This window comes from Falco peregrinus, chromosome Z (genome assembly GCF_023634155.1).
Source record: "Falco peregrinus isolate bFalPer1 chromosome Z, bFalPer1.pri, whole genome shotgun sequence".
Taxonomy (NCBI): Eukaryota; Metazoa; Chordata; class Aves; order Falconiformes; family Falconidae; genus Falco; species Falco peregrinus.
In genome coordinates, this window is record NC_073739.1 from 65,039,649 (window position 1) to 65,111,737 (window position 72,089).

The following is a 72,089-nucleotide window of genomic DNA, read 5'->3' on the forward strand; positions in this document are numbered from 1 at the left end:
GCCAAAAAAATATCTCAAAGGCCTTTCTGCCAATGTCTCAGCCAAACATTGAGCAGGTTCATAATATGACCCATCACTGACAGCAGTTGAGAGTCCTTAGTGTTCCCTAAAATCAGCCTTCAAAGAATATCAAATCAGCTAACAAAATGCTTTGGTAGTTCTGGAAAATGCATACAAATATGCAAATTTCTGACATTCACCGGGCTAGGACCAACCTCTCCTAACTTTAAACATTATTTCTGAACTAGTTTCCTTTAGTTTACTTTTTAGTGAAATAAGAAATATTGACACTTCTGACTTGTGGCTCATCTCTTTTTTAGAAAGAGGGAACAAGTAGGCTGGGCAACCTTACCATGCGGATCATCCACCTCTCCCTGTTCACTGCAAAGGTATCTCAGAGGTAGACAACTGTGTGCAAATGAATGCAACCAATACAGTCTGGGCACAGACAAAATCATAGTCCTCTGTCTTTTGGTAACTTTGACTGTCATAAAGCTTGTGTTGCGTGTTAAATTATTGCTAGGATGCTGAGAATATTTTGCCAGGGGCTTTATACTACCACTTTCTGTGTGGAGGAAAGTATATGCTTGAGACGTCTGAAGTTGGAAGTCTGCTGCTTTTCATTGCGGGAAAACAAAAATACTAGGAGTAGAGAGATGATGATAGATGGAGAAAAATTTAAAGCCAGGCAAGATGATTGTATTACCTGGGAAAACAGAAAGACACAATTAATTAAAAAAAAAAAAAAATAATCCGAAAACCTAGAACATTTTCCTTAGAAATATTATTTTTTCCTGCCTTTATTTCTTTTTCAGTTTTCAGTATCTCTTCACAAGCTAAATATACTGTCCTGTTTTATGGGTAAAGGGATATGCTCACAAAAATGAAGTTACCAACTTACTGAAAATGTATGGGATATTTTCAGGACAGCAAGTGTTCTGAACTAACCGATACAATCTTATGCAGGTATGTCAGTGATCACATAGAAAAAAAAAAAAATCTCCATCTAATGCATATCTGTATAATGGGTTGGAAAAAAGCAGTAACAGCTGGAAAGTGAAATAGCTTTCTTGGGACTTTGAACAGGCAAAAAAGTAAGGGGAAATGAAAGAATGTCTTTCCATGGGTCACAGGAAGTTTACCTATAAATAGAGCACACACGTATTTCATAGTTGGCAGGCAGCAGAAGACAGCACTTTGTGCAGAATTCCTGTAGAGAAAAGGCAGAGTGAACCGCACCAGTGCAAGCTGTATGCATCTACACCAAAATGCTGCTGCTGGAGCTGGAAAACTAACTAGACAAAGCTTTACCTCCTAAGATTTTTCTTCCTAGCTGTAAAAACTGAGAACCTTACAAAGTCTGAATTCTGCAGGCAGCCTGAAACAATTACCAAAATGCCTGAAGTATTCCAGTTTATGACAATAAGCTGCTAGCTTGGGAGCAATACTGTGGTCTTGCATGACCTAAATGTCTTTACACCACTTCCAGGATACTGAAAATGGCAGTTCAACCCAAATCCTAAAATTCCTGTTTAAATCCTATTCTACGTAAGAAACTAATTGGAAGACAAATAAAGTTTCTATTGAACCTTAAAATAAAAGAGTAAATAAGTACCACAACAAATATGGATATTTCTGTGTTATTCATCTGCATGTTTCATTGAAGAAAAAGAAGCTGTTACTACAGATATTCACAATCCATGGAACTGACCCTTTCTGGTAAGCTAAACTAAACTTCGTATGTGGGAACTTGCTTATAAATATGCTGGATTTTTGCCAGCTACTATACAGCTTTTATGCAGAAGAACAAAGTTCTACTGCTAAAGAGACCAATATTAATATAACTGGCCTTCACAACCAGTTATGTATGATTCCCCCAGTCAAACTACTTACCTCATTATAGGAGCAGAATATGCACCTGATGATTTTCTTGCTTTAGTGAGGTACTAATATTTGACTTTAACTTTTTGCAAATTATTTATTTGTCAAACATAGCTTTGGGATAAAAATAAATGTATCTGTCTGTGCACATACACATCTCTCAAATTGGTTCCACTGAAAAAGCTGAGGAAACAATTTAGTTAATATTTCCATGTTTCTGAATTATGGGACCTGCTGAGGTGTCCAGCATCCTGCTTCCAGACTGCCAGGCTGTGTCATCATCCCAGAACTGGGGGAAGTGATGTGATTGCCATTGTCCTAGACTACACGGCACCTAGACAGTGTACGTATGGTACAAGAGAGTAGTTTCAGCAATTTTTCTGTTTGTCATGGAACTTTATATCTACTCTACCTTAAAGTCATCACTTACTTCCAAGAAAACTGAAAATCCTATGGGTATAGAGCTGTGGAAGGGTTTTTTTGATGGTTTACACACATGTAATTAGGTCTCTCAGCTTACGTTTCTTGACCTTTGGGAGGAAGAGTTTGTTTCAGAAAGACACTCCCATTATAGATTTATCTGAAAATAAAAATACCTTCCAGGCTTCCTTTTAGCCTCTGAGCAAAGAACTTAATGACTTGCAGTGCCCTACTCGCACTGCAACATTTACATGCAGCTCAAGCAAAAGTTTTTCTTGCTTGGCAGGTTACTGCAAATAGCAGTCACATGTTGTAGGTGCTTTATAATTAGTGCTGACTGAACAACCGTAACTCCTTGGCTTTGGTTCCAGTTCATTCTATGGACTTCATTCACCAAGAAACGCATGGGTGCTTGTATCTTGAAGCTTGGTCCCTAATAAAATCCATGGAGGGAAATGAAAGATAGGACCTTAAGCTGGGAATGTGAATGTTTTCTATTCCCAACACACAGCTCTGCACTCCAAGGGGTGCAGCTGGGAAGATGCAGCAGAAATACTTCAGCAAGAATTTTGGCTGCTGTACTGGGAATCTGGTTGTCACCAAATTATTTTTTGCAACTGATCAGGACCCATACCTGGGAGCTTTACACAGAAGCAGAAAGTCCTGGGAATTGGTAGCATGCAGGTGTATCAACATTGCATGCATCCTTGGTTGTTTGTTTGTCTTAGGTAGAAGCTGCTTGAACCAGCCAAGAAAGTGGTCTCTCAGCATGCTCCAAATTAGAAATATTTTTGGTGACCTGTCTTGTAAATTATGGATGACTGGTCTGGTCTCTGAAGAAAAAACTTGGTGCAAACAGAGATATTAATGTTCGTTTAGAGCAATCATGTCCTGATGTATCCCAAAACTCTTAACTTTTTTGGCAAAATAAATAATTACATAAATTGTACCGGTGTTTCAACTTCTCACAGGCTTTTTGTACCTTCACATATATTACTATCTTGGGGTTTTCTGTCTGAAGTGAGTAAAGTCTATTCTTATTCTGTTCCTAGAACAACCAAGGATTATGCAAGTGAGACAATGCACAATCCATGTCTGATACATGGCTTGTGTCATTAGCATATAAATAAATCTAAATAAAAACAAAACCAAAGACTACTTGGAGGGGTAGAAAACATCATCTTCAGGTGGCTGTCTATAGGCAAATAGGGAAATAGATTGTGTATCCAGAATTGTGATATTGTCCAGATTTTATGTTAAGGAAAAGCAAAATGCAAGGTGGTCCTGTTCTACCCTCTCTTTGTTCTTCTAGTGCTATTCATAGCTTCTTTGGTGGAAAGTCTTTCATCACTTCAGATAGGTTCCCAAACCATCTAGCATGCGTTTCGTTTATCTTGGGCAGAACTGTGCACAGTGTCCCTTGGCTTCAGCCTTTGTTATGCTGCATCACTTACGTGGAAAGTCTTTGAGTATTACCTTCCTCTCCCAGATCCAGAGACTATCTTGTCTTATTACAGTCTTTTGTATCAAAATGTTCCTTGCAACATCTATCTTTGTTCTAGAATTAACAACTTATTTCATTAATATGTGTAAGACCTACAGACAGGAGGTGATTAATGCCTGTTACCTCTCATTATTTTATATTAGATACATAAATGTTATGTTTAGAAATTAGAAAACTCTTCAATTTTGATCTCTCTAGAAAATTCCAGCACAACCTAATTACATCTCAGCTATCAGTACTGAGCAAATTAAGTCAGCAGTGGAACCAATGCAACTGATGGGATGGCTTGTTGCTTGCGTAAGATGAACACTGCGCCAAGTAGAGGAGCATTTTATGAATGTCTTCAGTGCCATGAAAATAGACTACAGTCAAAATGGGTAAGTGGGATAAATTTTTTAACGATAGATCAATAGATTCTTAAGTGCATACATTGCTCAGCATGAAATTTCATTTTGCTGAGTTTTATTGCCCTGACAGTGTCTGATGGACAAGGGAGTACATTATTTATATTATCATAGTCTACTGTAACTCTTATTATTTCTTTTAATTATTTTTGTCCGCCCCAGTGCTTATTGTCTCTTTCCTACCAATGCTTCTCCATGCTACTTTCACTTTTCTGTTTATTTTTTCCTCTAAATTTTTCTTTCTTAAGATTTAATTAGAGTCCCACATATTTTTCTGAAACACTGTTAGTCAGGTGTTAGGAAATGTACCCTAAACCCATCCCAGCAGTTGAATGACACCTGGGTTACATATTTGCAAGCTCCCTTATTCACTGTTACCTCAAATCTGTTAAGGTACTGAACAAAAATTTTATGCAATTTCTCAGAATATCTCATAACAGGATCATAACTTAACTTTTATAATTACATCTCTTAAACAATATATTAGATATACTTAAATTGTGAATGAAAGGTCCACATACACGAAACATAAAACTTAATTTTACAATATTACCAGAGAAAGCTTCAGCCTTTTCAGCCTTTCTCCTCAGAATTGAGTTTAGCTGTATTCACACCCCTTCCTCAATGGTTGTTTGGTGTGTACAAATCATTCTGCATAATAATATTGGAGCTACCTATAGGCAGGCATATGGGCTTCCTGGGGCCAGGCTGACTAGTCTGTGTATGGTGTCAACAAAGCCGTGTCACGCAGTACGTCTGAATTAGTCGTGCAGCATCAGTCTCCCTGGGACTTGGTCAATTTCTTGTGAATCTCTGAGTCTCAGTGAAGCAGCCTGTACTCATGCCTTTGCTGTTGGGAGCCCACATCTGTGTGCTGGTGAAGGATACCATTTGGCTGACCTGAGTCAACTTAGTTTGATTTTTCAGAGAAGCCTTGTTTTAAATACTGAGACCCTACAGCTCTAGTATTATGCAAACCTGATCTGGGAATGTGTGCCAGCTGCTATGCAGGGGGCATTAATTCACCACTTACTTCCTTGAGCTTCCTGTTCTCTGCCTGCAGATTCACAGATGTGCAAATTCCTTGAGGACAGAGTTTTCTGGGTGGATTACATCCCATGTGATGTGCTAGGCTACTTTACCTCTTTGATCTGCTCTAGTGCAACACAGGAGTAACTAGCCATGTCTAGTCATGGGAGACAGGCTAATCAGGAAGCCTGGGAAAGAAAATCAGAACTTAATTCACTTTGATTTGGTGAGTTAATATTGAATGAATAATCAAACTATTTTGATAGGAAAAGGTCTCAAACTTTTATTTTTTTCTTCTCTTTGGTCATTACTGTAAGAAGCTTGGTGTACTGCAATTCCTTTCATCACCCAGGAAGGAAGGTAGTGTCAGTATCAAAAGTTCCTTGTTTATTTTTTTCTTCTGGATTTCTTTCATCATCTTTTGGAAGAATTTCTAGCTCAATGTATCTCTTGGTAGTTATTTCTTCCCATCTTTTTAATTTATGCCTTCTCCTAATTAAATTCTTGAGAATCTTCAGCTGTCTGTGACAAGATTTTCCTGAATGCTAACCTGGGGCTGTGTCCTTTTGTGGATCATGGTAATTGTGAGATGACTTACAAGAATGTTAAGTAGCTGCATTTTGCTTTAGGAAGTATACCAGGCTGTCATTTCAAATCTGCAAGGAGGCATAGGTATGTTATGGCTCATCTACTGTGCTTTCTTTCAGTACCTCCTACTGAGAGCCTGTGATGAAACCAGATTCTGTATTAAACAAAGCTGCCTCTCCTCTATGAGAAAGGGAAGAAATGTAGAAACAACACTTGTGGTATTTCCCTGTTTCTAGAAGAAAATGCATGGCCACCAAACTTGCTGGTACAGAGGGGTCACACCATTCTGGCAACAGTCTTCAATCTCATGCTTTGATGTTCTTTCCAGTGATGATTTTGTGGCCACAAACGTGCTCATATCTGAGCTTAAGTTATGTTGTTAGGTTAGTTTATTAGACAAAATGGAGGAAGGAGAGAGAAGAATCAGGATTTGCATTACAGTGCAAGTGCAAAATACTCCATATCAAACCACTTATACAAGCAGGCATCTCTAACCACTTACGTCTACTGTTGTGATATTAAACTGTATGTGCCTCATAAACTGACTCTTCTGATTTGCACTTTCAGTTTCAGAATACAGAAAAGCTGAATCTATAAAACAGGGTTAATTATCTTAGCTCCTTAAATATATTCAAGAATGTACTACAGGATCCATTTGATGTTTATTTGGAGAAGTTATAAAAGCAGAGAAAAGACAGACTTTCAGCAGTACTGAGGAGTCTTCCCCTCTTGAAAGCTATTGAGATGTAAAGGAAACGTGGCTGACAATAATGTTCTGGAGGTAATAAACAGAAATTGGCCCACTGGGCTGGAGTCCTCACTCTCGATTGCTCAAGGAATTCCTGGGGATAGAAATGGAAAGAGTTATGGCACATCTGTTTCCACAAAATACTTTGTGATACATTAAACTGATAGAAAATGTAGTCTAGGTTGCTTTTTGTTTCTTGGAGCCCTATTAAGACCTGCTAATTTGGTAAGTAGTCCAGATCTTTATCAATATCAGGTGTCGTGGTTTACCCCCAGCTGGTAATGAAGCCCCACACAGCTGCTTGCTCGCTCACTCCTCTCACCCTGAGGATGGAAAGGAGAGTTGGAAAGGAATGTAAAACTCGAGGATTATGATAAGAACAATTTACTAATTGAAACAGAATAAAAATGAAACAATAATAGCAATGATGACAGTAACAGTTATAATGAAAAAGGGCAAAGGAAAGAATAAAATCCAGGGGGAAAGGAAGGAGCACTTGGTGCACAGCTGCTCTCCGCCCACCGACCAATGCCCGGCCAGTCCCTGAGCAATGACCTGCCCACCCCGGCCAGCCCCCCCGGTATATATACCAGGCGTGACGCCCCATGGTATGGGATACCCCTTTGGCTAGTTGAGGTCAGCCGACCTGGCTGTGTCCCCTCCCCATTCCTTGTGCCCCTCCAGCCTTTTCACTGACAAGGCCCGAGGAACTGAAAAGTCTTTCACGTGGTATAAACATCACCCATCAACAACTGAAAACATTGATGTGCTATCAACATTGTTCTCACATCAAAGCCAAAACACAGCATTGTACTAGTTCCTAATAAGATAATTAACTCCATCCCAGCTGAAACCAGGACATCAGGCTATACTGATTTTTGAATCATGTTCCAAGCTGTCTTGGGAAGTCATGGCATTGCTTTACAGGCTTATGGTCTCCTGTGTCTGTGCTTTAATTAATCAGGTCAACAGGGAGAATGGAGGCAAGACATCAGACTCTTCTAGTGTAGTTCATCCTGTAGTAACTTTTCCAAGGAAAGTTGTACCAGTTATTTGAATCCAAAGAGTTCTTTCCTTTTAAATCAAGATTAAGTTGAATACATACAATGAACAAAATTTCTATTCAAAATATATGACCCAGTTTAAGTCCTAACACCCAAATAGGTGAGCTTGTTATAGAGGGTCTGTTCCCTAAGGAATACAGGGAAATGTATGAATCACAGCATCACAAAACAGTTGAGACTGGAAGGGACCTGTGGAGATTCTGTAGTCCCACCACACTGCTCAAAGCAGGATCAATTAAATCATGTTGATTGGGTCCACACCCAGTCAGATTCTATTTCCAAGAATGGAGACTAAACACCCATGTGACATCTGTTACAATACTTGGCCACCAACTTTTGTCTACGTGGATGTTCACTTATTTGACTTTGTGTTTGGTGCTCCTGTCCTGTCACTGGTACCCCTGAGAAGGGCCTCACTCCCTCTTTGTTGCTTCCTCTCTCCAATCCTACCAGGCATTTATACACAGGGATAAGATCACCTCCTCTTCTCCAAGCCAAACAGTCCTAGATCTCTGTGTCTGTATGCCCCTTTCTGTCAGTGTCCCTGTACTCCAAGCTCCAAGCCCTTAATCTTTTTCATGATACTCCACTGGACTGTACAAGAGTTTGTACTGGTGAGCCCAGAACTGGACACAGCACTCCGGGTGTGTCTCACCAATGCTGAGTACAGGAGAAGGATCTCCTTCCTAAACTTTCAACACCCTTCCTAATGCAGCCCAGGATGCTGCTGGTTGTCTTTTCCCAAATACACATTGTGCAGTCAGTTCACCTTCATGTCCACCAAGACCACCAGGTCCTTTTCTTTTAGCTTGTGGAGTTCCAATGACCAAACCAAAGCAGCTGTTGTATTACCCAGAGTTATCTCATGTATAATTTTCTATAAAATTGATCATTGCTGCAAATACTTAAGTAGGTGTATATTAGTGGCACAAAATTACTTGTGATTTAACAGTAAAATGAAAATTTTATCTTCTACCATACTCACTATTACACCTTCAGGTGTCAATAGCTGCCAAAATGACTGGTGTTTCCAAATACAGAACAAGAAATTACACAGTGCTACTGGGATGCAGAATAACTTAAATTATTGAATATCCTCTGCTACAAACTGAGCTTGTAACTTGTCTTATGTATTCATATGGGGTCTGGCTGAGCACCATAGCAACCTTCATAGTGATGTGCTTGCACAGGTAGCCAGAAAGGCGCTGATAACGCACCAGGGTTTTGGCTACCGCTGAGCAGCACTCACACAGCATCAAGGCTGTCCCTCCAACCTTCCTTCCTACCCTGGTTTCAGCTGGGATAGAGTTAGTTTTCTTAGTAGCTAGTACAGTGCTGTGTTTTGGCTATGATATGAGAACAATGTTGATAATGCACTCGTGTTTTTGGTTGTTGCTGGGTAGTTTTTATCCTGAGTCAAGGACTTTTCAGTTTCTTGGGCCCTGCCAGTGAGAGGGCTGGAGGGGCACAGGAAACTGGGAGGGGACACAGCCAGGACAGGTGACCCAAACTGGCCAAATGGCTATTCCATACCATATGACATCATGCTGAGTATATAAACTGGGGGAAGAAGAAGGAAGGGGGGACATCTGGCATTATGGCTTTTACCTTCTCAAGTAACAGTTACGCGTGATGGAGCCCTCCTTCCCTGGGGATGGACGAACACCTGCCTGCCCATGGGAAGTGGTGAATGAATTCCTTGTTTTGCTTTGCTTGTATGGGCGGCTTTTGCTTTACCTATTGAATTGTTCTTATCTCAACCCTCGAGTTTTACATTCCTTTCCAATTCTCCTCGCCACCCCTCTGGGTGAGGGGGAGTGAGCGAGCGGCTGTGTGGTGCTAGGCTGCTGGCCGGGGTTAAACCACGACACCTCCTTCACCTCTCATTAGTAGGCTGGGGGTGGGCAGGATCTTGAGAGGGGACATAGCCATGACAGCAGACCCAAAGTGACCAATGGGATATTCCATACTATAGGGCATCTGCTCAGACATAAAAGCTAAGAGAAAGGAGGAAGGAGTGGGGGCATTCATTATTTACGACATTATTAATCCAGAGAAACACTACACGTACCAAAGCCCTGCTTCCTGAGAAGTAGCCAAACATCACCTGCTGATGGGAAGCAGAGAATAACATCATTTGTTTTCCTTCACTTCCACACGCATGACCTTTGCTATTGTTTCATTAAACTGCCTTTATCTTGACCCATAAGGATTTCTTCATCTTAATTTCTCCTCCTGTCCTCCCCCCCGCCCCCTTCTGTTCAGGAGGGGAGTCTTAGAGCAGTTTGGTGGGCAGCTGGTTTCCAGCCAAAATATACTCACCACAGTGTTTACCTGCAGCTATGGCAAATCACTTCTTCAGTTGAGTCTTACTTTATTCCCTTTATATGACCTAACTGTGTCTACACTTCTATTATTGGTGACTTTCCAGACTGACTTCTATTCAGCCATCATGTGGACATTTCATACAAAACATGTGACACTGAATGAAGAGAAGAAAAAAATGCTCAAAAAATACCAATATTATGTGTTATGCCATTTAAAGCACATAAAAAGAGTGAGATTAAAAAGCCACACACAACACCCCACTCCACTCTGCCCCCAACACAATTCAAGAAAGAACAGAAAAAACCCCCGATAAAACACTTTTAACTTTTAAAAAGAAAACCAATTGAGTCTACTGCTTGGGTGCAGTGGGGCAAACAGAGGAGGTGCTGAGCTTTTCAGCAGTGTGTCTCCCAGCAGAATTTCACAACTTGAGCACCATCTCTCCCTGCCAAGGGTCTGCCCCTAGCATATACTCATGTTGCTGTTGAGAGTGGCAGATGCCAAGAGACTTACACCTACTTGCCTTTAGCTGTCTTGATATCTTCCAAGCAGAGAAATAGAAAGGGCAAAACCGCATGATTTATGTAGGGAACATAGGCAGATGGGTAAGGGTTGAACTGCAGCCTCCTGGGCTTGGTAGCTTGAGCTCATGATGCAATCTGTTCTGTGAAACATCCTTTTTCATGTTATTTCTGGCTGTTTCTGCAATGTGTCATCAAATGCTATTCATACTATGAAGTACAATGATTGCATTGCTTTTTTCCCCCCTCAATCATGACATGATTGTTGATTAAACAGTATGTGGGCTACAGCTAGCTTCAACGTAAAATGCAAAATCGACTCTTACCTGTACAAAGGAACCACCACAGCAGAAAATGCTTGTTTTTTCTCTCTTGAACCATACCATCAGTTCTAAGATCCATTAATGTAATGGTCATGCAAATATAAACATGAACAACTGAAAATACAGTTTGCCTTTTCTTTGGTCAGAAGTATAAAAAATGAAAATATATTAGTCATTACTTCAGATTTCAAAATTATTCAGTCTTGGTAACTGCTGCTATTAGAGTGGTCCTTGTTTCCTCCAGTCCCTTACCCCACATTCAGCACTTCCCCATTTTTCTCCCTTCTTCCCAGAGAAGAAAAGTACCAGACAGGAACAGCTAAACAAGTTGTGTTGTGATTTTTCTGGCTTCCAGTAGCTTTGGCCTGTGAATATCTTTGTTATCTACTGACAGCTGAGCTCATGCTTGACACTTTTCTAGCAGCATATCCCTTATACTCCATGTTTACTTCTCATGGTATCTGTAGGATCTTCCACTGAGACTCCCACAGTCTCAGTAAATTTAAAATTTGTTTAAAACTGGCTAGAGGGTTCTGAAGTTATAGGAGGAGAGTCAGGATAGGCAGGTTGTCCTCACGACCTTAGTTTTCCAAAGGACCAAGACTCTAAATAATTCAAATGCTTTTCCTACTGCTGTACTGAGAGAAGGAAAACAAAAGAGCGGGATGTTGCTAATAAAGGAAAGAAAACTACAATTAAAAAAATTAGGATACAGTATGTCATCGTAGGTTCAATATACCTTAGTGGATACATCAGTAATCAGGACTGAACTTGGTCAGCTGGGTTTTTTCAAGAAAGTGTAGATTCTGCTAAGGAACCCCATCAATAATGTTGCTCCATTGCTTTCCTCCCATAAATCTAGATGAAAAGTGGCACAGCTTGCCTAGAAACTGGGTTTGATGTAACTTCTGAAATGCAAACATAGGGTTTCTAAAGGTTACAGTTTTCTAAAGTTTTTTGAGTGTCTCCAAATGAAAAACTCCTCCACGTCAGAATTACACCACTTACCACTGACCCAAATGAGTCTTCAGAGCAACTCCTTCCCTCTTGTCTCACCTTTTCAATCTGTTTCTCAATATCTTAATTAGTTTCCCAAGTTTTAAAATTGGGAGCACTTTTCCAAATAGAATATCAGATATTCAGATATTTAAAATGTAAATTTAAGTGCTCTATATTGTGTAGCAGAATTAGTGCTGCATCTGAAGCAGTGACAGTGTTTCCATCCTTTCTGGTGGAATGAGGACTTGAGCTGAAATGTTTACAAGCCCCCTCTCACCCCAAGGCCTGGCAGAACAACCACTGGTGACCAGCTTCATGGCAGGCTCCTGCTGTTGGTGACCTGGACTTTGCTCTGACTGTGTGTGCTGCTCCCAGGGGGTTTCAAGGGTGATTTCACTCCACGTCATCTCCTTTACCCCTTCCCACCATTCCGCAAGTTATTGTTTAAAGAGCTTTCATTCTGTCACTTTCTTTTTAGTCAATTATTTCCAAGCGATTGCAGTGCTTCTCTTAGACATGAAGAGAAATCTCAATAGCTGCAAGTTTCTTTGTTGTGTAATAAAAATATTTTTTGACTAGTTCTGAAATGTCCTATGTACAATGAGTTTGTTACCTATAATGGTTACTTCAGAAATATTTTTTTTCTTCTTGATTTCTGTGTCAGGATCTGATGAAAAAGGCTTTTCCAAATCTGGAAGTCAAAGTTTCTCTACCCCCCAAAAAAATAATGCCTTGAATACTTGCCAATCAAGGCTATATTCATGACACAAATTCAGCCTTTCCATTCTTCAGCACTTTATTATTATGTGTATAACAATACCAGAAATACTAAGCACGCACCACGCGCTGTATTTTATAGTACCAATGACCAGCAAGATGAGTGCTACAGGAGCTTATAAACTAAACACAAGAGACCATATAGCTCAGATAAAGAGAAATGTTTGAAGGAAAAGACAAAGCTGGGAAAGGGGAAAAAAGAAGAGTTGGAATGACCAGTGTGACAGGCTAATACATTTTTGCAGTAGTATCTCCTGATTAATATTTTCAGTGGGATAATGTACTGTCTGAAACAAGGAAACACAATTTTTTGCATAAGTTTGATACAAGAGATGTTAAGTAGAGGTGCCCCATAAAAATTATCTATCAGTTTTAGGAAATGTGTCAACGAATACTTCAGTTTTGGGATGGGGAGAGGAAAAAGCTCTATGTCTTGAATTTAAAAGGATAGAATTGTCCACAGTGCCTATGAAATCACCAGCTAGGTCTCAGTTTGAGCTACTGGCAAGATCTGTTTGAGGAGGCATCAGAGTAAGGCTGAAAATTTTAGTCAGAGGAGAAAGACACTGAAATTTATCTGCTGTGTAAGTTTTCTTTCCTTGTAATGACCTACAGGATGCTGAATACTTCTTAATCACAGACATGTTGGTTGCAAGGAACCTCTGGAGCCCATCTAGTCCTACCTTCACTTAAAGCAATGTTGTCTTCAACACCAGGTCAGATCAACTGTGGCTCTATCTAGATGTAATGGCAGTTCCACAAAGCCTCTAGGCAAACCCATGCCAGTGCTGCACCAGCAACCAACACAGGCAGTAGACCAGCAAAGAAGGAACTAGTGGCTCTGAAGTGAACTCATGTAAACTGAAGTTTAAACATTGAACTCACCCTTTACACAGTGAGAATGTTCAATCACTGGAGCAACATTTAAAGTGAAGTGATAAATGCTCCATTTCTTGTTATCTTCAAGCACAGACTGTTTTTCTGGCATCTGTTTTAACATGTACAAGGTATATGTCACTGAAGTGCAAGTTATCAGGCTCTAGGCAGTGATAAGGAAGAGAAATTTAACATCATGTCATATAGGCTAGATCAGGGAAAATTATGCTCATTCTTCTCTCGTCCCATATATGAATTCATACAATATGTGTGCAGTGATTGTGTGCAAATCTTCTGAATCATAAGCTTATCCTAGTTCTGGAAATTCATTAGTGATTGCTTATTTAGCACAATAACTGTTTCTTTCTCATCACTAAAAAAGGTCCTTCCGAAATAATATAGTCTTTTTGGCTGGGCATTATGGAGTAGCTCTACTTCTGTCCAGTTTGCTGTGCCAATTTTTAAATGTGACTGCTGAGATCCTGAAATGTGGCAGAAGATAAGTGTCTGCCCAGTGATGATTTTCTGGCAACTTGCACTAGCCCTGAGGTATCGTAAAATACAGCATTGATTCTAATTATCATCTGTAGCATTTCCCACCCTAGAATCCTAAATTTTCCAGACACGATAATAACATCTGATAGCATGGAAATAACTCCTTAGGCTTCTAGTTTCTATTATAAGGTCAATCTTGCTTTTTTTTTTTTGTTTTTCTTTTAATCTTTCCTGTTACATTGACACAAAACAAAACCTATGAAATAGAAAATTTAATTTTTAGGATGCAGCATTGGTTTCTGAAAAATTATGTCAAATGTCTAAATATATTTAAAAAAGGATATGATCTATTCACTGACAGCAACTAACGTCATAGCTAATGCTGCATTGTAACACTAATGAAATTAGAAAGCAAAGATCTGAAAAACCTTAAACAACTCTATGAGAAATGGACTTTTCAGAGTGGTTTTATAAAGATGTTAACCAGTATTTTGTTATTCACTTACGGTAATTTTGTTAAAAATCAACTACCTTCCTTCAGCCAGTTACTTTTTTTCAGACAAAAAAGAAAATAACAATAAGACAGATTTTAAGCCAGTGCAAATCAGTTTAGTTCTTTTGAACTCCATGGATTTATCCTAGTTTCTACTAGCTAAGGATGAAGCGTGACTGTCCGCTACTAAACAATGACCACTTTATGGCTTACGACTCTTAAGTGGCAGAAGCTGGCAAGCAGCATATTGTTTTACTTTACAGGGCAGCTTTTATTTCTGTTTTTCTCCTCAGTGATATATTCTACCAACGATATGGGCTGTGTGTTGCATCCAAGTGTGCTGCCTGCTTTAGGTTTTTTCTAATAATGGCTTTTCATCATTAGCCTTCCTTTTAGCCTTAAAAGGAGATGTTTGAGCAGACAAAGCACTTGTGGACTTCAAAAACTTCCTGTAAGAGATGAAAGAAGTCCTTAAATCTTGATAACTGGGGGAAGCTACAAAGAAGGTATACTATTTTTCTGAATCCTGGACTATGCCTTATCTCATGATGTGTGTACCAAGGGAACAATGTGAGGGCTGAGCAAACTACTTCTCTGTGTGGCATCTCATGGCTTAAAGTTTTAATGTTTTCTTAACTTTTCCTTTTCTCCTTTAGTGTGGTTCTATGTATTTCATGAAACTCCCATTTCTGAAGTTTTTCATCTCCAACAGCCACTTTAACACTTCAATGGCGACTGCCTGGAGAGCAGCAAAGGGAATAATTTTTCAGCAGGAGTTGGTCTAGACTCTCCATTGACAGGTGCTAGTAGCGGGGAGCAGTTGAGTTGAAAGAGGGGTTTAATACTCCACTTGTTCTAATTCTCAGAAGGGTGGTTTCTTTGATGGAGTATCTTCAAAAAGGTGCCAGTTCCCACTGCAGAAGAAAGTGGGTGAAGCAAAAGAAAATGAAATTGGGAATTCCCCTGGGATGAGTTCAGTGCAATTCTGTCGCTTTTGCTATTCACGAAGCAAGCAAGCACTTCACAATCTCAGGAGACCAGATCACCACATTCTCATGGCATGAGCCGGTAAGAGAGGTACTTAGGTATCAAAAGCCTGCTTTCAGATGGATGTCAGATCTCAGCCTGCCACTTATGTCACTGTCAGAAGGTATTTATGTGTAAGATACACAGCAAATAGGGGTTCTGAGAAATAAATGAGACCAGGACATTCACATTCTTCTGAGTCATGCCAATCCGACTCATCCAGGTATTGATTTATTATTAATGCATGTCCTGTAACCAACCTGCGTAAAAAAAGGAACTCACTGTTCCTTCTGCAAAGACCACTTCAAACAAAATGTATGAAGGAAGAGAAATAGAGCGAGGTTGCAATGTAGTCTCCAGACCACATTTGGCAGAGACCAGATTTCAAAGTGCATCTCCTTACTTTTGTCTTTCAGAACAGGACATATGATAGCACACTTAGGGCACAATAAGTGACAGCGAATGTGGTACACATTTGTTTGAGTGAACTTGTCCCTACAGTTGCACTGCTGCAGTGTGGGCTCTCAGGCTCCCCACCTGCCAAATAAATTCTGCAGAAACATCATTATGTAGAGTGTCTGTTTCCTGCTAAGCCATGCCCTGTGACCCTTGGCAGCAGGCCCCTGTTTCCCCTCAGTCTAACTGTGCTGCTTAGCGTCTTCTCTGGGTGAGTCAAGAGCGTTGCTGCCTTGGAAGGTCTTGGACTGAATCCCCAGGTAGGAAGGAAGCGGCACGCAGCATCTTTTGTCAGAGATAAAATGTAATTAGCCTGGAGGATGTGCGAGTAAAGGAAACTTACAGGGAAGCAGAGTCACATGACTGAGATGAAGCATTTAGAGACACTTGTTGCAAAAATAGTACAGTTAGAATACATGAAGCTGGAGTCCTTAGACATAGCCTGTCGATGTAGCCCAGGTCTTACAACCTATCAAAATGCACCTTTAGCCCCTGTGCATTTTCATAAGGAAGGTGGCTGTGATGTTTTTGTTGTGTTTGCACATGAAGTCATAGCAACTGCAGATCTAAACTGTGCAGCTATGTTACTGTGAAGATGTAGACCAAAAAATTATGTTTATAATAATGCATCATTATGTAGTGAGCCATGCCCATACATAATTTTCAGTAAGGGCAAATAAAAGAATGCTTGAATCTGTCTGGAATTTGTAGTTGTTATTGGTATCAGTGATTTTCTGTGTATGATATGGATTATTCAGTGTCAATCCAGTCTAATTAGTTTATTTATACAATGCAGTCAAAATCCCTATATAATGCAGTCAAACTCCCTTACATATATGGTCCATCTGCAAATGAAGCATGTAATCATCTTCTATGTTGCTGAAAATATCAAGGTAGCAGTAACTTAATTAGGATAGTATTGTCTTATAGCAGATTTGCATGTAATTTTGGCAGTTTTACATATTTGATTCAACCAATTTTATGATTGAAATTGACAGTGTAGGTAGACAAGACATACCATATTTGAATAAAAATGTAACAAGAAGTCAGGAGGGGAACTGAATGGAGTAAATTCAAAATTGCTAGCAGCAGAGTGACTTTCCCAGAAGGTCAGCTTACTAAATTTATTTCACTTTATTTCACAATATCAAGGCTATTTTCAGCAATTTGGAAATTTGATTTACAACAGCCTGATTAGATGTAATGTGAAAATTGTGTGAAAAGTAATGTGAAAAATGTGAAAAGTAATGGCCACAGCTTTGTAAACAGGAAAAGTCTGTTCTCATATCACACTATAACACAATTTGGGTTAGTTATGCCACAAACAGAACAGAATTTTGGCCACATAAATTGATAAATACATAGCAACTAAAGATATCAAAGTGACTTCAAAATGTGTTGTTTTTTTCCAGGAAGATCTATCTTTTACATCAGTGCAGAATGATTTTAGCTCTATTTTCCCTTTGTTGCAAAATTAAAGAGCATTTGATAAAAATATCTCCCAGGAATGGGTGAAAGGTCCAATAGGTATTTCAGGGATTTTCTATCAGTACTATTCAGACAAAAATTTGCCCCATTTGCTTGAACCCATAAGAAAAGGTATATGAAAATTCTGCTGGATTATTTATGAGAACTAAGTAGACCAGAGTTGTTCCCTGTGGACCCCTGTTTCCTCTGCGTGTTCAAGCTATGCTTAATGCAAGGCTGGAGAGCAGCCACCAGCACAGCTTCAGGAAACTGAGATGGCCAGCCACTGACCGCAAGCTGCTTGCTCTGTCACAGCAGATCAAGAGCCATTCTGGTTTGCTCCCAATTTCCTCATCAGGATGTAATGATACATCCAAGCCGTGAGCCATTTCCTTTGACTGCAGCTCCTCTGCTAGTGGTTGGTTAGATAAAGGATATTATATAGCCTCCCAATCTCTTTGACGGACACAATTTATTAAAGGGATGTCCTACCCTTCCTTGTGTAACTAGGACTGCATAGTGCTGTGTACGTGCTCCCGGTCATGGGACATCGGACTGTGCAGGCAGGTCTACTTCTGCTAAGGAAATGGCTGGTGGTGGTAAGGCATCGGCACAGGTCCCAAACTTGGTTCCAACATGAATCCACAGTGATTTTTAGCATTCATGTGGTACTTGACACCAGAACGTTTTGTCATTTCTGGCCTAGATATCTTGGGTTTATGCCTGCTTATTCACACCAGCTATAAAATCATCCTCATTAGTGACCACAATCACTCGTATAAAAAAGCACTGAAGTTAAATGAAGATGGCAAATAGGCACAGATACTGCTCTGTATGATAATGTACACAGAGGATAGCCTGTCCACAAAATTTACAACTTATGACCAGTGGCTCCCAAATTTCTTTTTGCAGGCAGCTTCTGTTTCCATTGGTAGCTGAGGGTTCACAACCTCCATTCAGCTCATGCAACAGAGGTTCATGACACCCACTTGAGAAGGACTGATACACAAACCAGCAGCTAGGTCCATGCAAGGGAAGAGATGGTGAGATGATGCTGGTCAGCAAAAGCGGCAGCCTTCAAGGTACCAGAGCTTTTTTAAGATTATTACAATGCATTTAGGCAAAGGAATATTTGAGGAAGAAGCATAAAACGAATATGCTTGCTTCCCCCCCCCCACCTCCACCCCCCCCAAGGATATTCTTCCATGTATTAGTGACAGTATGCAAAAAGTAAGGAAAGGTTGACTGAGAAATGTGAAATTTCGGAATGGTTGGTACCACAGTGCACTGGAAATAGAAAGCCACAGTCACAGGGAATGAGAAGGGGAAAGCTCATGTCAGCCTTTATAAAATTTTACAAAAATACTCTAAGAGTAATGTGGTAGAATCCTCATCTCCACATCGCTTTTCCCCTTTACACAGGAGAGGGATGATGCATTGAAATGGCTGTGTTGCAAGTGGGGATGCAGTGGTATCAAGGCAGAAGACAACCTATCTGTTGTGACTAAATAATAGAGAAGCCACAACTACCAAGAAGGAAAAGGGAGAAACTGAAGAGCAAATAAGGGTTCTTAGCTAGCCAACTAAGGAGTTGATTAACTTCTAATCAACTGAATGACAAGAAGTGCAAGTGGAGGGATTAAAAAATTGGAGTCAAACAAGAAGCTGTTTCTGTTTAGATAAATATTCTGGCCACGCTGCTTTTGTTATTGAATGAGGGAATTAAGTAGGAGATCCCAAGGTTTTGTTGCTACCATCTAGAAAATTAAAAACTGTCAAACCTTGTTTGTACTGTTGTTGAAGAAGTATTCAAGGTACTTTTCAATTCACCCTTCCATATGGGCTGGAAAATGTATCAGGCAAAGAACAGAATTAAAGCAGAGAATAAAAACTAGTGTGTTTCAACACTTCAAAAACTGTCAATGATAAACATTTAATTCTTGCACTAAAAGTAGGTGAATGGTCAGTGATGCAACTGATAAAACAACTTTTTTTTTTTTTGTACTGTAAAACTAATAGTACTTTCATAGACGATGCAAACTGTCTACCATGAAGTAGAAATACAAGTGCCTCTTTTCTATACTGAATGCAAATTTAATCAAATCATGTCATACAGTGTATACTAGCATATCACAAGAGTTGTCAGTCATATATTCATCTCTATTACTTAAGGGAAAAATAGATGTATATTATAGAATTTCAGGATTTATTATCCTTTCTCTCAATACTCATAGTACTAGTTCTGACATTTTTTGCTGAGGTTGTATTGTCGTTTTTTTTCTTCTTGGGAGTTACATTTGTAATGTTTTCTGAAGTTGATAGCATTCTCAAAAACAGCACATCTTTTTACATTATGGTAATCTAAAAATGGAACAGGCCGCAATTAGATGTTAATTATTTTAGACTTTATGAGAGCTCGGCTTACTTTGATTTCCCTTATCTAAATTTTTCTATACGGGAAAATCTTCTAATTATTGTTTTAAAAGTTTTAATGATAAAATTCTTGGGAAGATTTGGCACACAGCCTGCATATATAAGGAAACTCACAGAAGTAATATAGTTGAGATTTGCTTCCTACTTATTTTCAGAAAGAAAGCGTTTAGAAGGGGCTTCGCCTGGCACAGTAAGGTAAAATCAGTAAGATGCTGAAAATTTGGGTCCCAGCCCCACAAAGCCCTGGGACATAATACTTAACATTAAATTCTGGGACCACATCAGAGCCAATGGCACCATCAGCTTAGCAAAAATAAGTGTGCTCAAGTGACCTGCTGGATTTGAGCCAATATTTTCTGCTTTTTATAGATGGGGTTCTTTAGAGGAGGATTTAACAGTAAATCCAAAGAAAAAAGGCTAAGATTTCCACTGCAACTACACCTTCCACAACAATATAGTTCTATTTTGCAGTCCCAGTTAGAGACTGAAAAAGCCATGGTATCCAGCATTTTCAGCTGCATATGACTGCAGAGGAGCATTTGTGACTCACAGGCTTCCCATCCTCCCAGTCCACCCCCTCAAAAACATTACACGCCCCCCCCCCCCCCCCTTCCTTTCCAAAAAATAAGCTACCACGACCTTTTCCATGTTCCTTTTACCCCCTGAGTATACTGCCAGAGACCTTCCACAGACATATATCCTAGGTTCCACAGCAGCTGAGTGACACTGAGGAGATGGCCAAGACTTCCCAGCACTGCGTGGGGATGGCAAGGGTCTGCAGCCTGCCAGAGCCTCCCCTGCCGCAGGTGGAATCTGGCAGCCAGAGGCTCAGTGCCAGCCCCACAGGTGACTAGGCTGTCATTTGGGATCTGATATGCCGTGTCCTAGGTCCTGTCACCAGACATCTGGGCCTGCACAACAGAGTATGCTAGGGTTCAATCCAGGTAGATTTTCTTTACCATGCTGACCACAAAACCCTGGAAATCTCCATCTTAAGACTTGAGGAATACACAGGATGGATCTGGAAACCTTGCCCTCTGCAGTCCCAGCTTGGAGGCAGCTGCAAGGATATATGCTCTGTAAGAGCAGCAGTCTCTGCCCTTGCACTGTTCAGATGGAGAGGTTGCTCTGAATTTCTCTGAAGACTTCTAGATGCTAAGTTAGGGCTTTTCAGGGATATGGAGGAACTGAAACAGCGGTATATGAGATAACCTTTCAGTGCTCTGGCCCTATTTTTGGATGCACTCTGAGATGTCCTGTAGTTCGGGTAGACATAAATATTAATTGGATGTAAAAATCAGGCATCAAAGATCTAGTTATTTTATCCTCCACTGAAAAATTCGAGCAGGCTGAAGTTGAACTTCTAAGAATTAAAAATGGTTGTAATTGTTACTCAGTACATGCATTTCCTCATATTCCAATTTGTTATGGCAATAATGGAAAGACAAATGAGGGGATACTTCCTGTACCCTACATTTAACTTCCATATGTTTTCTTTTTTCTCTCTTTCATGTCCCCTCTTTTTGCTTATACTGTTCCTGAGGTGAAGTTTGATTTTATGCATTGTTGATACCATCCGAATTTGAAAGAAATCCACTTTGAAATCTGTTGTCAATTCCAAACCTGATTTTTATTTTAAGAAAAGTGCTGTATGAATTTCAGCTTATATAGAATTTTCATTCAGTTCCAGGACCAACATTACATGTACTTTGGGCATGCCAGCTTGTCTTTCTGCTGCCTTAGTTATTTTATGTAAAGATCCAGATAATGTGGGTCTCTTCTCTGGTTACACAAGGATGAGAAAAGATTTGAGAATGATGAAGAGTTTTTGGGGTTATCAATTCTCTGTGTCTTCAGAGGTGCCCCTCGGAGACCTGCCAAAGAACAGGTTTATAAATGGTATGACCAGCATGCCTCTTTGTAGTCCGGATGGACAGGTACACGTCCTTGGTGCTTCCAATGCCCTTCACTGACACAGTAATTGGATATTGCATGCACAATATATGCTTATTTGCCTGTTCATGGGCTTTGATTGATGTCTAGAAATCTGACAGGTACTAACACACTACTGACAGATTTACCATCTGCCATGGTAAATCAAGTGTCAGGCTGCATGAGCTGTGGGTTAACATCCCACCTGATTAAATTCTTAGGTGTATAAAGGTTTCCCACTCTGATCAGTATGAAGGGCAGCAAATTTATTTGGGCATGAATAACTCAGGTCCACATCCCTGTAGCACCTGAGTCTGTTCATCTGTTGGCTCTTCACTGAGCCACTCTCACACTCTCCTTGGACAACACACCGTTATGCACTAACATTCATCACGGCAGGATCTTCAACCTCCACCTCACAAACTCAAAGCCACCTTCTCTCTAGCCAATATGTTTACATATTTCCACATTAAATAAAATAAAAAAAAAAACAGTTCCAGTGGGAAAAAATGTATCAATAAACTCATTAATCTATGCAGGAGATATATTTGAATCTTCCACCTGTTGCACAGATACACTAACCCCTGGGCTATTGATTATTTAGGCAGGGAGTGCTTCTTCCATTTTCCCCTCAGGAAAGCAACTGCGCCTCTCCAGAAAAATAATATAACATTGACAACCTGGACACAGCTTTTTGTCGCAGTCTGTATCTAATACCCTGCTCAGCTGTAAAGCAGCAGGGCACACCATGGTCACAGCATTCCAGGAAGAGCACGTCTTTGATCCCGGCTCGAGAACACCAGTAAGTATATGGACATGCATTTTTAGTGTTCATTGAAATCCCCCTGTGTGCTGATTAAATTTATGGGTTAGGTGGGGTTTTCCAAAAAGTTTGAGGAAGAAGTTGCAGGCGTCACAAAGGAAACCAATGGCAAATACAGGGATAAAAATACCTCATGTCCCCACGTCCAAGTTTGAAGTTCAGCCTCTGACTTATTTCCCCTTGGCATGCAACACAGATGCATCTTGACAATGTAAATTTTAGCTTTACTGGTGCTTATAGGTAACTAATAGTTCAACACAAGTGCCTGACAGGAAGAACTGAAAACTTTGATTTGATTTGTGGCAACAGTTGGGTTGCGCCTGTCCTGCTTTGAAACATCACTAGCACTGTTGATTTTTTTCCCCGCCTGATCCCAGATGAATATTGAAAACAAATAATAAGCCAGAGGAACACTCTTTGCAGCTTCCTCATTTTTCCACTAGAGCTGGCAGCCTTGACCAGTGCAGATTTCCTGACTTCTGGCTCAGAGTGTGTGTAAAGACAACAGCCTCATTAAACTTTTTATGCCAGGCGCCATAAGATCATGGATAATGTGGACCCCTTTGCTTTTCAAGGAGCTGAGCAATTATTGTTTCTGCATTGTCTGTCCAAGGACTGGCGCAAATGTTACCTATCTGGAGTTTTTCTAATGTCTACAACAAAAACATGTGTCCAATTTTTCTTTCAGACTAGCTTATGAATCTTTTTCTTATCCATATTCTTGTAATTAGAATTAATCTTTTTCTTGGCCAGTGTTCATCCAAACCGCTGTGCCTGAGCTTTTTTCTTTCTAGCATATGGCTCACATGGAGGTGACAAGCAATGCACTGCTTTTTCTTACCCAAGGCTGGAGGTATTTCTTAACTTATTATTTCCAACATCTAGCTATCAATTCTTCATTCTGAACTACCTGAAAGACATAGATTCCTTCTACGCCTTTTCACTCATTTATCTAGCAAGGCTTTTCATAGTCCTTCAAAAATATGTGTTTGCCTGTTTTACTCATTGAATAATAAGGAGCTACAAACAAGTACTGAGAAAAGCGTTTGAGGAAAAGATTAAATAGATCTTTTCTAAAGCAAATGGGAAAAAAATGTTGGGGTGATCTCATCACTGTCTGTAACTATTTACCAGCAGGAGAAGAAACTCTTTAAAAGAAAAACACCTATTGGCATCTAACAGTGGAAAACAGAGTTAGACATGTTAAGGCTTAATGCCTATTTTTAAATGTGAGTGTAACCAATAAATAAAAACCCCTGTGTCAATCCACCATCCTTGAAATTAGCACTGGAGGGCTTTTCAAATGCTGTGGGTTGAAAGAGGATTTTGTTGCTGAAGGGACCAGATGCCTTTTATCTCTGCAGCAACAATTATTGATGAGTTGATCAATAGCTATTATTTTCACATTGGTGTCTCTAGTCTAAAACACACTAGTTTTAAATCAAAATTTGAACAGTATGTTTCTCAGTCTTCAGCCTGTCTAGATAATGTAGTGTTGCCAACCTCTGTCCTGTTGTTCACAGGTTTGTTCAAGATTTGTACTAGAACTCCTGTGTTTCAGAGTATTTGAGAGGTGCTGAGGTGTGCCAACAGCTTATTCAATTGCTTCTGATCTAAACAGTTATTTATTGCCTATTGCTGTAAAATAAGAATGAAGAGTACTGTGGTGGGCTGACCTTGGCTGTATGCCAGGTGCCCATCGAGCTGCTCTATCAATCCCCTCCTCAGCAGAACAGGAAGGGGAAAAATATGATGGAAAAAACCCCTCAAGGCTTAAGATAAAGGCAGTTTAATAAAGCAAAATCAAAGGCTGTGTGTGGAAGCAAAGGAAAACAAAAGATTTATTCATTACTTCCCATCAGTGGTTCATATCCAGCCACTCCCCGAGGAGTAGGGCTTCAGTACACATAGTGGTCACTCTCAAAGACAAGCATCAAAACAATGAATGCCTGCTCTCCTTCTCCATTCTCTTAGCTCTTGTTGCTGAGCAGACATCATATGGTATAGAAAATCCCTTTGTTCAGATTGGGTCAGCTGTTCTGGCTGTGTCTCCCCCCAGGACCTTGCCCGCCCCCAGCCTACTGGTGGGGAGGCGGGGGAATGCTTAAGGGACAGCCTTGAAGACAGGTGTGTTGTCACCACCTTTCTAGCTACCAATACAAACCACAGCCTGTGTGGGCTGCTATGGGGAAAATTAACTCCATCTCAGCTGGACCTGGTACAAGTACTTGCCCGGTTTTGGAAGGTACATCCTTTCTGCTGTCACCGTCTGTGCTCTGGATTTATAAAGTTTGGCATGTAATCCTTAAAATAAACAACTTCTATTGAGAAGTCTGGATATTAATTATGTGAGATACAAATGGAAAGTCTTTGAAGAAGGAAAAATCGCTAGAAGGAGTGTTTTACTAGGAAAGACAAGGTATTAAATGACAGTTTAAGGTGGGATGAGCCCTCCTTCCAGTTGGAAGAAGAGCTGTGAGCAGGAAGCTATCCAAATAGGTACAGTTTTAAACAAAAAATGAAAGGGCCTCTCAGGTCACCACAACCATCTCCCCATTGCAATAAACTGAGACCAGTAACTTGAATGGTTTTGGAAGGGTCATGCTGGAGATCAGAGGAACAGTCTCTGTACCAAATGCTAACATGTGTCTCTGTGGATATAACAAAACTATTCAAGTTAGGCTTTGTTGCTCCATATTTCACGCGCTTTCCTTTTTAAAACTACAGTTAAGTACACTGTTCATTGAAGCACTCCACAGTAATGTTAATGACAGACTCCAGTGCTGCAATGTTTATTTCTAAAAACAACGAAGATGTTGGCATGGTAATTTTCTATTATTTCAACTGCAAGTCTAATCAAAATTAGTCTGATTACTTTCAGCTTCTCTCCCTTCTCCTCCTCCTCCTCCCCACTCACAGTGATTCAATTCTTAACATAACTCAACAGAAAGAAAACCGCAGAATTGACTTGGACAGAACTTTTGTTTCCTTGATAAGAATGTGTTTTACTAAAATACAGCGTGCGCAGCATTCAGTACTAATAGGTGGTCACAATTAAGCAACAGCAAAATTGCATCCACAGAACATTTAGAAGATCATACAATCTCAACAGACCTTTTTGAAAAGCTCTTGAAAATATTAAGTTAGGAAAATCACAGCCATGCAGACTATACTGACCATGATGCAAGAAGTACCTAGCAAAAAACAGTTATCCAAAAAAACAATTTCAGGGCAGACGAGATGGAGAATCAAAAAGAACAAGACACAAAGAAAGAAAGATCAGCAAATCTACATTTTCAAAACTACTATTCAAATCTAGGAACAAAGAATAAAACAAGAATGGGACCAGTGTAAAGCAGACAGAGCCAATCTTTTTCCAGTGAGCCCAGTGACAGGACCAGAGGCAGTGGGCACAAACTGGAACACAAGAGATTCTCTACGGACATCAGGAAATTTTATTGTGAGGGTGGTGGAGTACTGGCACAGACTTTCCATGGTGGTTGTGGAGTCTCCATCCTTGGAGACAGTTAAAAGCCATCTGGACATGGTCCTAGGCAACCTGCTCTAGATGGCTCTGCTTGAGCAGGGAGCTGTACAAGATGACTTCCAAAGGTCCCTTCCAGCCTCCACCACCACTCTGTGATTCTGAGATTCTGAGGAAAAAATGCTACAGCAGAATGAGCAGCCTGAAAGTGATGCAAGATTTCTGCTGTTCATTTTTTATGTTCACTTTCGAGATTTGTGAGTAAAACTTTCCCTTTGAAAATGTTATTTAGTTTGGAATAATTTTTATACTATGTATTGACATGAAGAATAATGCTTCACTGTATGGAATGGACAGTAGTAGTTTTAGTTAACTATAGAGAATAAGCTGTATATTAAGATAATGTTAATATTTGATATTGCAGTGTGTGTTCTGTTTAACTAAAACATGACAATTCTGTTCATTCCATCTATTTGCTAACAATTTTTACTGTGAATTAGGTCCTGCATACTCAGTTCCTCAGAGGTCATTTGGGGAACATGGGCTATATTGATCTAAGTGTTGCATCTATTTATATCTGCATATGCAGTGTGGTCCTGCAATGATCTAAATTGTCAATGCACCTTTTTATTATTTTTAGCCCAATTATTTTTCTTCTTTCATTTTTCTTCCAAAAGCGTTCTGTTCAATACACAGAATAGTTAGTCTATTAATGCAAAATACCTTTCTGGACACAGAAAAGATTTCTTTCAGCTCACTCATGATGTGTCCATAGATGCAGAACACTCCCAGGATGTCAACAAGCAGTTGGGCATACAGACAAAGTATTTTGCCACTAGAGAAGTCTTTTTTTTTTTTTTTTTTTTTTTTTTTAATATTCTCCTCTGTTTTTCACTTCTTCACCCTTTTTATTCCCAGAGATCTCTGACTCAGCCTATCAGTCTCCACAGTTTTCCCTGCTTATTTTTAAATAATTCGCTGGTTGATTTCCCTCCTGCCATTTCAGCAGTAAAAAGAGGAAATGCATGAAATAAAATTGCCTTTCTTCTTGATCTCATCTTCTAATCAGTCTCTTTTAGTGATTGACTATGGGTTTTTTTTCTAAATTTCTTTGTGACTTTCCTTTACGTTAATGGTCTTCTCTCTGCCCAATTTCTTCATGTTTTCCCTTCACTCTATGGAATTCTCCAATCTGAACCACACAGAGTACTGATTTGTCAAAGGATAAAGAGGACTGCTGGACTACCCTTTTCTCTTACCATTGTGGGCCCTGCTGTCCCCTGAGTCCACAGGGACCCATCAACACAAGTCAGATGTTCAGCAAGTTCTGCACAGAAAGTCTTGGGGAGCCATAGCCATGATTTTGATAATGCAAATATTACAATATTTTTTTTTTGCTGTTTGCTTGACTTTTTACAGTAATGATGAGGTTTTCTTTTAAGAGGGACATTTCAGCAAAACATGTATTTAAATCTGGCTTTGCTAGAAATGGAATCTGTGATTAGCTTCAAAGAAATGAAGGGAAGAAACAAAAAGTACCAAAGTTCAAGTGCTACAAGCCAACAGTTACTCCCTCACCAGCTTCCACATTTGTTCTTTTTGAGGTCTTTTAACCTGGGTTTTGCCATTGCCAAAACAGCATTTTTTTCTGAAAATTTTCTCTTTTCCAGCTGTAGTTGTAGGCTTTCTAATACTTTTACCAAATATGAAGTAAGGCAGCTCAAACATTACTGTGAATTGATTAATCAGGTTTACAACCCAGACAGCAAAAAAAGTAACCTTCATTTGACTTGTGTCTGGCTTAACCTATAATGTCTGCAGTATGTAATTTTTTACTTCCTTCTCTACTTCTTGTGCTGCTGGTGTTCCTGTCCACTAAAGCATTTCTAACTGCATACTTATGTTTTTTCTGTGTTTTGTTAACATGCTGGTATCCCAAGCAGAACTCTGCACCTTTGGCTTCATCAGGAAACAGCACAGGCTGCTACACGCGAACCCTGCATCCACTCAGCCTCACCTCTCCTAATTCTCCATGGGTGATCCCTCTATATCCTGCAGATCTCCCCTGCAATTACTGAGTCAAATTTCAATAGTGCTAAATTTCTGAGATTTTAAACATACAGAAAAATCATATTTTCCATATAAGAAAAGAAATGTTAATCTCTCTGTCTTCATTAAGTCTGTCCTTTTTAGGAGCTTTCTGATTTATTTTAGGCAGCGTGACATTTCACGTCTTGTTTCTTTTCTTTTTCTGTCAAGTAACAAGATTTTTTTTTCTCCTTAAACTAAAGACTTCTGCAAGACTGTGAATATCACAGGGTATAGGGTGCCCTGAACACCACTGAAAGTTCAAAATATATTGCCAATTACAATTCAATTTAACTAAGAGCAAAAAAGCTTCTTCTTGTTGTTGTTGTTTTCAAAAGGGAAAAGGAGAATGTGCTCCGTGATATGTTGGCAGGGGGAGGTAAAGTGCACAACTTCACATTAAGGAAGCGATTGGAGAATAGATGATCTGTGCTGAGTAAAACTGGCATTAAAAGACCCTGATCCTGTAACCATGAGTGACTGCCTCACACTTCCAAATTGTAGAGCATCAAATTTCCTTTTTGGTGAAAAATTTGTAACTTCCATTTTTTCATAACTCTGACTCTAGGTTGTGGGACATAGGGAACATCAGCTCTCAAAAGGTAAGTTGCTGCGTGTACTGGAAGTTGTAGCTCTTAAAGTACAAGCAAGCAACAGAAAGACACAGCATGGATCACATTGCCTAAAGATGTAAGTATGCCTGTCTAATGTCATTAACAGTAATAGAAATGATCCCTGAAACAGTCAGAAGGGAACTTCTTCATTATCAAATGGCTCAAAAAGTATTTCCCAGCAGTGACAGGTTTCACTTTGCTTGCAAGTCTCACAGACTATATTTATTCATTTAATCAAATGTATTTTTAGTATCAGTGTGTTATTTTCATAGAGATACTAGAAGAGCTACTCAGAATGTTTTCAGCGAAATGTTCCTGTTGAAATATGCTGTTTTGCTCAAGCTATTATTTTTTTTTTATATATTGATTTACAAGCTTTTTACAGAATGATTTCTTCAAGTTACTTTCTGCATGTTTCATGAAAGGGCATCTATTTTCAGATTTTAAAATCTAAAAAAGGGATTATATTTCTAATAATCTTTGATCTGTAGCATGAGGTTCAAGGACTGCCCTTAAGGAACAATAAAGTATTGGTCTTAATATCTGGTGAATCTGCATGTAAGATTTTCAAGTTGTTGTTTTCTCTAACTACTATGGCCATTATGAGAGCTTAGCATGACTAATATGCTCTCTGTTCTGAGAGGACAATGATTTTTACATACCCTAGATTTGACTAAAAAAAAATTCCATTCTTCTTCAGGTTACTGAAAGTAGATATTGCATTAAAATATTCAAAAAAAGTAGAGGAACCATTTTGACTTCTACTGCCTTGATTTTTATATAAAAAATGTTAAAGATTGAAATTAGATTAATAACAAAGAAAATTTATTTCTTTGCACTGTTTCCTTTCCTCCTGAACTTCAGTTATGTTTGGCTTGAAGGCCCTGTTAAATAGTATGTGAAAGCAGCTTCACAAAGTAGCCGTGCTTAATATAATCGTATAAATTTGTCACTTATTGCAGCACATTATTCTGAAACATGCTGTAGTGGTCAAAAACAATTTCCTCAAGACAATCCTGGGCAGGAAATCAGACTACACAATGGTGTCTCCTGGCTGTAAAATCTGAGCTACATTTTAAAGGAATCTCTCAAACAGACAGTGCTAATAAGACATACAAACAAGGCTTTGCAAGATTGCTTTCTGAGCATAAGGCTTTGGAAAGCTGTCAAACACTTGAATACATAGCAATAAATATACTTCTCCTTCATTATTTTTAGGTACTTCTCAGATTCTTAAGTAATAAAAAGTATGTGTTGTGGTATGTGCTCAAACTGTGCCAAGTATCGTATCAGGAAATGGCAGAGTATGTTCCTGCACAACAATTGAGCCAGTCATATGCATTCCAAATGAGTTGACAGAATGTAAATTCATTAGAAAAATCTTTCATCCACACTATTAATTCCTTGAATTGCTGCAATGTGAGAAATCCACCACGTAACTTTCACACCTGGTCATAATCTTTTGGGTTTTTTTTCTGTAAGGGAAGTTGCAATTCAATTAGCACAAGGTACTAATTGACTACAGCTAGATGCTGTTTCAAAATGCCTGTGGATATTCACCCCAATTAAAAAAATTAATTCAGTCATATCTTCTTTCTGCAAACATACTACTGAGTCAGTTTACTGGCAGAAACATTTGCAAAAGCTAGTGGTTTAAGTTAACCCTGGAGACCATTCACAAAAGAATGTTGAATTTGGAATTGTTTAGAATTGGGTTTTCAGCATGTATTCTGTCCTGATCTATCCAGTGAACAGGAAAAAAAAAAAAAGTAGTGTTTTACAAGCAAGGTTCAGTTTTTCAGTATTCATTACTTGCTGCAAATGCTTTATGACTATTTACAGAAGTTATTCAATAAACAATTTTAAATCCTGGAATAATTACAAGATTCTTTAAACCAAGTGATAAATCCAGTGACTGGGAGTATGTGCTATTCTAAGTTCCCAACGCTATGTCCTGTCATAAGTTATACCCTATCATATGTTCCCAAAGAAACGTTTCTGGTTATTGAATTAAGTTACATTCAATGGGATTAAAATTAAAAATTTATTTTATTAATTGGTAAGTCTGCCTGTCATTCTATCTTGATTTGTCATTGAGGAGAACAAAGGGAAGGTGCTGTTGTGTGTGAACAGAGTAGATGGCCTGGAACAGAAGATAGAAGTGGGGCAAAATAGAGGTTTATCATAGAGACATAGAATGGTTTGGATTGGAAGAGAACTTAAAGATCATCTAGTTCCAACCACTGCCATGGGCAGGGAAACCTTCCACTAGACCAGGTTGCTCAAAGCCCCATCCAGCCTGGCCTTGAACACTGCCAGGGATGGGGCATCCACAGCTTCTCTGAGCAACCTGTGCCAGTGTCTCACCACACTCACAGTAAAGAATCTTCCCCTTCACAGAGACAGCAGCATAACAGTTCTTTAATTCTGTTTTTTTCTGTCACTGTAAAAACAATTCTTCAATCTGGCCCAAAATTTAGGTCCACTTTGGCGAATGAAAGTTTGTTTTGCTTTGGATTTTTACTGACTTAAACATGACAAAAATTTAAGCTGGAGTCCCTGTCCCTGCAGGTTTCCTCATTTTTTCACTAACACTTTTCACCTCTTTATTGCTTAGCTTTTCTGTCCGGTAATTCTTAATTTTGTCCCTCTTTTCACACTTTCACCTCCTTTGTACAAGCCTTCCTCCAGCCCTGAGATAAGCCTGGGCTGTTCCACGGAATTCTGCATGTCCTTCCCAGAGGCTTGCAGCACCAGCTGTTGCCCTGCAGTTGCCCTACAGAGCCCCATCGTATCCCGTGATGCACACATGCCAGGAGTGTTGGTGATGGTCTTCCTATGCTGGGACAGGCAACGTTTTCAAGGCCTTTTCCACCCTTCTAAATGAAGTTTAAACAGGTCAACCTTTAATCCAATCTCCTGCTCCTAGCAAGCACACAGTGTCTCAAAATAGTAGTGGTATCTTGTGCATATACATGCAGTGCTATCGAGGCACAGCGGAGGCAAGTTGAGAAGAGGACTCCTAACCTCTGTATCACAAAAATCAGATTCCACCTATGTTCTTCTTTAATAAACTTATTTTTGTACCAGTTAAGTACAGTGAAGGTGAAACAGGATTTTAGTTATTTATGAAAGCAGAGCTTGTAGTTTGCATTTGTCCCTGGACAGTCACAGTATTGAGGGATGCCGTACAAATGAATTCCAAATAAGGAATCTAATTTTATAAAAGCTGAAAATTAACCTAGAAAGGCAGTTGTCCTCTGCATAGTACAGGATAGATCAATGAAAAATTGTTAGGTTGCTGATAAAAGAGCTCACTGATGATTGCACTATGAAATCAAGAACACTGTTGTATAGTTTTTACGTAATGTATGTGGTTAAAGATTGGCCAAACAGATCAAATACATTTTACTACTGGTAATTACATAGTTCATTAATAAGAGGCCTATTTTATTTTCCTTCCAAATGTTAGCATGAATTTCAACAACCTTCATGAAAGGTTGTGCTGTGTTTGAAGTTTCATGACATTTTGTCATGTTTTATTTAGTATAGGTGAAATTCTGGACACCAATATTTATACTTCACAGTGAACTTCTAATTGAGAGTTTCTGTTTGAACTCATCTTTATGCTTTGAGGGCTTGTTCAAATGCCAGAGACTAAGTTCAAGCTATGCTAATTTTCTGTGTTTGTTTCTGGCCTCTTCAGAAAGCATCTCTTCTACCTGCTGAAGTTTTCCCTGCAGGCAAACTGCCCTAGGGTCCCTCCTCTTTCTCCTTTGCTTGCTACCCACTATACTTTGAGACATTGTATCCTTCAGGTCCCATTGCCACTTCCTTTCTCCTTGTCATGACAAATAAAACTGAAACCTGATATGAACTATCAAATCAAACAATAACTGTACAAGCACTTTTTTCTTAACATTTAAAAACCTACCATTAAATATATGGGCAGAAAAACAATCTAGTTATCTGAAATCTTACATCTGTACAGAGTCTGAAGAATTGTATCCTTTCAAGAGTGATTGTCTCTTGCACAGAGAAGTAAGGGAGTGAAGAGGAAACTGTTCAAGCATCTACCTTGAGTTTTGATTAGCTGTATCTTCTTTGGCCATTTCTTTTCTCACCTTACTTGCTTTTCATTCTGTTTACAAGGGTCTCATGCCTGCACACCAACTGGTTTGTTTACAGGAGCTTGGGTTATGCAGAATTGTAAAGCTAAGGTCAGCAGCTCTTCCAAATCCCTGAGAAAAAACAAGTGGACTAACGGAAGAGTAGCAGGAAACTCATGTTATTGGTTAGAAAAACCAAATCCCTCCACCCATGCATTCACTCATAGAAGTTCATGATCTGTATTTACATCCTGCTTCCACCTAGCTTCCATCAGTCATTTATTTCTAGACTGCTCAGAGTCTATTTCTAATGAAGACTGTAGCTCTTTGCTCAGTAGCATATTAAGACACAAAACAAACAGGTGTTTCTTAGATAATATTTAGCAAAATTGCAGTTGGTTCAAACAAACCCCAGAAAAAGACTAAATTCAGTCTTGATAAAATAAAAAACTAAAACAGTAAAAAAAAGCATTTCTCTAGTGCTCAACATCTGACTAAAGACAATCGTTAGGTTTAGTCTGGGAAGAAACTGTGGTAAGGAACTCTGAAAATAACCAATTGCAGTGTTAAAGCTCATTTTTTCTTTCTTGCTAGAAATCAAATGCACTCTCTGAAACCTCTATTTGAGCTTTATTGTTAGAAAGTAGTTGTGTAAAAGAAGTATTGTTGTGCATGTGCTTATAGGTACTAAAGTAAACAAAAAAGCCATTAACTTGAAATCAAGTAATTTTCAAGAATAATGTTAATTCAGTTTTCAGTAAGAACTGTGAGAAATAAATACCAAAAGGACGAACTCTTGAAAAAACAACCCTCACAGAGGCCAGTTAACTCTGCTACTTTAAGAAAGCCTTTATCTTATTTGTACATTGTCACACCCTGTGATTCCTCCATGTTGCTCTTTTTAGCTCTCCCTGGAGGAAGATAAATTGAGGCTGTAGAAGCTGTGATGGATACACAGCAATGCCTTGTATAGCTTCATTTGCATTCAACATGCTTCACAGAAAAAGGTGACATTACAGGAAATGACCTGCTTTGTTCTACTCTGGATGAAATTATGCAAGATGAAGCAAGGAAGCAAATGCTCTAAAATGAATTTACACCAGTCACACAGAGTGGAGATGAGGTGCCTGACCAGGTGGATCTGTCTTCCACCCTGACATAGCAGATTGACTTGATTCAACGATTACCAACTGTGCTTCAGTTCTGACAGGCTTCATGCCATCAGAAAAGAATTTTTTTTTAAAAAAAATAGTGTTAGTGAGGGCAGAAAGCTAATCTAATCCATTTATCTAGCTACTTTTGTGTCTATTTTGAAATTTGGTTGCATATGAGTAAGGAAGTTGCTAAAGTAGAGATGTCTTTCAGGCCAGAATCTTGACTCTGAATATCTAGGAACATTGGGATCTGCATTCAGGTTTCCAACTCAGCCACATTCCTCATATACTGCACTCAATTTTCAAACTCTATGCAGTTGGTGAGACTAAATATGGAATCCCCTTCTCAGAAACAGCAGGTTCTGACTAAATGTAGGAAAATAACTTTTTTTTTAAATTTCGTTGCTCAGACTGCTTGAGGAGGGTAAAGAGAGTAGGAATCATGGAGAAAAACACACTTCAGACCAAAGCGGTTGAGAGAGTTCTGATGATGATGGGAAAATAAATACAGGTTAATACAAAACATTTAAAATGAAAGAATGTATTTAAAAAAAAAGAAAAGGCTGAAGTGTGTTGTTTTATTTTTTAAGAAACGTAGTTCATCAAAACGCCCACTAGATTGACCTGTATTTACAAATTATTTAATTATTTCAACCCTTCCAGAACAATTGGTCTTTTGATTTGTTATGTAAAAGTATGACCATCAGTTTTCATAATGGCTGTTTGTCATGATAATACATTTAGTCTTCTTATGATCTGCTAGTGTGGTAGTTTGAGTCTTGTCATTGTGTGTATATCATTTTATACATTAAAATCCATATTTTGATTACAATGCTATTTAATCTAAAAGTGACTTAGGATTTGCAGAATTGTCCATTTGGTTTGGTTTGTGTTTGTCTGACTTGGTCCTTTGCTATTAACAGATTTTTTTTCAATACCTACCACAAAATTGTCAAATTCATCTACAAAGATACAGGGACTTTAGACTACTACAGCACTGCACCTCAAAGGATTTATACCAGTCAGTTACTAAGAAATTTGCCAATACCCATTTTAATTGTGACAAAGATTACTAAATTTATTTACCATAGTGGGCCTCATTTTGTGGGTCTTATACAAGCACCGCTTCCTTTAGCTGAATCACTCTTGTTTTACACACACACAGACGTGATTTATACCCCATGGTCCACAACAGCCATAGGTTAAAGTGCTTATAGTACAAATTTATAGTGAATTATTAAAATGTATTTTCCTAAAAACAGAGAGTAGATTGAATACAACAGTTACTGGTGGCAAGTACTGAATGCCAAGGACCGCTGCATTACTTCCATGAATATTGCACACACCTCATTGCATGGTTGCAACTCATCAAGAGCATGGGAGGATGAAGGCAAACAACAGTAAAGAGAAGCTGTCCTCAGTGGGCAGTAACATAGGGTCATGGCTAACAGCGTGGAAACTCTTAACTAGAAGTGCCCCCTTGTTAGCTCAATCCAAGGTAAATGTGATGCTCTGGGAGAGAAGACCTGGCCTGGATAGCTGACAGGCAGCTTAATCAATATGAAAGTTAGTGGTACAGAGAGAAACCAAGAAAACTATGCCAGGATCCTCTGTTTAGGCATGTATACGGGACTTCTTTCATTCTTTAGCTTCTTGTTGCAAAGAGGTTGTAGCAAGTCTCCACAGATGCTGTCTGATCACGGGGTCCCCAAGAGACGGTCCCTTGAAGGAATGCCACCACATTGAACCTCCACAAAGACCAAGAAACTTTAACGCCAAGCCTGAGAAACACAGGACTGGAAGGGCCAGGGTGCTCACACTCTTGGACCTGTTCTGCTGACATCCTTTTGAGCCTAGCAGAGGCTTAGGATACTTGCTACAGGTTAGAAAGGAAAGCACTGCCTTTATGATACAGGCAGCATGTCCTTTGAATTTTCAATCTCAAGTCTAATTAAGAAAAATTAAGTTGTAATTTCATAATATGCTGGCATGAAAAGCTGTGTTTCCCCAGATCTGCTTTTTCCTGTCCCGGTGCAATTCTTTTCTTCTGTATTAAGCCAGCCTGGCTGATTTAGGGCTGTACAATAAACAGGCTGCTGAAGCGATCCTCCTTCTCCCCCTTTTCTGTGTTTTTGGGGAGTGAGTATTTTTGTATCATTCTTTATCTAATTCAGTTGACAGAACAGATCCAAATAAATGTTGCTAGCCCAGCTGATGGGGAGCAATCCCTTTGCCTCCAAACCATCCTACTGTGAGATGGCTGCATCCTGGGTAAAACACAGGGGAACAGCTCAACCAGCACAAACATTACCCTGAGCACTGATACTCAGCAAAACATGCTGGAGCAGATATAAGTGAAGAGTGAAGACACCAGCAGTATCAAACAATACAGTTTAAACGAAGACAATGTTTACTATGGTGAGAGTCTTTGCTTTTGCTTTCTGATCCAGTTCATTTCTGAACAGAAATTGGGAATGAAGCATTTAATAACCAAAAAGTGACTTCAATAAGCTGTATATTAGGGGCTGTATTGCAACCTTAATAACAAAATTCACTAGTAATTTTTGGGGGTTTTCAAAGTTTCTTAAATGACCTAAATTACAATCCCTACTGATTTTTTGTGATGTATCTATATCAAAAACACTGGGTTTGTATGCATTACTTATGTATTCTCATTATAATCAGTTGAATTCTGTGCATTTCTGTAGGAAGCCAAGAGCCTAAACACTTAGGATTTTCAAAACATTGGGGTCCAAATCCTGTTCCTTTAGTGAGATACTTCAAGGTCAAAGTGTTACATTGTTATTCCACATGCTGCAAGGGATAAAAATCAACTTTCAGCCCAGATCCACTGACATATGCTGCTGTAAATCTGTTTGCAGGGTGAAATACATAACCAAGGGCATTCTGCAACACTGGCATTTTTTAAGTTTTGTGGTTATATTTATGCTACTAATTAAGCTATACCATTATTTAGGTATGGGTTTTATCAGTGGCAGGTAGCTTCCTATGCGTTGATGACAAACTGTTTGGGAAAAAAAAATCTACTGAAAAACACTATGTAAGAAAAAACTTTTCATATCTGATGTATGCTACTATTTGAAATTCCTGAGGGGAAAAAAAAATAATCCTGGTTTATTTTGAACCACATCAAGGTTTTCTGAATGTTTTAAAAGGCAAGTGTGACTTAATGGTGTCTGGGCAACCTGCTAGAGTATGCTCAACAGTTTCAAAGACCAGTTGAAGGGGTCTGACTTTGCAAGGGGGACATCTGCCCACTAAATAATCATGCAGATTTTCCTTATGAGAACTCTTCTGCTTTACCTAAGGAATTAAATACTGGAGGATCAGTGTAGGACCCTGTGATCTAGCAACAGTAGTCACACAGGACAGTAAAACCTGACTTCAAGTCCTTGCTTCAAACCAGCTGTCACAGAAACAGAGACTGAGCCACCATCCCCTGGACAGCCAGGCTGGGTTCTCCCAGTGGAGCTGCTCTACAGTGAAACAGTAAGTAGTGATGTTGCAGACCCAGCCCGGAGATGCTGCTCTACTACCTGTTCATGTCGAAATGGAGGTGTTCCTGACGAGACAGGCAGCTTACTTGCCCTGCTACTCTCCTCTATAGTCAGGAATGAAAACTGGCACTTAAAAATGAAGGAAATTCAAAGACTATTAAATAGTTTTCTACCCTGAACCTTCCTTTGAAGTAGACTATTCGTCCGTGGATTAGACACAGACATGAGCATATTTCTGCCTTAGTTAATTTTTTTAAATACCCCTGAGTATCCTGTGTCAAATCATGTCAAGGCTTATATGAAGGTGTCACAGGTTTAAATCCTAATATGAATTAAGAAGACTGGGGACTTCTTCAGTACTCCAGGTAAGTATTAAGCAGTGATTAGTCTCTCTCTCCATTTTTTTATCATAAAGTCTATCCTATAATGCAGAAAATCTTTATAAATGTTTTACTTATACATGGCTCAATTAAAAACATAACTGTCATTTTTCCAAAGAAAAAAAATAATGGACAATTTTCCTAACTTGAACTATGCTCTGTTATACTAATGGAATTTCAATTAATCTATGTTTTACCATCCATTCCCATCTCAGCTGAACCTCATAACCTCTTAGGGGTCCTAAGAGTGCAATTAATTGAGCATTCAGACTTACCATTTGTTAACAGTTTTTGCTCTATCCTTTTTTCCCATTTTTCTTCTCTTTCCTTTTACTTTCACCCATCCTAGACACATTTATTGTTTGATTTTTTTGTTCCCTCCAGCATTTGCTTTAAATCTCAGGGGCAGATTGTGAGCAGTTGCTCAGAGAAACATTCCCACTGTTGTTAGTAATAGCAAATGTGACTGCTCATTAGTGGCAGCTGTTCACAATCTGGTTGGTGTGATTTAGCTTTGTTTCCTTTGTAAGAAAAGCTACTGATTTTCTCTCTACAGCCCACGTCACTCCTCAGCTTGTTATTTCTCCCCATTTATATATCTATATATATCTATCTATACATCCCCTGAGTGCTTATTCTTTCCCGTTCCTTGTTAAATAAAATCTTAAGCATTCACACATGACAGTGAGATTCAACTGAAAAAATACAGAGGCTTACATCTGAAATAGACATACTAGGTTCCTTTTATACCCAGTTTAGGGAAAGAAGCACTTGCAGGGCATGACCGATGCCATCAAAGTAAACTTCTAAAATGGGTCAGATGGGTCCCATCTTTAACACCAGCAGTTACCGAGATAAACTCTTCTGAATAAGTTGCCTCCATCATTAACATTTTTCCCTGACATTTCTTACTTTAAAATATTCTCATTAATAAGTAAACAAAAGGTTCCCTAGCTACAGCTAAATAACGTATTCTATTTTACAGAAGATCCCCATACTTTCATACAGGAACTTTGTATCCTCTGAAGTCCTCACACCTCTACAGGGAGTCATAATAGAAAGTGAAGGGCTGTACAGTAATGGCTGTGTGTTCATGAAACTGGTGACGGTGAAAGCATCCTTGTGTCCTATTCAGTAGGGAAGAGCAGAGCAGTAAAAACAAGTAGACATACCACAGTGAGCTGCTGTGTTGTAAAAAGAAATTAAGTTGTTGCATTTTTGTGAGCAATATTCCTTTGTCTTTTTTGTAATCCTAAACTTTTTGATCATGACTCGGAAGCTGAAACACCAGTATTCAGAAGACTTCTTGGGTGTTTCATATGAGTTAACAGTAGAGAAGCTTCATGTTCTTACTTAGACTCTGTGTCCTATGACAACTTGTAAGCTTTCCTGTGAGTAATACCGAGAAAATACAGAGGAGCCTTCCAGCTTCTGCTGCACTATAAGCCCTGAGAGGGAATCCAGTGCATGTGAGAGAACAAGGTCACGATTAACTAAACAGTAGCTCTGGTGAGTTACACTGAAGCATATCCAGCTATAGCGTTTCAATGTAGGGACATTATTTTTTCACTTAAAGAAATGAAATCTCAAAAGAAAGACGTTTCATTACAGATTACCTGTGAAAAGTCCTAATTCTCCATCAAAAATAATCCTGATTGGTTGTTCTAAATGCATCATATTAAGCAACTCACCTACAATATTATCTTCTGTTACCACTTTAGAAAAGCCTGCTCATGTCTTAGAGGGTAAGGTTAAGCATTGCCATGTTGTATGAGGTTGGCTTAAAACCAATTTCTGTCATCATATGTTTGTCACCTGAGCACAAGAAAGTTTTTACCGGCTTTTGTCACTGTGTTCTTTTTTGCTTCGGTGCCTTGGTGGGAACAGAAACTGGAAGAGTTGTCACAGGATAGAAAATGTACTGGTATTACAAGAACATTCAGTACAAGGAATAGACAAAACACAATTACCTTTTGCTCCCCAGGCTGTCAACAAAACATACTCTCACAGAACTTCCATTAAACAGCTCGTAACACTGCTGAAATATTAAAGCTCCCAATGTGTCCCTCAATCCTTAATTCAAGTTGAAAATTAATGATAAAACCTAATATATCAAGTACGAAAGCATCTGAAAAATGTCAGATTATCCAATTTTTGTTACAATGATTTTTTGATGAACAGTACCTTATTTTACTAAAACATCTCTATAAACTTCACAAACATGTTTTGACAAGTAGTTGGAAGAATAGACTGGTAGTATTATCCAATATTACCTGACAAGTGACAGGCATGCCCACGTTATTGGACCGGTCTTAGAGGCCAGCATCTATTCCACAGGAAACCTGAAGCCAGAATCAAAATTCACTGGACATGCTAGGAAGCCTTTCTACTACTTACAATGAACACTTTTTCTCGGACAGAAAGCTTACTTTTGATAGCCTCAGACTAATATCCATAACTAAAGAATATTTAGAAAGAACCAAAGTAAAAATCCAAATATTTGGAAGAAGTTCCAATTTGTAGAAAGAGGGTTAATAAGGTAAATGGTATGAAGTTTGCATCCCTCCTGTGTTCCAGTGGGTAAGGCTAAGCATGAATCTTATCTTCAGAAAGGCTTTTTTATTTCACAAGAAATATTTCATTAAATGAATTAACAAGAGGAAGAAAACAATACTGGGAACATTTTCAAAAGTAAATCTTCTGAAAGAAGATGTACAAGGAAAGGCTGAAAATTAACCAAGCCATTATGTATAATTAGAACAGCAATTATTATTCTGTAGCCTTGCAAATGCTAACCTCATCTCTTGGTGTGTTTTCAGTGTTTCCTCTCCAAATGACTAATCAAAAGCCAGTTTTACAGCTGGCAGAAACAGTATTACTACAGAAGAGCTAGATGTGGTCCTTAGTGCTTGATGTATCATGAAATGTCAGCAGTTCAGTGAGGACCCCTCACCTGTAAAGGGCCAAAGGAGATGTCCCTTCTGTAAGCTCAGATTTTAGCAGCTTCAAAATGAAAGTTCATGTATTGTTTCACATTATTCCCCCGTAGACAGAAATATGAGGGAATGTGAATGAATGTCTAACCTATATACAATTCATGTACGCAAGGGAAGCTTTTCATTTTATCTTAATTAGGTCAGGATCCCAATAAGAACTCTCTGCTACTTCTACTTTCTCATTAGCATACATTAAAAGACTTTTGGTCTGTACTTTGGGTAAACAAACATGTTGTCTATTCTGGGAAATGTAATTTGAAAATATGATCGTGATGGTTTGTTTGCTTTGGATATGGAAGGGCTAGTTAAAGACCGGGGTGTCACTGCACTGAAGTCACGCACTGCCATGAGCTTCTCTCTCTCCAAAATAAGTTGTTGTCACAAATATAAGGCTGTATAAATAGGTTTGCACCCTCTCCTGAACTGAATTATCTGGCTAACTAACTAGGTTTAGGTTCTGGTGTTTTGTTAGTGAATAAGCACTAAAATCCTGGGGACTGCATAGTTTGCAATTTACTGTCTTAATGTAGGCATCAGAATTTGCCCTCCTAGAATTTTAATGTTGGTGATAAATAGGGACTGAAAAAGAAACAGAAGGCATGCATCTACATTTATGTTCAAAGGCAGAACACAAATAACTGCAATGCAAACTTGTATAGATTAGCCTAGTAATACTTAACAGTCCCTCAGACCAACCCTCTGCAGTGCCCATTGCCTGATATCATTTATGCCTTCACTTCTTGCCAAGATTACCAAAGAAGTAAGAAGTTTTCTCAAGGGCTGGGAATAGGATAACAAAGTCATTTCATACAGGTTAATAACTCTGCTCAAGATTAAAGCTCATATCCATTTGCGTCGCTAAAAAGAGGCTTCACTTCACAATTCATGCAAGAAAGTGCTTTTTATTCTCTCTCTGATGGGAATGCACATTATGACACAGTCTGAAGTTGCATTCATCACTCTGCATTCACTCTGTCATGCCAATCCTCCTCTTCTTTCCAGCAGTGAGAATAAAAATGATAATGCTCAGGAGTGAATCTGTCAAATTCCTTACTCAGAAGTACAGCCAACCAAAGCCCCCTCTTTTCTGCAGGTTTACCTATGCTGTGAGTGACCTACCAGTGACTCTTTCTTCAACTCAGGTCCAACAGCCAGAAAGTCCAATGAGACAAATGACACCTTGTGTTTCAAAGTGAAACATCTACACAGAAACCAAGACAAACAGCCGAGGGAGTATTGGTATAACCTTTAAAACATTTCAGATCCATTCTTCTCTGTGAATATTTACTCACCTTTTTTTTCTAATAAATATGCCTTCCCACACTTGTCGTTATGCTATGCAAGATCCCACAGCTCTTTTTTTTTTGAACATATGGTCCTTTTGATATCTGCTCTTTTTCTAGAACTACATTTGGAAATGATGCATAAATACATGCTGTTTTTCTCAGCTAAAAAGTCACCCTGCTCAATACTCTTCCTTATTAACACCTTTTCACTTGTTGGTGCAGTTGGATGCATGAGAGGAGGTTTAGTGTTATCATTTCATATCAGTGAGTGAGAGGTTGGGTGGTTTTTTTTTTATTTCCTCACCAACTGCCAAGATGCCATGATGCTCTTAATTCTAGCATGTTAAGAATTCAGATGTAGATCTCAATACTCCATCTGGGTCCCACCTCTATTTAAATACTTCCTTAACGTTTTAGAAACTAACACAATTAAAAATTCAGATGAGACAGACAGAGCAAACCAGAACTTCATTGCCACATTGTATGGTTATGCAATAAATTCAGAGTGATTTAAAAATAAAGCTACGTAAAACACCAAAGAGAGGTTGGAGGAGACTTTGCAGCATCTTCATTTATATATTTTAATTATACCAGCTCTTACTAATGACTGTGATAGGTAACTATAAATGTTTTTTAAATAAGTAATTTACCTGATGAAATGCAGATGAACAGGTCATTAGCTTTGCTTTTGGCAAAATCCTGTGTAGGACCTGGTTTAAAAGTGTGTCTATCAAAAAAACCAGAATAGCTTATCATTAAAGACACCCAACATTCACACAGGGAGATCACTTCTTTTACGATCAGGCATTGGTACCTTCCCATGCAAACAAGATTCACGGAACCATAGAATCATTTTGGTTGGAAAAGACCTTTAAGATCAACTCCAACCATTAACCCAGGACTGCCAAGTCCAACATTAAACCATGTTGCCAAGTAGCACATCTACAGGTTTTTTAAACACCTTCAGGGGTGGTGATTCCACCACCGCCCTGGGCAGCCTGCTCCAATGCTTAGCCACCCTTTTAGTGAAGAAATTTTTCCTGTTATCCAATCTAAACCTCCCCTGGTGCAACCTGAGGTCATTTCCTCTTGTTTTGTCAACTGTTACCTAGGAGAAAAGACCAACCTCCACCAGCCTACCACCTCCTGTCAGGTAGCTGTAGAGAGCAGTAAGGTCCCCCCAAGGCCTCCTTTTCTCCAGACTAAACAACCCCTGTTCCCTTGTGCTCTGGACCCTTCACCAGCTTTGCTGACCTTCCCTGGACACGCTGCAGCATGTCTACATCCCACCTGAAGTGAAACCTTTGGTCCTAACCACCCCACTGTAGACATAAAGGCAGAGAGTCATTTGAGCATTTTGTGTATTATCAGGCACATCACCATTTAAATGCAAAGGTCATTTCACATGGTAGCTTTTCTTTATTCGCATACCTTTGTGTTACTGTGCAAGAACTACTTACCTGAACTTCCTGTACTACAAGTTAATCCTCTGGCAGGGTGAGGGGTGTCCCCTCAAAGTTGCCTTCAACACAACACTTGGTGTCAGTGTCAGCTGCTGAGCCTGTAGTATCTTTAGTAGGAGTTAGCTGGAGTTCGAACACCAGCGCAAAAATCCCCACCAGTTTAGCAAACTGATGTTTCAGAAGTCTGCGGATTTGGTAAACAATTGGTAAGAGGCACTAACAAAGCCTCTTACCGGTGGACTGGCACGTTTCTGAAATAGCAGAAGCTGCCATTGCACCAAGAGTAAAACTGTTCAGCAGGCTAGCAGTTTGTACTTTTTTGTAGGAATTTTGTATTCTTCTTACACTTTCACTTTCTGGGTTTCCCAGATGTATTATTCTGTTAGCAAGGAGGATGTGTATTTCCAATAGTCAATACTCATGAAAAGAGTATTGCCTGCTATACATAACTGGTCTATCAGCTGTAATTACTAAACATTTCCTGACAACAGTGTATTCTTTAAAGACATTAACGTGTCCTTGTCTTGTACTTGTGGTTTCTACTATATGTGTCTCAAGAGCCAGTCTAACCCTAGGGCTAGAAGAGAAAGGGACAGGCACCTTTTTCAATTAAGTCAGTACAGAAGATCTGAATAAATAGCTAATGACTATCTAAACCAAAAACCAACTGTACTTCACATTTTTATCCATGAGCTCTATGTTCATGAAAATATCTGTGTTATCATAACTTTAAGACTCCTAAGAATTGCACCAAGGACATTTTGACACGTTATTTTCCAGAGCTGCTAACCATTATTTCCAGGTTTAGTTGCTGTACTTTGTCAGAAAATTAAGGATACTTTTAAAAATGTGCTAGGGAGAAATAAGAACTTGACATATAAAATGCTTCTGGCATCATTAACAAAATTTCACGCTGAACATTGAATGGGCATCTAGCTACCTCTGCTAATGAGCTGAAGAGAGTTAGTATTTTTCCACAATGTACTGCACTTGCAGGATGCTAAAGGGTCATGTAGAGTTCACATGATCTACATAAAATGTAGGAAATTAATACACTCTTGGAAAATTACAAGCTATTTTATAATAAGTGATATTGAGCTTCCAGCATTTAGATGTACTTTTCCTACTTCTGTCATATTTTTTAAGATAGCAGCAAATGTAAAAGATGTCCTTGCTAGACTCCCTCTTAAAGCCTCACCGAACGCATTGTATTATACACTTGTATAAACAAATAAAGATTGCATTATACAATCCTAATATAAAACAGAGTGGGAACTGCTATGGTCATGTTCAGCTCCAGTGTACTGAGAAGAATGAGAGCCAATATCGTGCAAATAACCTAGACAAAGCAGTGGCTGGAACAAATACAGGTATAACAGCAGCACTGCAAAGGAGAGTAAAGATAATACACTGGCTTATTTCTCCAGTGAGCTTGGTTAAATATCACTAGCAGACCAACCACCGTGTTCACGTCAATGAATTACCTACAGGTTTCTTTTCTGCTGTGGGACCTGAAGCTGAAGTTGGCAGGTTCCATTCAGAGAACAGGTTGTCCACCCTTGTTGCGAGAATAAATAAAAAAAATACTGACATTCATTTTGAGTGAGTACCCACAGTTTTATTAAGTATTTAAAGAAACAGCAAGTTAAATCTACATGTTTTGTTTTCCTTACAGCAATGAAAGTTGGGGAGGAGACTGAAAACCCTGTTCCAAGACATAACCAAATTGTCCTTTTTTTGTCACATTGCTACTACATACCCTAACTGCCTTTGCTGAGCCTGTGCCTCTTGCATCAGGGGTCCTACAGAACCTACCCTCACCTACTTTCTAACCAATGTTTATATCTCCTTGCAGCCTATGCACATCATAAAGCACCTCACAGCCAAGAGGTTCTCATCTGGTTTAAGCAAGAAAGTCTGGAGCAACTTCCTGAAAGACTTTTCTGTGATTCTAAGTTGAGATCCTGTCATACTTGCCTAACTGCATGCACTTGCAAGAGTGTCTTGAACTGTTGCACTACGAAAGCCTGCGCCAAGAGTATTCTCTTGTTTTCCAAACCAGAGTGGGTTTATCATTATGCTACGAGCAACTCCTGATGGTGAAAGTGTTAGTTCCCTGACATACTCTACTGTTGCAGCTATCAACGCTGCTGAGCTGACCCCATACAGATACCACTTCTTGTTGATAGGCTGTGGCATCAAGTCTTGATATCTGATCAGCAGAGAGATAGGAGCTGCTCACAGACGTGATTGCAGCCTTTTGAATTAGAACTGAGATCTGGCATTTCTGACAGAGAGTCACCATGGGAAACAGAAGTCTTTGCTCAAATCCTGTGCAAGGGGATAAAGCTTAAATGCCAATGCTGGAACTCAAAAGAAGAGTTTTCTATGTATGTGCAATGCAGGACACCGAGGCATTGCCAGGAAGACAAACAGGTCAGCTCCTTTCTTTTCATTCTCAGTTTCTGGTCCCCAGTCTTCCACACCAGTGTGCTGCAAGGTAAATCTAAACCATACTACTGGGAAAGCTTTCCTCCAGGGGGAGGAACAAATAACTAAGTTCTAGGGGTGTCCCTCTGCGCATCATTTTCAGTACTGTTCCTGGAGGCCGTGAGCCACTGAGCAGTGTTTTGGTGGGTTGCAACACAGGTCTGTCATTATTTCAGATACCATGAATTGGAAAAAAAGCACATAAAATATTAATAATGATAGAAATTTAACCTCTGTGAGCTTTGTGACCAGATGCAGAGCAGGCAGAAATTAATACCCAAAATCTCTGTGTATGAGTCTCAACATGCACAAGTGAAGGCTGAATTAGACCAGTGTCATCAAAACGTCTTTGCTACAACGCTGGTGAAACCAACATGATGCCTCCTTGGAAGTGTTACTCTGAACCACTGTGTGCTGAGACAGCTCTGGAGTGGTCTAACCCAACACAAATCTCTCACAACCACAGAGCAGACAGCACTCCTAGCCTGCCACTTCCCTCCTGCATCTGCAGTTAGCTGTCATCTTCTCTGCTTACCTTTGAGTGTTACTGTCAGCTTCTCTCTGAGTGTTTGCTGCAACATAAACCCATTGTTCCCAGCAAAGTTTTTGTTGATTTCAAGGCAAGCTGATTTTCCTTTTGTTATTATATTGTATTTTCTCATAACTATCTGAACAGTCTGTAACTGATAAAACTTTTGCTAGGTGGAAATTAATTCTCTTGCATTTAATCTTATTTTCTTCTGTGATGGGTTTTGTTTGTAAGAAAAAAAAGCAATAATGCCAAAATTACACCATTGGTACAGGCACACAGAACTCTTTATTCTCTCACTTTGTCTAGTTTTATGTGCTGCAAGATTCTAGCAAAATACACTCATATACTACTTTTTGCTGTTGAATGAATGGCTTCATTTGCAGCAACCCCCTACTTGCATTCTACTCTGAACCCCAGTTTTATTATCCAAGTGTGAGGTAGGCATAGTGACAGGTAAATTATTCTGAATTAGAATGAAATAATTTTCTTCTCACTCAGAAGTGTGGATGTGAAAGTGGACATAAGGATTTCCATAGAACCACAAAAATATTTGTTAATCTGTTTTGAACTGCTGAACTGTTGCAATTACCTAGAATGACACAGAAAAGCTCTGTCCCTCCTCCACAGGATTTAATAAGGATGTTGTGTTTGCAGCATGCAAATAAGAGCTTGTTTAAATAGTTATGATGCACCTCTCTCACCACAGGCTGCCAGCAACTACCATGCATTGTGCAGTGTGACAGAAAACAGAGGACAATGAACACCAAGGAATGAAACCCCACCACGAACACAAGGCTGGAAGAGATGAGCACTGCCAATAGCTGCCACACTGCTGTTAGACAGAGGGCACTGGGCAGCAGCATCCCCAAAGCAGCGTGCAGTGGGCTTGCCTGCTGTGTGTAGGGCATGGGAAGTACATTGAGAAAGGGACTGGCTTGTCACCCAGGTGTGCCATCCTATGCCAGCTTCAGCACCAATGCTCAGCTTTCCTGCCAAAAGACGAATCGTATCAAAATGCCAAGGAAAAAAATCTGCCCCTGATGTTACTCAGAATGACATTGCTCCCAAATCTGGCGTAGCCAGCTGCCTCATCTCTGCACTCAAACACCAGGGCTGCCAGGAGAAGCCAGAGCACCCTGGGCCATTAACTGTAATCGAAAACACTTGAATGTTTGGTTGTGAAGTACCCAAGAGAACAGCTCTCACATTAGCATACTACAAAGCAAGTTTATTAATTATGGTGGCGCTTCTGATCTGTTAATCATTTCTATCTTAAAACAATTAATCCATATGAGCATTTTAACATTTGGCTTTGTATCAGGAAAAATGTTTTTAAAACCATAAAATATGTGGCTAAATAGAAATTCTGCAAAACTTGGTTTTCAAGGTGTGGGAACAACACACCATTTTAAATCCAGTTATGTAATTTGTCATTCTTTGTTTTTAGTTTACTGAACTGTTAAGGTTAATTCAACACCATCACACTTTTTTTTTTTTTTTGTACTGCTATCTCCAATTTTCCTCCAGTCTTCACTCAGCATACCACTATACAGTTTAGACAGGTTTGCATTATGAAAAAGAGAATGGGAGAGAACACTAAATCTTGTATGGCAATAAAAAAGCATGCAAACAGTTTTTAAAGTGAATAGCACAAATTATCTTTGGTCAACTCAAAACAAAATTTTCCTAGCAATATTGAAATTTGAATATTTCTTTAAATGGAAAATAAAGTCTTTCAGGGAAATCAGTATTTCACTCAGGAAATCTTCAGTTTTACAAGAAAGGCATTTTACTTTCTTTAACACTGCGATAAAAATTTCTGTTTAGCTCTATTTTCAGCATGAGCTGTGTCCGTTCATGCCCAGATGGAAAACACCCTGTGGCAATGGTGGCACAGGGAGGAGTGTGGATGCTCATCCATCCAGCTTCCATGCTCTGGGAGGAGTGGGAATCTCCCACACATGTCTCAGACCCTTGCAGCCCAACCAGCCCAGCTCTGTTGATCCCCTGGCATTTGTCACTTCATCCTCAAGATTAACACAAAGATTGATGTCCATTTCACCATCAGATCCTACTCTTGCTTCAGCAAAATTTCCAGCAGCCCCTGAAGCACCAGATTCACCAGAATCACTATAAAAAACACACTGTCTGGCTTAGGATCACACAAATACTTAATGACTTTTAAAGTAATTTTGTTAGTCCTTTTGCAGGTTGCCTTGTGGATATGAGTCCTTCAGATAGATTTATTTCCAACTGATGGCTTCACTGACTGAGAAATTCAGTGAAGTATTATAGATGACAGAAGAAACACAAGAAACCATGTAGATTTTGACAACCAGGAGTCCAATTCTCATTGATATTACAAGGCATTTGGCTTCCCACTAGGCAACAAGGTTTAAATTCATGGTCCGATTTCTTAATTATGTGCATGGGGAAACAATTCCTACTTCAGGATGCGGTTGACAAAAGATGCTGTTTTCATTTCTGAAATTATAATTATTTTAACACCAAAACCTGTAGTTTACTGTAGTAGTAGCACTACTGTAATAATGTATGTAGTAATCATGCCTGTCAGAAAATCTTTCCTATTTCTCAGGAGAAAATCATTTACTAATTACCTCTCAAAATAAGTATTTAAGGTAGGTAGAAGCAAATGGTCCTTTCAGCCTCTTGAAACTTCACATTTTTGGTATTTCCCCTTTTTGGTTTTGGTGCAACTGAGGGCTTTCAAATTCTCTTACACTCATATAGACATAAGAAATACAACCCATAACCAGTGATTTTGCACAGAATAGCATTAAACTTACATGGAAACTTGTGCTCTCTCTGCCTCTTCTTCTGGAGCGTTTACAGTTTGTGTAAGTAATTGAATATTAAAGCTCAAAAGAGTATCCTAACTGCAAGACATTTATCTGATCAGAAATTCTGTTTTGGAGGAGAAATACTTTTCTTCTAAAAAAAACATTTTGGCAAAAGCCACTTTTTTTTCTGGGAAAAACATTGGCAGACAAAAAAAATAGCTCATCCCTCTGAATTCTTTTTTGTATGCAAGATCAGTATTCCCAGGCAAATTAGTTTTTTGGTAAAAAGTTACTGATTGGTTTTACCTACTAAATATACTTAGAAGTTAGAGATAATGAAGGACAGAAAAAAACTAACCAACTTCCTTGTCACTGAGCCAACAGAAAAGCCAGAAATAGAATGAGGGAGCCTTCAGCAGGACCCAGGCTATGAGTGGCATCTTAAATACGAGATTGAAAAGCACTCGGAATGATTGGCATTGCAAGCCAGCACTCATGGGCCATTCCCACACCACGGCATCCCCGACCGAACAGGAAATTTCTGTGTTATCTAAGATCCTGCCGCATGGCAACAGCCAGCAAGTGTTGACTTGTTAGCGGCACCCACTGTACACCAGGGTGACACCACTAACGTGAAGTTTAAAAATGAGAATGTGTTTTGTTATTACCTGAAGTCTAAAGGTAATGATGAATGTTAACAGAATGTTCACTTGCAGCAGGAAAAGTCCAAGATTACTTTCAGTTTATGAATTAGTTTAGAAGGTAGATTTTGACAATTTTGCACATAATGTTCTCAAATAATAGGGAGCAAGGCTCAGATATTAATCACAGAACCTCTTTAAAACATGAGAGAACACACAATAAAGAGGCAAATGTTTCAGGCTGGCTAAATTATGAGCTATTTTGTCATCAAGCTGCAGACTGTGACTCATGCTATAAAGATAATTTTTTTTGAGCCTGTATAAATATGCAAATTTCTTAGGGTTTTTTTAAATACCAAGGGCTAGATTTTGATCTGGTGTAAAACTGGTATGGCAACATCAGATTTAGCCATACCAGATGGTGTAGCAGAGGTGAGTCCCACATACATCCATTCACTGTGTGGCGAACAAGAACTGTTGAGTTGAATCAGTTCCACACAGATGAGAGAGCATGAGCTGAAAAGGTGTTTCAAGATGTATTCCTGGGTCTCCTAAGTTCTGAATATCTTAGACAGAGGAAACCTGGTAAGACTTAAGCCTATTCTAAATGTATTTATTTGTCTTTCCAACCTGTATAAACATCCATGCATTCTCTGAAATCTAAAAATCTGATTCAGTGAAAGCAGTTACATGAAAATAACAACACTGCTCTGCCAATACATTTCTTATATGTATTTAATTTCTCTGCCTTATAAGTAAAAGAAATATTATCTCCAGAAAAGCAAAAAACTTTCCAGGAATACAGTCTATCATCTTCTGTTTAATGTATTATGTTACACCAAGTTACACTGTCTTTGCAAGTACTGACTGCAAGAACTGACCTTTATTACTAAAATAGGAAAGACACCGGTTTGGATTTCAGATCCTTGGGTTTCAGCACTAGCAGATAGGGGAAGAAAATCCTTCTACTCACAAGACAGGCAACTTTACTCTGAAATTAATAAACTCATTCACAATGCAGCCTTTCAGAATCATGTAGCATTCTAAACCTGTGTTTAAAAACAGTTACAGACTTAAAAGATTGCAGCTCTTCTCTGAGGGGGTTGCTGGCATCCTGGTATCCAGATAAATGAAGGGATGCTGAAGAGGTGTTTATAACTCGGTTCAGAGATTCTCTTTTGTAGTTCCATACAGATGGGTGCGAGTACAAGAACAGAAAATCAAGGCATATATCTAAATGATACACAGATCACCCCTTTGCTTCCTTATACACTTCTGTAAGTCTCTGAAGGATGAGTAAGAAAGCAGCAGAGTGGGCATTCCTGCTTTCCCTGTCCAGCTGTGTGTGGTGTTTGGCTGAAGGATATCTGCAGAGAAAGGTTAGGAAGCAAGACCAGTCTAAAACTGAGGGGAGGTCTTTGCCTGGGAGCCAGTTCACCAGAGCTGCTCCAGACTTCGCCATGATTAATTCTGCCATCAAACCAATCCAAGGAGAGGGCCAGGGGCTTTCCCCATGGCCCTGCTCAGCATCAATGAGCAGCCAGAAAAACCATGGGATGTGAGGATCAGCGGGGCTCAAAGCACCAGCACAGCCAACACAGCCCTGCTGTCCCCATGTTACAAAGCTGTCCACGACTTGGCTTGGTAAAACAGGGCAAAAGGGTGTACCTGCTGCAGTCCTCTTACCTAAACTATTTAATCCTAAGTGGATTTACTCATCTGAGGGAAAGAGACTTCAGGTCTGAATAGCTCATATAACTGCTGGGACTTCACAGCTGTGCAAAACTAATGAATAATCTAAAATAGGGCTTTCTCCAATGGGAGTTGTTCCTTTTGTCATAACATATATAAATATTAATTGGACTAGAGGTTAAAACTCTGGGGTTTAATTTTCTTTGTGAGTCTGCTAACCAGTGAGCTCCACAATGCTTCCCTCTCCCCAGTGAATCTTTAATTATTCTGCAGAAAATAGAAGAGCTTCATTACTTTTCATATTCTTACTATTAAAATAAACTAATTAACTGGAAGAAAAGGAAAGGGATTAATTTTTCCTCAAAGGGAAAATGTGAAATGAATGGAATATAAAACATAGCAGATATTAAACATGAGCATTTATGCCAATCTGAAGTGAAAGTGTTTCTATCGATTCCAGCAGAGTACATCTGAGTTCAGACTTTTAAGAACATGACCAGAATTGGTACTTAATGAGACCAGACCAGAACAGGGACTTAACCTTGAGGTCATATGAGAGGCTCATAACTTAGGTATAGTGGGAGTCTGTTTCCATCAGAATTTTGCAAGTTCTTTAAGCCTTTTCTTTGTGTTTCTGTCCTAACAGTGGCATGAAGTGTCAGCACAACACAACAGAGACTTAAGAAAACAAAACAAGGACAGTATAGGTTATTCATTACGAAAATAAAACTAATAAGACTACTTATTTGTTACAAAGTGGTGGGAAAATAACCATACTCTTGTAAAGGACTTTGTAACTTTCTCTTGCCTTTGCCCTTCTCGCCCTCAACCACAGTGCTACACTGGTGCATACACACACACCACTGCAAGCTTGTGGATGATGAATGAAAACTCAAAAATGAAACATGTTCCCACAGATGCTATTTAAACTGATTATTAGATGTGTTACAGTCTACTTGTGCCTTTTTGTGCTCAAGCAGAAGCCCGTAGTGGAGATGTCTGTGACTTTAAGCTCACAGAAGTGGGCGCATAAAGGTATTTTACATAGTAGCTTATTTTTTTCCATTTTACAAAGTATCACAACTAAGTATTCTCATGTTGTTAACATTTTCTTGGTGATTAATAATTAATTTGAATAATAAATATTTATCACTGTAAGAAATAATGACCTTGTTTTGTATTACATTTTTCACTTTAAACCTCCTATGTACACATATGTTCACACAAATGTCTGTTACAAAATTTTCTATTAAGGTCCCATCAGCTAAAAAACTTCGAACCTCCTGGGTCATGTTCAGTGATTCTACAGAGCAGTCTCAGCTCTCACACTCTCAAATTTCAAATTACTTGGATCTGACTTGACTTTTTAAAATCACAGCCACCCCCTGTTCTTCACCTGATGAACCACTATTTTCATCAATGAGAATTGTTGAAAACAACACAGTTGAATAAAGCTGAAAAGAATAACTTTGAATAAAAGGAAGGATACAGGAATATATGAGGTTGATGATTCAGCTAGGTCATACTATTACTCAAATCTCCTACCCTTACAGACCTGTCATATATATATCCTCTCTCACTATTAATACTCAATGCAAGGAAGAGCATTACAGAGGAACACAGGAACCCGATGAGGTTGGGAGTCCAGTTTTCTTAAAATATGAACTAGAAAATGTGTATACATGTCCACTGCTAAAACAGACGCTACGTTTTTCACTCTCAGTTAATCTACTTCATGTTTGGATATGCACAAGCTGAACTTCCTTATAAAAACAAGATGTTGCAACCTTAAAAAAGCTGTAGATCTTAGTATTTGCTTGTTGCATTTCCATTGCAAACAGTTGGATTCACTAGCTTTAAACTTCCCTGAATTCAGACAGCACAATTTGCTACAGAGCCTGCTATCCCCTCACAGAAGTGGAAAGAAATGATCAGTGACAGTGTTTACAGTCCATTCTACATTATGGGAAGCCAGCAGGAAAACTCTTGTCACTGGAACACTTGTTTTACAGACACACACAAAGTTACTGAAAGGAAAGATACATCATTAGCACTTATGATAAGACTTTAAAAATAATTCAAATGAAACATCGCTTGTAAAGAAAAAATATGGAAGAAAAATCTGATTATTTAACAAAATAAGGAAATAACAAAGTCACACAGATATTTTCTGCAGACTTAAAATTCAGGACAGTGTGTAAAATATTGCTGAATCTGCCAGGAAAGCAGTATTTGATTATACTCTCTTCCACTGAGATAACAGTTATTACATTGGTAGAAAAAAACACAGAAAAGATACAAAAGATGTCTTAGTGATCCAGAAATGGATTCTGTAAAACATGTTTCAGATCCTTTTTCTCTTAAGTCTTACTACTGCATCCACCCAATATTGCAGGGATTGTTGTTATTCCCATCTACAACCTGCTCATTAGCGGAAAGGATTAAGCCTAAAGCTATCAGTGACTTTCATATAAGACACTTGGCAGCAAGTGTCAAGCACCTGAGCATGAATGCAATGCAAAGGACCTACAGTGATTAGGGTCTCTGGTAGGGATCAAGCAGCATCTTTAAGACCAGGTTGGAAAGATGCCTCTCAGGATATATAATGGGCCCACTGAGGGGCAGAGGATGAATTCTTAGGCTCCTTCTGCTCTTATTTTCTAATGGTCTGTGAAATATTGTGTAAAAAAGGGGCAGAGTATTTCAGCAGGGGCGAGCTGAAGTAAATCCAGTTTACCTTTAGAACAGCAACCCACAAAGAAGACGTAGCATGATGCTAGAAAGCCAGCTACATTGGGTTTCTTTCCCTGTGACCTTGGCAAAAAGATGCCAGTGCAGATTAGGGCTGAACAGCCTGTTGTTCTCCATATGAGTTTCTTATATTTGAATTTGCCATATTTTCTCAAGTTCTTCATTGCATAACAGGAAAAGATGTTTTTCAAAATCAGGGTCTTCCTCATAGCTTGACTTCATCACCTGGCACTGATGAACTCACTAGAAAGTAAGGCGGAAATTAATTATAATGTTTGTATAATAACATATGTATGTATTATATGTATATAATTATTCTGTTTATGAATACTTGAATTGTGCAAACACAAACAAACATGTACAAGGAAGTGGTATTCACAGAAGAGCGAGGCCTTACTAATTAACCCCCCAATATGAGGGTTACACACATCTGTGCAAGAAGATGAAGTTATGGGAGTGAAATCAGACCAACTATGAGGAAAAGTTTTCCTAAAAACATTGTGCTGACTGATGAGTGCCAAAGAGGTAATAATTTCACTATTTAAAACTGTTAATGCTGCATCACTACATCCAGGCAATGGATTCTTTTCTCTTTTCAGGGAATCACCTCATACCAAACTAATCAGTTTCTCAGCTAAATTTATATTTTGTGAGGAAATGAAGGTACTGATTTTGCTTCTTCCATTTTAGCCTGTGTTCAAGGATTCAGTCCATGCTCACAGTAAAAAAAAAAAAAAAAAAAACAGACCAAACACAGCTACAGAGTTAAAATACAAAGACCTATATGGCAAACAAATCAGAGAGTCCACTGAGATTGATTTGCTACAAGATAACGCAAGATGTCTCACTTGAAAAGCTGAAAGAACTTGGCAATATTTGTTGACTTTGCTGGTATTGAAAGCTCACCCCAACCAAGAAAACACACAGCAGCTGCAGCAGCAGCAGAAGCAGCAAGGTTAGCAGCAGAGCTCAACATACTCATGAGGTCCACAGATTTTCCTGGCTGCTCCCCCAGGGCGGGTGGGCCGGGAGCAGAGGGCAAGTGCAAGGCAATGAGGCAGCAAGGAAGGTCTGCTACCAGTCAAGGGGATCCCAGCAACAGTGTGGGAGCAGCAGGGACCAGGCCTGGGTGCAGGCACACCTAGAACATAGCTCAGGCCAGGGCTGGGGATGCGGGGCTGGGGATGCCCTCGGTGGGGCACCGAGCTGCCCTGCGGGAGCCCTGACACTGCTGCAGTGGTACCGCCAAAAGGCAAAGAACAAGAAACACAGGTAAAGCAAGCCTTCCTTAGTATCCAGAAAAGGTATCATTTCTCCACTGTCACGTCCTCTTGAAAAAAGGAGAAGGCCTTCTGGAAACATCACAAAGGCAGTCATGCAGCATATTTATTAGGGTCAGATAAACAGATTCAAATGACCACTTGAAAGCCACTAACCTTTCCTGATGTTTGACAAAGTCAGATTCAGTACTTTAAAGCTGATTTTCTTTTCTGAGTGCTTCAGCACTTCCTGTACCCAGAGCAGCTGAGAAGAGAGCGTATATAAAATCTCAGGAGGGAAAGAAAGTAGGTTCTTTTGCATTCCCCGTTCAACTCCAGGCCTGCTGAGAGAAGATCTAAGCAAACCTTTGGATTTTTCAGCACTTGCCTGAACTGGGGTGAACTCTTCAAACTTTGAAGTTTGCTCATTACTTTATCAAACAGAAGCCTAATTTATGTTTCATACTCATACACAATGTGAATACTTCAGAGGACTTGTAGAAAGTGAAAATAAGTGCTGAATGTGGCTATGAAAGTTTTTTCCTTTAAACATGCCCCTGATACAGTTTGCTGGGTTCATCAAAGGTTCCACAATGAACTATTGGTGTGAATCCAACAGCAAGCTCTTTCTGTACACAAAGTGCTGAAGCCAGAAATGCACGCCTGATTTCCTTCTAAATAATCAATTCTGTGCCACCAGGAAAGACCCAGCCTGCAGAGTCACATCTACCAAGTGTATTCAGATAACAGCAGCTCAGCCAGTTTCTCCACCACACATATAATTGCATTTATCAACTTGAAAATGAGAGTGTTTTTTAGAATTTCAGACTTTCCTAGATTTTTTTTTAGAGTGCTGGACTGTTAGTGCACAATAATAAATCACACCAAGCATACATGGCAGGATCACAATGTCAGGGAAATTGTATTATGAAGCAATAAGAAGACTGTTAAAAATTACACTATTATGAGGACATTTTCCAAGTGATAGAAAATAAATATATAGACTGGTTTTAATTTTAATTTTATAACCTTATATTATATTACAAGCTGCAGAAAAAGAAACAAAACTCATGGGCCACACTACACGTGCAGTCTCCCTTGCTATAAGACCTCCTGTAGGTAACCTACAAGACAGACGAACTTACCTGAATCTAAAAGCTCCTTTTCTTCCTAAAAGATACCAAAGACTCTTCCCTCAATATCACATCTAATCATCTGACAGGCCAGGAAATGGTGGAGAGGCTGTGAGAAGTCTTCAGCAATTGCTCAGGCAGCACCCCACTCTCACATTCCCTCTTTTGGGACAAGGCTGCCCAGCTCATCACCTGTAGACACGCACATCCACATACACCAGGCACCTCTGGGAAGCACCACAATGGACGAGGGTGCTGGGTGCTGGGGGTACCGGCAGGGCCTCCCATTAACCCATCCGTTGGCACCATCCATCATTGCTGCCACGCAGGACCAGAGGGGAGACAAGCCTCCATAAGATCAGTGGTCAAGCTTTTCTGTCCTCTCCTGCTTTATTACTGTTAAACCAAGGAAGAAAGAGACATGAACTTCACTGCAGTGTTGCCAGGCGTTTCATGCACCATTTCTCCTAATAACCTGGTTTTCAGTTCTTCATTAAAGAAGCTATGACACCCTCTTGGATTTTCCTTCATGCCTCTTCCTTCTCCTACCTGTGATAGACCTTTTGTTCGTGTTCTATTTTTGTCCTTGTGCCATTTTAAACCCACTTTATACTAATACTTTCCCACATCAACATATGAATAGGTATTTCTGATCCCCTTTGAGACTGTAAAGAATAATCTAAATAAAACTTGAATATCTTTGGTTATCACAAAAAGGTGACCCGTGGTTTGACAAAATTGTTTCATTTTTTATAAGCATTTCCATTAGAAGGCCAGGCATGTGTGATTCCCTGTGTAGATTTGTATTCAACAGAAACCTTCTGAGGATGGATAAATGAGGAGGTTGCAGGGTTGGAGGAGATTGAGGGGGAGGGTTCATCTCCACATTCTGCTCCAGATGGCAAAATATCTTGCTGTGGCTTTCTGCCAGAGCAGTCCTTTTCACATTTAATAAGAAACATAGGGGGAGGAAGCTGTATGGCTTTAAGCATTCTTTAACAAAAGAAGGCATGAAAAGAAAACCTTAAGGTATGCCCATTCAGGCACTGGAGCAGAAAGCATGCTGAAAAAGGCTGGTGTGATGTGGTCTATAAAAACTTTTTTGTACAAAACATTAAACTATTTGGAGCAACATAAAACTTTCACATGTGTTCTTTTACAAGATTCAAATTTCCCTATGAGGAAGGGAAACTTATCTCTTACACCAAATACATCACTAGCAAAACCACGTCCATTTTTTTATGAAAAGAACAGAAAAAAATACTTTTACAGTAAAGGATGTGACATGGTGGAAATAATATTCCCCAGGTAGATAGAAATTGTCCAAGTTCTTTGTTAGAATAAAAAGCAAAGGAATAAATGGACATTTTCAACTGCTAAAAGGTTTCAATTCATTTTCTGATTAGTCTGTTTTCAAAGATTTTTATGAATTAACCAAATATCAGCTTCACAAGAATCAAGAGCACACAAGGTTCATTTGATCTCATCAGAAACTTCCATTTGGATTAAAGATGCATTTTTTTTGTCCTATATCTCCGGGCAAGGCAGAACACTTTCCTTCCTTGTGGTTGTTCCATATTGATTCCATGTTTTCCTCACAGTTGGCTCCAGACTTCCACAGTGTTCAGTGAAAAATTGCATGTGCTTTTCTCTTGCAATTGTTACTCCAAATATTTAATCAAAAGTCCAGGACCTCCACTTTTCTCCGAGGGCAACCACAACCTGCAGACAGAGCAAGAAGTGGAAATGATGGGCTGCGAACAGCTCAGGACCTGGGTCAAGGCAAATTCTTTTCCTCCCACATGCTGCTGCCTGCACAGGCAGAGAGAGGTAGGGAAAAGGAGGCCAGGAGCAAGAGCACAAGCTGCAGATATCTGTCACTGGTACTGCCTGATACCTGCTAATGTGTTTCAAACTGCACCTAAAAGCCAAAGACCCTTTTGCAAATAAAGCATAGTTTTGAAGTGCACACTGATATTTGTTCCTATGCTGTTAAAAGACCAAAACCTTCACTTATTGTTATCACGTGGCAGCTCTGACCATAACCTTGTGAAGTTTTACATTGTAGAGGTTTGCAATTGTGTAGTGCTCTGTGCTGGTTAAAAACCTGATGACTGCCAGCCCAGCTGGAATGAAGTGGAAATGCCACCACACAGAAAGGTTTTATTGAAATATTTCTAAAATAAATCATCAAGACTGTCTACCAACTCAAGCTAGGAAGTAAAGAAAGCTATATACAAATCAATACTTAATTCAGAAGAAACATCAAAACTTCATGCAGCACAATCTATAAAAATCAGGAGCAAAATAGTTGAGCCAACACGTTATAAGGTTTCTTCCAATCCATAGCTCAACACAGGAACTGACAGGTAAACATCATGGGAATTGCCACAAGTGAAATAAATGGGAACACATGTAGATCAGTAATTTCCCTGCCCTTCCTTAAACATCAGCCAGACTGCTTTGAGAGTTATCTCCAATTGTGAGAGTCAAGTAAGGTCCTCTGTGTCCAAATGCCACTGCACAGGATCAGAGCTGCATATCCCCAACTTTGATCTGTAGGATGCATCCTGCCATCAGTCACACTGCAATTTCTGTGAGTGAAGCTGCCTGCCTAGCTTTGGCTTCAGAAGTAGCAGAAAAAGAGGACAGAGTCCCCAAATGACAAAAGACATATTCCTTCAGCAAACAAGTTGTCGGGTGAGAATAAAGTTCTGTCTTGTCCAGGCAGATCAGTGCCTCATTCAATCAGGGTCCTGTGGCGTGCTGCCCTATGTCAATCAATCTGTCTTTGGGACTGACCACCTCCTGCATGAGAACATTCTGGCAGGCTATTTCAAGAAGACTGTAAGAATAGGCATCATCAATCTCTTTGGTATTGTCGATGTTCTGAGAACAGCAAAGCCTGAAAACCAGCTCTTATTTTCAGCACAGTGTGATACCCAGGTTATTAACCATGGCAGTTTTTATTACATCTCCTCCATCATTACCCTGATAGCTGCTCTTCCAGGATCAAAACATTATAGACCAATGTTGAGCAACTTGGCAACAAAACTAGCAACTTATTTGTGTGAGTTCTGTAAGTTCTCCTACTTATATTATGGGGGTCTCAGACACCAGTCGGGCACCCCACCTGGCCCTGGATGGGCTGGTTGCTCCTGTGAATGCTACAGAACAAATATTGGTCACCCCACACTTGCAAAATAATGCAATCTGTAGACTATGCTATTTCTCCTGAACTACCTATACCTTCATGCACATGCTGGTAGGAACATATATTATACCATCCAAATATGCTAAAATTACCACCTTTTCATCTTCTGCACATATTGTGCAAGCACAAAGATATTCCACAACCGCTGTGGATGCAGTTGCTTGGGTCACACAGTCATGAGCAGTCATTATTTTCTTGCTGTAACATACACCCTGTGGTGAGCAGTGTGCTGAGACACACCAGCAGTCGGAGATATGTGGCTGTGGTTAGATTTGTTCTTTTGAGTTGCACAGCAGTAGGAAGGCAGAAGTCCCCTGTCCCATAGCCAGCATGGATGCATGCTGCAAGGAGCCCGCTTCATGAAGGCACAGGAGTCGAAGAAGAGACACTTTCATGGCTGAGCTTAGGTGGTGCTCTTGGACAGACAGGTGCTTTCTACCTGAACTCCTCTCTGAAGGTTTATAAATCACTGGAAATGCGTAAGTGAAGTAAATGAGCAAACTTCCATTCAATTCAGTGAGTCTTGGATTTTTATGCTTAAATATTTAATCAGAAACAATACCAAGAAAGCTCTTGAGCCAGAGAGATCCATTATTAGCTGGGATGAGAGACACAAAGAAAGAGCAAGACTGATCAATAGCTCTTATGGTTGTTTCACTATTCTAAAAATAATAACTCTTTTGTTCTCCATAGTAGTTTTTATGAAAGAAAGGATGAAATAAAAAAATATAATTGATTTTATAATGAACTTTGCTTTCCAAAATCCTTCCTACACTGAGGTCCTGCAGGCAGTTAGCCATGCAACAATGTTAGATGTTCTTCACTTCAGACAACAGCAAGGACGTTCTTCCAGGGAACTAATCCTGTGTATTACTCTGAAAGACTCCAAGCACACAGAAGCAGTGCTGGAGCAAGGCAAATGAACAAAATCCAGGGCAAGTTAGACTGAGTTAGATTGGCAGTAGTTCCTACTCAGATAAAAGCTTCAGTTCAACGTTAATTGCAGCTGTTAGCCCTATATTATTCTACTTACTCAGGTAATGATGTCACTGACCCTAAATGCACCATTTTGTGCAAAACTGATACTTTTTGGAGAGTTTATTGGAAAAACTTCAGCATGAAAATGGACTTTATTTTTAATTAATCAAGAATGCATTCTTGGATTGTAAGAAACTCTTCAGGTATCAATAACAGTGGGGAATGAGACAAAAAAAATAAATTCAAACTTATGAGGAAATAAAATTAATTTAATATTTTATTCACGTTGTTTTTTCAGTATTTGTTTCATTAGCAGAATGGGAAATAACAATACTTCTGGTTAAGGCTAAACTGATTATTTTAACTTGTACACTTTAAAATACTAAATAAGTCAGATGATAACATTCCTTCTTTCATTCTACCTATTCATTTATTCTAGTGAAAATAAGCATTCAAAGGGATGACACTTAAGCAAAAGTGGGTTATGGACTTTTCTGACTTCCCACTTCTCCAAAGGACAGTGCCAATTATGGAATGCCTCTCAGCAGTGAACATGGGCCTGCCATACACCAAATAAACAGCCAGTGTGTTTCTTTCAGAAATTCCTGCATATAGAAGTGGCATTTTTTGGTAATATAACTTCTACAAAGTTATTTCTCAGAGTTTTAGCATGGGGAGGAAAACACCACAGTACAACTAAAAGGTATTATCAGAAAACAAATGTGATCACAATGATAGGTTTTCAAAAAGTACTTGAAACTTTTCATTTCACAGCACTTCAGTGACAGGCTCAGAGCGTTGGGGTTGTCCAGCGTGGAGAAGAGAAGGCTCCAGGGAGACCTTATAGCGGCCTTCCAGTGCCTAAAGGGGCTTATAAGAAAAATGGGGACAGACTTTTTAGTAGGGCCTGTAGCAACACGATGAGGGGCAATGGCTTTAAAGTGAGAGAGGGTGGATTTAAATTAGATGTTGGGAAGAAATTCTTCACTATGAGAGTGATGAGACAGTGGAACAGGCTGCCCAGAGAAGCTGTGGATGTCCCATCCCTGGAAGTGTTGAAGGGCATGTTGAATGGGGTTTGAGGACCCTGGTCTGGTGGAAGGTGTCCCTGCCCATGGCAGGGGGTTGGAACTAGATGATCTTTAAGGTCCCTTCCAACCCAAACCATTCTATGTTTTATTAGAAGGAATGGAATATTGTGATAGTTTGGAGTAACCTAGGAATGAGATTTTCAGAAAAAAAAATCTGTAGTTATACTGAACAGTACACTGCATATCCTTTATGTGCCATCAAGTTATAACACTATACTAAACATGCAAGTACTGAAATACCAAACTTATGTTCAAGTGAAGCTGAAAAACTGTTTATATGGGAAGCAAAAAGCCTGAGAACTCTCCAGAGGCAAGGCTAGAGAGACCTGATTTTAAAAATGCAAGGTCTTTAACATTCGTTTTCACAGAGAAGAACACCAGAAGGAAGTTAAAAAGGAAACGATAGAAAATAGGTGGTTTTTCTGAGTCTTAGCGTCACTGAGCAGAAGACAGACAGGAATGTATAACTGCAGGACTACAAATTAAGTCCACCTCACATTCTCCATTAGATCTTTGGAGAGGTTAAAACAATAATTTTTCTGTTTTCTTGATTTCTTCAGAAAAGACTAGGAAACAGGAGGTAGTCATACTACCTGGTAATGGCACAGCCTCCAGGGCTCAGTCCTTAGGAGACTGCTCTGTCTGGCTTCATTTGTAACCGTTTCCCTCTCCTAATCCCTTTGCATTGTGTAGAGCAGCTAACAGGTCTCAGCAGTTTGATACTTCTCCTATTAAAAGAAATAAACCCTGCAAATAATTTAAACAACAAAAAAAAAAGACCTTTGTTACACATTGCCTTTGAAAGACTTGCTACATTTTCCTAAACAAAATTCAAATGGAAATAGGGTCAGAGTACCACAATTTTCCCTACCACTAGTACTCCTAGGACAATTTATATAAAGGTTTAGACAAGTTAGAGTTTGGTGAGGGTCTAAATAACTCATTTGAGAACCTTAACACTCAACTCAGCTTGGCAGCCAGGAGAAAGTAGGGTGCTTAGTAATGTTTTGCAATCTCCAGCTCTTTATCAAACAATTTTAACCTTTAGCCCTGACATTGTGCTCATACTTGATGCCAGACAAGGTGGCATGTTAGACATGGCACAGTACCAAGTCTCCTCAAAGCTCATCATTCACAGATATGTCCATTCTGTCAGGAGCTCCAAAAGCAGCCAGGAGCCCCAGATGTGGCAGCACAAGGTTGTGTAAACAGCCCCAAGGTAAAAGTCTGAAAAACACATTCAGGGGCTGATAACCAGTGGCTGCCCACTGATACCTCAGATGTTAAATTACAGTGCTGCTGTGCCAGACACCATGGGTACAACGAAAACCATGACGCTGACTGATATTTTACATTCCTTGTCCACTAAGAGTGGGTCGGCCCACAAATCTGGCTGCATTTCTCAGGACTACAGTCCATAATACAATACACCTTCTGCTAGCACTTCCACCACTCCATAGAGGTTTACATGTGCTTTTGAAATTATTTGGTTAATTGAGTGCATTCACCAATTCTAAGAAAAATGCTATCTGACGTGTAGCCTGCTTAAGCAATTTTTCCAGATCAACCTCTCTCGCTAAGACAAAGGCTGCCTCACTGGCTGTCTGCCCACCAGCTCAAATGGGCAGGAGCTCCTGTGTGAACTGGTGGCACTGCTGGCACCCTGTCCAACTTTCTGGCCAAGATGAAGGTGGCTGATAACCTACAGTAAACATCCCTTTTCCTATTATTATCATAGCCTGTATCACTGACTGCAATCTTAACTGCAGATTTCAAAGTAATTTGAAGTAAGTGCTTTCTGCCACTGCTATGAGGGTGTAAGAAAGCAAAATTGCAAGCAATATTAAGTGTGCAGTTTAACTGACCAAACCAAACAGGGCCATGCTATTGGCACCTGCCTCATGCAATATGCCACAGAAGTGACAAAACTTCTAAGTCTCCCGCACAAAATAGCATTAAAATAAAGGGAAGGAAGAACTTCAGGAGTCTGAGTCTCTGTCTGCTTCCCAGTTGTGTTTATTTCATAAGTTATGTATCTCAGCCAGGTCTGTGCACATCATATGCATGTATAATTATTTTGGTAGGTCCCCAAAGTGCTAGCATTTTAAGAAGAGCTGATCCCTTTGAGAGGTTTTGTCAGCCATGTTCTTGGCATCACTCCTGTTTCACTGTTAGTAGGACAGCAGGACTTCTGCCGTGATTCATGGGTTTTAATATTCATCTCTCCCAAGGACTAGATGTAGACTGCCAGATTAACTTCATTTGCAATTTAAAGTTTACACTGACTGCTTGTCTTTGTTATTGTTCTGCTGATGTCTTAGTCTCTCCCAAAGCCAGTAATGGTTCCCAAGACAGCGGAATGTTACACTCTTTGCAATCAACAGCCTCACAGAGGTGATAAAGCTCTCGCTGGCACTGATTACCTGCAGTTCCCACAAAAATCAGTGTAAGGCAAAAAGATGTATGTTCTGGCCCTTGCAGACACTCTTGGAAGACAACTTGAACAGCAGAGGGTCAGGAAACGTAGCACTCAAGAACCTGATAAAAGCTTGGCTGAGCATTGCTAGACCATGTGTGTACCTGCTCGTTACCTGCAATGCACACAGACTTCCTGGATCCCTATATTTTAAAATCCTATATTTTAAAATAGCCTTGAGAGAACTTCTAATTACTGCCAAGAGCAGCCAAAAATTCCTGACAATGAGCCCACCAAATTATTTCATGGTCCTCAGACTACTATATGTCTTTTAAGCAAGATGATTTTTTAAATCCCTTTTGAGACAGACCAAAGTTAACAAATTATATTGAAACACATATACACATTCACTCCAAAAAGACATTGTAGTGGTCAAGAGCCCACTCTCCCTTTTAAGCAAAACACAGCAAAAAACTTGAATTACAACCAAAATAGCCTGGTTTCTCATATTTGCTCATCCTTCACATTCTGAGATCATGAACACTTCTGAGAATAAATCATATAGTATTCCATGAAACAAATGTATTTTTAGAGGGTTTTTACCAGTTGCCTTTTCACTTAGACACAAGCCTAGCACATCTAGCTAAAGTACATCATCATCATCCAGATGTTTAAAGTTGCTTGCAATAGCCTTCTCCCTATACTCAGTGCTGTGCTTTCAAATACATCCTTATAATTTTATTTGTTGCAATAGGCACAAATATTTTTCCAATTCACCAACTTCTAAGAGTGATTTTTATCTGGTAGGATCAGTAATATATTAAGTAGACCATTATTGATTGGTAAGCCATGAAAGATTTTTAAAGGATGTGGAAGACACAAACAGCTGTCCAAATAGCAGACAGTATTATGAGATTATGAGGCTAAAGAAGCCCCTGTCCTGGGTTCCTACTGTATCATGTCTTTTCTGCACTGAAACTCATATTTAAGTGTAAGCATTGACTGAGTCCCTGAAAGCACAGCTGAACAACAGCCGTGCACAAATGCAAATATAAAGACTGTCTTCATCCTTACATCCTACTCAGCATAAAGCATATAGTTAACTGTACCACAGCAGTTTAAAAAAAAAAAATAAAGGAAATACAGCCTTTTTTTTTTTTTTGTAGAATAGTGCTGCATGTTATCAGCGAGAGCTGTATGAAACTTAAATCCAAGTAAAATTGCACACTCATTTTGCAATAAGGTCTACTTGCAGCGAGTGGTGTGTATAGCTTCCAGAAATATATTGAACAAAATCGGTTGTTTTAGCTATAGTTTTCTGATTTAACTACATTTTAGCCTCCTAGGAGAATAGTCAAATAGTGGTTTCAAGAAAGCAGCAACCACAGTTGCATTAACAACTTTATATGTTTATTGTAGTGCATTTCAGATACTTTCAGCTTCCTACCTACTTTGACTCAAGAGAATTAAGGACTGTAAAAGATAACCATTGTTTTGTTTCATTATCACACTGCAGAATGTGTTTTAAAGGTAATGCTAGTCTTGTTGAGAAAGTTGCAAACATAATTTCAATCACAGGAAGTGCTGGTGGTGATAATATAGTGGATCAGATTCAAGCCAAAACAAAGCACAAAACTGTTCTAACTCTTCAGTGTGTACCCAAGAAATGAAGAATTTAAACCCAAGGGATAAATCACTTGCAAAAGCCTAAAACAGAATTTTTACTGAGTCCTGACAGCCCTTAGTTGCTTTGTTTCATCAGAGGAAGCAGTGTTTTCGCCCTCAAATTAAACAAGTCCAGCAAAACAATCCTAGAAGTCCAAGCTTCTCCTGCTCTGACCTCAGCCATTGGAAGCCATCCTCCCCCTGTTATTGCTGTGATTCTTCTAAACCAGGAATGTTATATCCATGTCCTTCAGTTTACAGAAATTTAATGTGTTTGCACTTATGCTTATCATGCAAGGTGGCTGGATGTACTTGGGCTGGTCTTTTCAGAAGGACAAAGCCTTCTTTGAAGTTCTCCATGGGCGCGTTATGAAAACGGCAGACATACTTTAGATTATCATTCTTGCCATCTCTATGCCATTGCTTTGAGGCATAAAAATTCCTTCCTCCTCAGGTTCTCACAACACACCTGCTTGGATAAACTTCAATTTCTCTGAGAAAAAAAAATGTTCACAGAAACATTTTCCTTTGACCTGGGACTCCACCTTTTCCCTGAGGCCAACTGGCAAGGGCATATCCTCCTCAGCTGTTTGAGTAACGCCCAGTAATCATAACTACCAAACAACTAGTTAATCGGGCTGATGGAGGTCTCTAGTGGAAAATCAGCAGAAACACAAGTTCATCTCTGATCTTCAAGATAAGATCTGTCTGACAGGACAAAAAAGCACTTCCCCCTCACCCAGCGAATGAGGACAGACAGCAGAAACTTTGTGCTAAACAATTTTCTCTGCAAATAAAAAAGGAACTGTTGGAGCACCATCTTCCTGGGCAGGGTGAAACCTTTGTGGACATCGGAGCTGAGGTGCAGTTGGGAAGAAGAAACACCCCTTGTCATCTTATTTTGGCAAGAAATGTTCAAAGAAATATTTCTTCAAAACAAAGCCAAGGACTTCTAGGTTTGTTTAAAATGCAGTAACTTGTGATCAGTGGCTCTATATTGCTTATCTCAGTCAATATAAAATAACTTCCCTAGTTGGACAAAGTAAAACTATTTTAAAAATCATTAATTAGATTATGCACATGAGAATTACTATGCAGCTCTCTAAATTATCATGAGTATGCTAGTAATTTTCTTAATGGTTAAATTGCTTAGAAGCAACAAACAAACAAAAGCATGACAGGTGTAGACAAACTCACCAGCAGACTGTGGCTATGAGTAACAGTCCCATCGCGAACCGCTTTGGCAGCATCTGCTGGTGGATGTCCTACCTGCAGGTCCCGGTAGACATTACAGCAACACAGAGAGCCAGCCCCATGTCACTGTAATGCTGACGGGCCAGTTTAGACACATCAGGAGTAAAGCAAGGAAACCCCAGTTGCACGTGGCTCTGAACTAGATTTTCTTTTTGGCAATTTGGCAAAAAAATCAGGTTATTTACCAAAACTTGCTGATCAATAAGAAACAACTACACTTGAATTTGCTGTCAGTCATGTTCACCTGGGGAGCAAATGCTCACTGAAGATAATTCAATTAACATAGCATGCTTCATCTCAACCTGGACAAAAATTTAAACTGTATAAAGAGTGGTGTTCAGAGAACGTGGTAGGTCTATAGAACTCCGCAACCAGAATCAGCACAGCATAGTACCTCTGGGGATGCACAGAAGAAGGTACCACTTATCACAGGGACCACAGTATGTCACACCCCTTGTCTGATCTTGTGCCAGATTTCACACACCTTCAAACTGAAAATCGAAACATTTTTTCACCCACTGAATATTCACTTTGGGCCACTATTTTTGTTTCAGAACAGAAGAGGTCAAGGCTGATTGAATTGTGGATGAAAAAAAGGACCCAGTATTACTGAAATCCACATAAATCTCCTTTTATAATAAAAAAGAGTACACATGCACATAGTTATACCAATATAGTGAAAGCATTTCATTTAAAATAGCCTGAGGAAGGTAAGAAATAATTCCCTATTACAACTATAGCCAATTATGCAGTGAAGATGGAGTTTGGGGAATGGAATACTCCTGACCTCTTCATTCCCTGCTGCATGGCATGGTTCTTATGCAAGTCAAAGGAATCCAGTACTGGGTGTTTTACTCGTGCTATGTCACTGGAATTAATGGGGTTGCATAGCGCAATGAGGGTGGACAAGAGAGACTTCATCACTTTGCTATCAACTCTTTTTTTTTTTCAAGTGCCTTCCTCATGCCAAGTTTTTTCAGTCACACAGGCTTTTGCCAGTAACAGAAATCAGTTTTGGATTAAAGTATTAGTTTCCATGCTCCCTGTGATCCCAAATTTCACATAGATACAAAATAGAATCAAACAAATAATTCACAATGAACAATTTCTCCCTCCCTAAATATCTTCTGGGAGGACATACCTTCCTCATTGGTATTCAAACACAGGGCTAATTTATTTTTAATTGTATTACATCAGCTTTCAAGAAGTAACTGGAACTCAGGAGTTGTATTCTGTTGCTGTGTGGTGACTGGTCTCTTAAATCATGTTTTTGGGGGTTGTTTTCCAGTCACATGGGTAAGCAACAAAATATAAAGTCAAGGAGTTTCATTTCTTTACTTAAGAAATACGATAAAAACAATGATGCCTCCTTCTTCCCTGTGTCCAGGCACCCCTGCGGAGCCTCCCATGGCCCTCCCCAGCTGAGTGTCATCCCCAAACATGCTGAGGATGCACTGCCTCCCATCGCCTTGGCCTTTTGCATCTTCCTGGGAGGGGAATGCTCAGCAGTGTAAGCCTCAGCAGGAACTGCTTACAACCAGCCATAGGTTAGACATCTGCCCTCCTGGACTTGAAAGTATATGACTTCCTACTACTTCAGTGAAGACGGTCCTGATACCCCTTGTAAATGAATATGAAAGAGATGCAAGCTCAGCTCAGACAAATTCATTAAAATTCTGGCTAGACTTTGTAGCACTGTTTTTCCAATATTCCCATTACTTAAAATAAAATGTCATTGTAAAAACATCAAGACTCCATAAAATAATTTAACATCTTGAGCTACTTATATATTTATGATACAACTTGTAAGTAAGTATTTCACCCCAAAATTCCCTTCAGGAAATAGACCTGGCTAAAATTTCCTTGAGTCTTAAGGAAATTCAGTTGTATAGATGTTCTGTGGGTCCTGGCTACCCTCTTTGCAGAGATAAAGTGTTATTTTATCTGTCCTTATATCACCCTACAGGCTGTGTTCAAGATATGATGAAAAGTTATTGTACCAACAAAATCACTCCTTTGCAAAATGCAGCAGTTACAGCTATTACAAGAGCTGCTAAGATCTGTGTTGCACAGTTTGTTTCGATTACGGATATAGATTGGTAAAATGCCTCATTTGCCAGTCTGCTGAACTGAAAACCCTCTTTTTATTTAGCAACAGAAAACTATTAATACCCTTCAAAAGGGAAAAAAAAGAAATAGCAAACTATTGTTTGCTATTACCAAGCACCTGGGTTAAGAAAGTAAATACTTCTTCAGATAGGAAGGGGACCACAGTTAGGACTTGCCTTTAGAGCCCCACTTGCAAGAAAACCAGACATTGAGTAGGAGTTACCATTACTTTTCTCAAAGCAATTTTTTTTTCTGCTGGACTGAAATAGCTAGGACCACTTGTAGAGCAGAAGAAAGAGTATCTTTAATAGGCTTTGGTTTCTCAAAGGTAAAAATATTAGAAAATCCAGAAATACAGTGTTCATCTGATGTTTAAAAGAGTGTAAGTGCTGAAACATGTCTGCCCTCAGCCACAGGGCACACATGAAGCAAGCCAGTGACTAACTCAACCACAGATCCCCACTGACTTTCCCCTGTCAGTGCTGTAATCTTTGCAAAGCATTACTTTTAAAGAAAAACTAATTAAGATTTTTAGGGCCACCACTCATGCTGCCAGCTCCTGGCATTCTAGTGAACATGAACAGCAGAGGTGATTGTTTCCAGACACACACGAGCACCCAGCCCAGGGTTGCTGCCTCCAGTCTTCTGTTGGTGGAGGGGTGTGTATGATAGAAAACGGGCCTGGCAGCAATGTCTGCTGCTCAGACTGCCCACCTGATTTTCCTGGTCACTGCAGGAGGTCTCGCAGCAGCACACGAGCTGTGCTACAGGCCACTGGTGCTGTGTAGCAACACGGGACAGAAGAGCAGTGATGAGCCACTGGCAGTGGCAACCCCTTCCGTGGGCACGTCTCCTCGAAGACCATCTGTGGTCCCATAGACCATGCATGCTCACCGCCTCAGATGTTCAGTGCCTGCTGCTCAGGTATCTTCAATGTATGAAATCCACTTCTGTTTGGCAGTGGCAGACTTGGGAACTGAATATGGATGCATACAGCTTTAATTTTGTCCTTTTACAACAGTAAAATTTATGCATTATTTCCATGCTCACCTGCATCATATTATCTTCTATTTGTCTTTGTCGTTAAGCAGATTTTGCCCCATCTGCTAAATCCCTGACTCTGAAGACACAAGTGCTGCTTTGCATACTTGTGGAGGAGAAGGAAGAGTTGCACATAAATCTATCCTGTTGCAAGGGTTTTAGGAGCAACCAATCAGACAGACCCAGGTGTGTGGCAGAGTACCTCCAGAAGAGCTGAATATCTGTCCTAGACTGATTTTAGTTATGCTGATTAACATCAGGTGAAAATGTGGGTGCAGGAGTTAGGAAACAAAGGAATGTGTTTTGCAGCATGTGTTGCAATCTTGAGCTTCACACAGCAGGAGAAGGGAGAAACATCTGGCAATAGCAAATGCCCTGAGGACAAAGACACCATACATTAATATTATGGGAACTATTCAAGACTGCATACAGTGTATGCTAAAACTGGCCAACCAGCAAATTGTTTCCTTTCACTAATCTGATGTAACGAGGTGCTTTGTTGGGGAAAAAAAAAAAAAAGAAAAGAAAAGAGTTTAAATGTGAAAAATCAATTGCAGGACACGTATTTCACTCCCCAGAAGCCAGACCGCAGTGACCAAAAGACCTGGCGAGGACACAGGCACAGGGGTCTGGGGAAGACCCATCTTCTCCCATGGGACAGTTCACATGGTGTAAACTGGTTTGTGCACTCTGCAAAGAAACCCAGCTCCAGGCCAAACTGGCTTGGGAAACAGGTCAGTGCATTTCCACTGAAGTCAGATGACTTTCACTTGCTAACAGCAGTGCCACCATTTCATGACCTGCGTCATTGGGGTTACAGTAGGACTGCACTTCACAACATTGCAGCTCACAAACTTTGTATGCCTGTGTTAATTTGTTCTCCAACTTTTATGCAGTTAAGAGGTGAAGGAATATGTGCATGTGTGAATAAACAGTTCATAAGATCTTAAGAAACTTGAGACTTGCTATGATTAAAGTCCTGTGGAAATCACTAATACAAAAGACAATGCATTAAAGGTCTTCTCCTCTCTTCCCCGCTTTCTGTTGTTTAAAAACTTACCTGGAGATAAGTGGGAAAGGCTCCTTTGTACAGCGTCTCTGTATGTTTTAATGAGTGAAGACTCTTTGTGCACTCTTGTCCTTTTGCCAGGTTCCCAGGGAGGCAAACACAGTGGTGTCATCATCCCTTTGAAACTGGAGGCAAAGATGTCAGGCAGAGCTTGTCAGGACATCTTCTGAGGTTTTACTGGGAAGCCTTCAGGGTGAAGAAAATTGGAAGTGACCTTTATACAGAATTACTATATGTGCAAGTAGGCTTAGACAGAGAAGAAAGGTTCAGGGAA